General features: G+C 42.0%; 7 protein-coding genes across 8 annotated transcripts; 4 read left to right on the top strand and 3 right to left on the bottom strand.

Annotated features, from left to right (window-relative positions):
• The first annotated feature begins 2,152 nt into the window (after positions 1–2,152).
• LOC127756424 (uncharacterized) lies at positions 2,153–5,603 on the top strand. Its single transcript, XM_052281756.1, has 6 exons — positions 2,153–2,523; positions 3,442–3,672; positions 4,279–4,522; positions 4,650–4,780; positions 5,012–5,147; positions 5,346–5,603. The coding sequence occupies exons 1-6, from the start codon at positions 2,153–2,155 to the stop codon at positions 5,601–5,603; spliced, it is 1,371 nt and encodes a 456-aa protein (XP_052137716.1).
• A 1,554-nt stretch (positions 5,604–7,157) lies between these two features.
• Positions 7,158–9,604, top strand: LOC127756508 (uncharacterized). Its single transcript, XM_052281852.1, has 3 exons — positions 7,158–8,073; positions 8,314–8,433; positions 8,708–9,604. The coding sequence occupies exons 1-3, from the start codon at positions 7,308–7,310 to the stop codon at positions 8,812–8,814; spliced, it is 993 nt and encodes a 330-aa protein (XP_052137812.1). The 5' UTR covers positions 7,158–7,307; the 3' UTR covers positions 8,815–9,604.
• Positions 9,605–9,610: 6 nt separating this feature from the next.
• On the bottom strand, positions 9,611–12,243 carry LOC127756509 (deoxyhypusine hydroxylase-B). Its single transcript, XM_052281853.1, has 7 exons — positions 12,036–12,243; positions 11,329–11,462; positions 11,009–11,239; positions 10,788–10,922; positions 10,219–10,345; positions 10,004–10,122; positions 9,611–9,901 (listed from the first exon to the last, which is right to left on the bottom strand). Exons 1-7 carry the CDS (start codon positions 12,154–12,156, stop codon positions 9,860–9,862), a joined length of 909 nt encoding a protein of 302 aa, XP_052137813.1. The 5' UTR covers positions 12,157–12,243; the 3' UTR covers positions 9,611–9,859.
• A 5,597-nt stretch (positions 12,244–17,840) lies between these two features.
• LOC127757832 (auxin-responsive protein SAUR71-like) lies at positions 17,841–18,497 on the top strand. Its single transcript, XM_052283417.1, has one exon. The coding sequence runs from the start codon at positions 17,886–17,888 to the stop codon at positions 18,276–18,278; it is 393 nt and encodes a 130-aa protein (XP_052139377.1). The 5' UTR covers positions 17,841–17,885; the 3' UTR covers positions 18,279–18,497.
• A 1,643-nt stretch (positions 18,498–20,140) lies between these two features.
• On the bottom strand, positions 20,141–28,646 carry LOC127757787 (anaphase-promoting complex subunit 5). Of its 2 annotated transcripts, XM_052283362.1 has the most exons (20): positions 28,404–28,646; positions 27,903–28,062; positions 27,678–27,793; positions 27,336–27,579; positions 26,492–26,591; positions 26,307–26,385; positions 26,118–26,203; positions 25,370–25,502; positions 25,225–25,257; positions 24,195–24,449; positions 23,729–23,806; positions 23,350–23,624; positions 22,928–22,987; positions 22,776–22,843; positions 22,574–22,679; positions 22,342–22,483; positions 21,755–21,853; positions 21,404–21,668; positions 21,078–21,145; positions 20,141–20,990 (listed from the first exon to the last, which is right to left on the bottom strand). In XM_052283362.1, exons 1-20 carry the CDS (start codon positions 28,629–28,631, stop codon positions 20,835–20,837), a joined length of 2,751 nt encoding a protein of 916 aa, XP_052139322.1. In that variant the 5' UTR covers positions 28,632–28,646; the 3' UTR covers positions 20,141–20,834. The 2 variants fall into 2 exon arrangements, with proteins under 2 accessions (XP_052139322.1, XP_052139323.1); XM_052283363.1 differs by lacking the exons at positions 20,141–20,990; positions 21,078–21,145 and adding an exon at positions 22,173–22,246 and having other exon boundaries at positions 21,501–21,668.
• A 1,455-nt stretch (positions 28,647–30,101) lies between these two features.
• On the bottom strand, positions 30,102–33,201 carry LOC127758008 (phytoene synthase 2, chloroplastic). The gene is made up of 6 exons (XM_052283606.1): positions 32,744–33,201; positions 31,709–31,759; positions 31,421–31,593; positions 31,056–31,291; positions 30,584–30,776; positions 30,102–30,496 (listed from the first exon to the last, which is right to left on the bottom strand). Exons 1-6 carry the CDS (start codon positions 33,132–33,134, stop codon positions 30,347–30,349), a joined length of 1,194 nt encoding a protein of 397 aa, XP_052139566.1. The 5' UTR covers positions 33,135–33,201; the 3' UTR covers positions 30,102–30,346.
• A 9,633-nt stretch (positions 33,202–42,834) lies between these two features.
• On the top strand, positions 42,835–43,504 carry LOC127756232 (late embryogenesis abundant protein D-34-like). The gene has a single exon (XM_052281628.1). It carries the CDS (start codon positions 42,842–42,844, stop codon positions 43,502–43,504), a length of 663 nt encoding a protein of 220 aa, XP_052137588.1. The 5' UTR covers positions 42,835–42,841.
• Positions 43,505–60,948: the final 17,444 nt, after the last annotated feature.

Here is a 60,948-nt window from a genome sequence, read left to right as displayed (position 1 = left end):
CAATTCTGTGACAAGAGTGAATCCATCCAACATCTATTTTTAGATTGTCCGATGGCTCATTTCATTTGGAGTGTTGTTGAATGCGCTCTCAATGTGAAGCCTGGCAGGAATGTGGGGGAAATGTTTAGCTCCTGGATTTTGAAATTTGGCAAAGGGAATGGGAAGTTGATTATGGTGGGGGTTACAGCAGTCTTGTGGACTATTTGGAAAGCAAGAAACAGAGCCTGCTTTGATGGAATTATGCCTGTTGATCCTATGGAAATAATTTACAACATTTGCTCAAATTTAAACTCTTGGAGTATTTTGCAGAGCAAGGAGGGAGACAGAGGAAGAATGCAGTGGGGGGCGCAGCTACTAAGGCAGGTAGCAAATGAGATCTTTCATTCAAAATTTGGATGGAGGGGCGGCAGACAAAGAATAGGATGGAAAACAGAGACAGGCTAAACTAATGGCAAGGAGTTTTGAAGACGACGATGGAAACCTGTGTTTTGATGCTTGAAATGCCAATGTTCTAGTCCTGTAATAACTGTTTGTTTTCCTTTTTCTCTCGTCTTTTCTGTAAGAACTTGATGTCTGGAACTCTTGTAATCATCTGCGTTTTCTTTAATGAAAACGGGGGAGTTTCCCTCCCTTTGTCAAAAAAAAAAAAGAAACTAATCAAGCTAGGGATCATCGCCGAGAAATTCATCGATCGATCGATCAATGGCAGTTGCTGCTGGTGCCTGGTAGTAGTAGATTGGCGAGGTCGATCGTACAAGGCAGCAATTCATGGTCTCTTTCCGGCGTAGGGTGTTTTACACGGCCGTACCTCTCTGTCTGTCACTTTCTTTCCAATCTGAATTCTGAATTCCCAGTTCTGCTTTGCTGCACAAAACTCAAGTATCAACTCCCCAATTCAGAAATGCTACTCCCTCTGTCCCAAAATATAAGCATTATTAGAATAGTGACAAGTCAAACTTTTTAAATTTTAACTGTTAAAAGTAAAAAATTAAAAAAAGATTAATAATGTAAATTTGATGTTACTATATTTATCATTAAACGAACTATCATAATATGCCAGTCTTTTTATTTAAAACATTTTACTTTTGTAGATACCGTTGGTTAAAGTAGTATATCGAAGACCGTGTGAGGGTCTAAAAATACTTATATTTTAAGACGGAGGGAGTATACATCAAACAACACATTGTGACTAAAGTTCATTCATCAGCTTCCTGCCTGACCATAAGCAGCAACCTGCAAAACATTACACTTTGCCGATGGGCCAGTTCCAGAGTGCACAAAGCTCACGATGATTTTATATCATAAAATTCATTACTTATCCAGTAAAAAAAAAGGTATCAATTTCTGATTTTATGAATCCATGGAATGGAAGGAAAGATCTAGTTTTTTTTTCTTATTGCTAACTCAAGGGAACGGAAAATTTTGCATTGAGTTGCACACAAAGAGGTAATGGGCTGATGCACTAGTCTTTCAGCATAGTACTAGCATTCCAGTAATATTCTAGTATGAGTTTTTTAAGCAGATAGAAGAATGTACCAGTGACACTGTGTACTACACTGATGCTCTTCTGAAATACTTCATCACCTCTTTTTTTTTTCAGCTCAGATATTTTCGTCTCAACGTAATCATCATCCTGTTCAATGCATAATAACAGCATGAGTCAGACTGACAGATTCAGAGGTCCAATGTGTGAAAATGAAATCTAGCAAAGCAAGTAAAAGGGGATGTTTATTGATAAACCCTGTTTCTCTGTTGACTGTTGTCGTGCATGCTTTCTTGCTCGTTGACAAGCATCTCCCTGAAAATGAACAACCACGCTATACTAAAATAGGAAGATAAATGCACACAAAACACAATGAATTGCTGCAGACAATGCTGGATCAACTGAGGGAAAAAAATAAAAAGAAAAAAGAAAAGCCCATGAAATTAACCTGAAATGGTGGCCCATATACTAATTCGTTGCTTTGTGGAGAATACGCGGCCCAGTTGAGGCCCAACTCGAGCCGTACACAAATTCGGCCTGGAATGGAATCCAATAATGATTCAGTTTGCACCGCCCGAACGAAACGCGATAAAAAATCAAAATCGGCGTCAGAAATTAACCAAAAGCTACAAGAGAATCGACGAAATTCACTGATCCATCGATCGATCAATGGCAGTAGCTGCAGCGGTTGCTTCTGCTAGATTATTGGCGAGGCTGTTGCCGGAGGTAGAAGACAGCAGCACGAACGCCGGCGGCGTCATGGCGGTCTCTTTCCGGCGGAAGGTGCTCTACACGGCGGTGTCGCTGCTCGTCTTCCTCGTCGCCGGCGAGCTGCCGCTCTACGGGGTCCAAAACTACTACGGCGGCGGCGAGCACGACCCGCGATACTGGATGAACGCCATGTCGGCGTCATTGCGGCCTACGGTCATGGCGCTCGGGTTGGTCCCTCTTCTCTACTCGGAGATGGTCGTCCACCTCTGCATGGCGCTCAAGATCATCGGCGTCCACGACGACAGGCTCCCCGACCATCGCCGCCGCCTGTAATATCTCAGTCTCCGTTTTTCATATTATAAGTAATTTTGATTTTTTTTCTAAGTGAGTATATATAAAGAAACATATATAATAATATTTTCAACCTAAAATAAATGTATTATCAAAATATATTCAATGCTATATTTAAGTAAGCAAACTAATTTGGTGTTGGTGTTGTATATGCATGTTACTAAACTCTTTTATAAGTACTTAATCAAACTTAAAAAAGTTTATAACTAGAAAAAAAGTCAAAGTCAAAGTAATTTATAATATAAAAATAAAATGAAGGGAGTACTTATTAATAATAACTCCGTTGTTAAATAATAGACGTTTGATTAATGCGTACTATTCGAGCTTTGATGTTCTGCTTTTAAGCAAAAAAAAAATTATATATCACCTCTTGAGTTAATGTATTATGTACTGTTTTAAGAGCACCCGCAATGGTAAAGTAAAGTGCTCTCTATAAAATATGTACATCTCAGCAATAGACTAGATTAATAGTAAACCACCTCAATAGTATGTCTACATGTGTATCTATAGCTCTCTAATGCATTGTCGTTTTTCTCTGTAGACTATCTCCAGGTTAGTAGATAGCTTTACTCTCTCTCTTCATTTAATCTCTTTCAAGTAAGAAAATATGCTGACATGGATATCTTGTAGAGAGCTTATAGATAACCATTATGGGTGCCCTAAATGTCTTTTTTATGCTAAGATGACATTAAGGGTATATTCTAGAAACTGTAGCTACTTTTATCAAAACTATTAATTTGACAACTTTAGCTTCTTTACTCGTATATATTCGATCGATGATCACTAATTCATATATATTACCAAAAAATAATACTACAAATTCATCCACATGCATGCATGGTCTAACTTAAGAGTAAGTCTGAATAATAATAATAATCTTGGATCGATCGATTCAGGGAGAGGGCACGGAGGTTGTTTGCGATGCAGATAGCCATCGTGTCGCCTGTTGCCATTGTGCTATATGCCTCCGCCATTGCAGAAGGCACGCCATTTATTACTACAGCTGCACTCGTGTTCGTGTTTCAACTAATCGCCGGTGGTCTCATTGCCATTTATCTGGACGACCTCCTTCGAAAGGGTTATGGATTCTTGTCCGGTCTCTCCTTGTTCTCGGCCGCCAATTGCTGGTAAGAATTTCTCATTAGGATATATATATATATTTATTTCATTATATCAGCCTAAGCCTAAGTAAAGTGTTTTAGTTTTATCCCGAATCAAACCTCAAATTTATCTAAGTTTATAAAAAATATAATAACATTAGTTTTTAACATCAATCATACTCCCTCCTTCTCTAAATGTTTGATGCCATTAACTTTCTTTAAACATGTTTGACCGTTTATCTTATTCAAAAGATTCTGTGAAATGTGTAAAACTGTATGTATACATAAAAGTATATTTAAAATAAATCAAATGATAGGAAAAGAATTAATAATTACTTAAATTTTTTGAATAAGATGAACGGTCAAATATTTTAAAAAAAGTCAATGGCGTCAAACATTTTAGGATGGAGGGAGTATATTATAAAAATATATTTAATGATGAATTTAACAAAAATAATTTCGTGTAATGTATATTATATTTTTTTTATAAATTTAGTCAAACTTTTAACTTATAAAGAACTAACATATCTTGCGTTTTAAAACTGAGGGAGTAATAATTACTAGCTCGAATGATTGATTACTAGTACACTATATATAGCTAATAATATGTATTATTGGATTAAATGTTTGCAGTGCATGTATTTTCTGGAAGGCCTTGAACCATGCATACCCCTGGATGATGATGCTTGCTACTTTGGCCTTCTTTTTGTTAGTGTTGATAATACTGGGAGACCATCACATCACCTTGCCGCCGGTGAGGTCACCGGCTGATCCAACGCTGCGAATCACACACACCATCAGCGTCTCCTACCTGGCCTACGCTCCCATCATCTTGCAACCTGCACTCCTCTCCTTTCCCTTCTCTTCAATCTCACAGGTAGCTACATACATTTTCTTTTTTAAGATAATGGATACAGATCGATTAATTTGTTGATCGTGTTGTGCTGTTAACCGTTGTTTAATTAATTAATTGGTTTGTTTACTTTGTTCATATATGTATGCAGATGCTTAGCATCAAGTATGGCAAGACGAATAAAGTGGTGAACATGCTTGGCATTTGGAAGGAAATGAGGCAGTATCCTGGGCACTACTGGCCTGTCAGTGGGATCGCCTCTTACATAACAACGCCACTAACGTATGTATCCCTCATTTTTATTCTTTCTTCTAGCTTTAATTACTTGTTCATCCATTTCCATTGAAACTACTAGTATACACTACCTCCTCTCCTAAATATTTATTGATAAAAAAACACGGAGGCAGTAACTAAGCTAGGCAGGACTCAATTTATAATTTTATTTGAGCTACATATATGTATAACTAACCTGTCTTATGACCTGTTTTCTTTTTGCTGCATGATGAATTGAAGCCTGGATGACATTGTGATAGACCCGGTCCATTCTTTTCTTTATGTTGCGTTCGTGGTTTTGGGATATGCTCTTCTCTCGGTATTTTGGTTCAGAGTTTGCTCACGTTCAAAAAGGTACCTCGTCAGGCTTCTAAAGGTAAGTAACGGTCTACTCCTTCCGTCTAAAAAAAATAAATCTAAAACTCTGAACTAATTCATAGTATTAGGATGTGTCATATTTAGTATTAGATTGGTTTTTAATAGGACGAATTGAGTATATTCATATTGTTTGATCAATTAACTAGTTATATATGAATCGTACGTTTATATATAGATATACTGAATTTTATTGCAGAAGACGCAGCGAACAAGAGTGTCGCCTGAGCAGCTGCTGCAGGAGCATGACGAGGACGAGTCGATTAGTCCCAGGCGATGCAGGCACTACATGACCATGGCAGCATATATCGTTGGAATTTGTGTTGGTTTACTGAATCTGTTGGCTGGTTTCATGGGTTTGGGTGGCTCTGGCCCTGCGATCATGCTTGCTGTGACCGTCATCCATAACCTCGTTGAAGGTAGAAACACTGGTCATGTTGCTGCCTTTGGCCTCTGATCTCATCACATCAGGTTAAAAGCCTACGTACATTGTAATATATGTGAAATACACAAGTTTAGTTTTGAGTAATAATGTTTTGGTTATCATATATAAAGGGATCGGAGTACTATGACTTCTTGTTAATATAAATACCGCGGTAACCTCCTTAAATTCAAATAAATTTAAAAAATAATTTAAAATTTTGATAAATTTTGCACGGTTTTATACGATTTTTCACGGTTACCACCGTGGTTACCGCCGGGGCCCGGTAACCCCGGCCCCGGCAGTTTGGGAAACCCTGCCCGCACTTCCTTTTGGTCTGATTGCTGGCGTGATTCCTTACCGCTCAAAGAAAAATTTGCTCCGTTGCACTCATGCGTTGGACACATATCTTCTCAAGGACCGTAAAATTGTTATCCTGATAAGCACTTTCAAGTCTTTTACTTACTTTGCTTTTGGGGTTTAGGGATTCACAAGCATGATGTTGTTTTTGGTTATCTCCCTAAATCCCTCTCTCGAATGGTTGTAAAATGTGTGGAAGATGCTACTCTCTGGGCTGAGCGTCTTCGTAGAGAAGATATGGTAGTTGTTTCAGTGTGGAAAGATCTTCTCTCTTCCTATGTAAGAAACCACTAATCACTTGTAGTCCCAGTTCTTCTATTTCCTTAATGAAATTCAGGTGGGAAAAGTCCCTCCCCCCTCCCCCAGTGATTATTTTAAAAAAAAGAAACCAATAGCGTTGTTAGGTAGATATTTTCTTCAAGGGTAATTCAAATAGCTAAACGGAGTCAATCAGAGTTGTGGCTAGGAAGATATGGATTTTACAAGTTTAAATGAACTTTTGCAAGAAAGAAAAGGGTTTTCCAAATTTAAAAGGAGTGTAAAGGAGTATTTGGTCTGATGGGTGGAGCCCACTTCTAGTGGAAGAGAGAGAGAGAGAGAGAATTTGAATTTTGATCCACAGCTCATGGTGGACTAAGGGCATGTTTGGGAAGGTCCAGGTAGCTGCAGCTTCTCCTAAAATCCAGAAAATAAATTATAAGTCAAAAATCTGGGTTTGCCAACTTTTTAGATTCTAACCAGATTCTTCTCAGAATTTTAAGCTCTCCAAACAGGGTCTAAGCCCATCTTAGACTATGTTTGTTAATTACTCTATCTGTCCCAAAATATAAGTAAGTTTAGGTAGATGGGGCACATCATAATACTATGAATCTTGATAGGCTCCTTATCTAGATTCGTATTACTAGGATGTGTCTCGTTCAACCAAAAATTCTAATATTATATGATGGAGGAGTATGTATTAATTAAGTATATGGTTAATTAAATTCATTAGTACATAATTAATTAAGTATATTAGTTAAAAGTTGAAAATGGATTAATATGTATATTTATAACAACTTTTTTTATGAAAAATACTTGCAAAAAGTAAACCGAAAAGAACAGGAAGTCGGGGTGAGTGAGTCCATGGCCCATGGACCGGTGCCGGTGTATGGGGGTCCAGTGGTGATGATACATAGACATAGTACGGAGTAGTCTCTTCTCCTCGATCTCAGTCGCCACTTCCATGGCGTGGGCCGCGTGCCACAGGGGTGGGTTGCGCATCGCCGGAGGCGGCGGGGTTCCGGTGAAGCTCCGGGCCCGGGCCTCGCCGGAGTGGCTATTCCCCGACGACCGGAGTTGCGCGTCGGTGGTCAATGGTCGCCGACTCGGACCGAACACACCATGTCTCTCCGACCGCCGCCTGCGGTGGAGAAGAAGACCGCCAAGAAGAAGAAGAAGAAGCGTTACGCTCCCAACCGCCTATATAAGCAGCGCCCCAGCCGCCGAGTTCCCCCCTTTCTTCCTCCACCCCGACCACCACCTCAAAGCTCTCCACTCGATCCCCACCTCCCCCTCCCCCTCCCACCACCATCCTTCATCACCGCCTCCGTTCCGTTCCCCATGGCGGAGGACGAGTTCGAGCTCGATGAGGAGGTGTTTCTCGACATACCCGTCGACGTCGTCCACTCCGTGGTGGCGCTGGCTGCAGCCGGCGGCGGTGCGCTGCAGCCGGCGCAGGAGAGCGGCGGCGGCGGCGGCGGCGACGCTCTGCATCCAGAGCGGGAGAGAGCTCTGCACCCGGCGGAGGACAGAGGCGGGGTTGCGCTCGCGGTTGAGGTCGTGCCCCCGCGTGAGCCCGACGACGAGCAGGGGACGGGCGCCGGCCACGGCGGCGAGGAGGAGGAGACCGACATCGTCGTCGGCGACTATATGGAGCGCGGCGGCGGCGACGACGACGATGTGTTCTCATCTACATGCCTCACGACCGTGCTCTTCACGCTGCTCAGCATCATCGTTTGGGCCGTCTTCCTCTACGGCGCCGCCAAGCTTTGCGTCAACTACTTAGTTCCCTGGTTCCGGCAGCAGCCACCACCATCACTTCCATCGCCGGCCTCGCACACCTACGACGCCGACGCCGATATGCGGTGCCCATGCCCATGTCCCTCAGGTTCCTAATTCTTGGCCCTCTCCTTCTTGATTTTTCTTGCGACAACTCGAGTGCCCTCTCCTTCTTGATTTTCTTGCGACATATCAAATGCTCTGGTTCTTGGTTTTCTTGCGACATATCGAGTGCCCTCTGTTCTTGATTTTCTTGCGAAATACTATAAAATGCTTATGTTCTTGCGAAACAACTACTGCGCTGCTTCTCGTAGAAACAATTGAATGCCTGATTCCTCGCTACCTGCAGATTTACAGGCCTGGAGGAACTTGGTAGGTGAGGACGGCGACGCCTACGCTTCTGAGCTCTCGTGGCTCCCGCCGTTGGGGAACGCCTCAGCTGCCGTCCTCCCCGTCGACACTCTCCGAGGTGAGTTCTTGCATTGAGAGAGGGGCATCAATTCTATTTCATCATCTTCTGCTGTATTGTTCTTGATCTTCGATTACATCATTTTCTGCTGTATTGTTCTTGATAGATGTCATACTTGTGTTCTTGGAACTTCTTGCGTGTAATTTAACACTGTTCTTGATTTTTCATATGATCAATGGAGTAATAATGGTTAAGTCATTTGCAAGTATACAATCAGTAGGGTACTAGGCCGGATTAATCTTCTGAGTGCTGGCACTAACACTACTCCTTGCAGTTGCCGCTGGTGCTGGGGGGCCGTATCATTCTGTCGTGGCGCTGTTCGTTGCGGCAGTGATCTTTGCTGTGCTCGGGTACCTCATCAAGCATCTGATGACGCATTAGGTTCCACCAATTGCTATTGGAGTACTGATCTTACTTGGCCTCTCATAGCATTTAGGTGATTTTTACCCAGTGATTTCACATCGCATGCATTGAGTTCTCCCTGGTTTGACTGCTGTATTACCAGTTGGCAGAAGTGAGTACCAACTGGTTGCTGACATTATGCTTGCGCATTCGTGTGCCATCAGATTTTTGCATGGTTTTGCACCTCAAGTTGAGGTTGTATACTGGTTCTATGAGAGTGCTTTGACGGTGTAAATACTTCATGCTTGATGACCAGTGTTTTACCTGGTCACAGTTTTGATTTTGATATATACACATATCTCTTCTCCTGAATTGTGATCATAACACACTCTTTGTTAGGGCTTGTGTCACCTTGTTCCCAAAATTAACCTTACCAAAATTTATTAATGCTAAATTTTGACATGTTTTGGTGTTACTAAATTTTGGTTGCATTGGATGTGTTTAGTTTGTTTTTTAAAAAAAGAAATGTTGGTAATGTTTTTATTAGGAAAAACTTTCAAAACTACCAAACTTGGAAGAATAGTATCAGTAAGATCAGTTATCTTATTAAAATTTAGTAGAGTTGCAAATGGTAATAAAGTGCACAGACCCTTTAGTTCTTCATTAATTCCTGTGTTAACAGTCAAAAGATAAGCTAGATTATTTATATTGCATATGCTGCATTGCTACGGTGGTATGACATCATGTGCAGTGGCACTGTAGTGTTCAACTGCAGACAATTAATCAGCATCGTGGTATTATGTGCATTATCCCACTTATATCTTGTACTACTCATTTTAATAACGAAATATATGTGCAAGATTAAAAAAAAACAATGCGTTAATAGGATCATTAAGCACCTAGTCTAGTTGGTACTCAAAGAAAACACATTCTCTTTTCTTCCTAGAATGAGAGCCCAGAGATTGATCAGTAAATCCTTTTGACGAACATATCAGTTCAAGGTAGACTGGTATAAGGTTTGGATTACAGGATTAGACACATTCCAGCCTGCCTCTCACTCTCAGTTCACACTTTCACAACTCACTTAGGACTCCTGCTGCACCTGAGGAGTCTGCAGGAACAAAAACTGCATGGAATGGAACAACACAGCACAATGTGTTAGACAATGCCACAAAGCTAGTTACAAATGCTTTTCTGTTTGATCTAGGCCTGGCGTGTATGTATGTACCTCAAAGGCCTTCCCTGATCTCTCATATTCAAGCATGCTGAGTGCTACTTCGCAGCTCTGGGAGACTATTGGCTCAGGGTCCTTTGCAAACTCCTCCAGAAGTGCAATGCTTTCCTGATCTGCAGGACAGCATTGGACATATTCTCACAAAGCTTTGACAATATATCCATGGTTGATGAGAGACTGATGAAATCAAATCTTATCGTATTAGTTACCTGCAATTGAACCAAGGGCCTCAGCAGCTTCATGCCTGACCATTGGATGCTCATCAACATTCTTCAGGACAGTGGAAAGTGCATCTGAAGCAGCTTTGTTTTGTAGCTGGCCTAACACATAAGCAACCTGCAAAACATTACAGAAGAAAAAATGATTACAGTGGAGAACACAATGACAACATAAATAACAGTAACAATATGAAAAAGGTTGATGATTATCTCAATAAAAAGAATAGATTGATCTTTAGAGATGGTGCTATCATGAATAGATCAAGAAATGTGCACTCTAGAATATTCAGCTGTCTCATGAAATACATCATGCCACCAAACCTATCCTGATATGTTGCCTTTTTCTCTACCTTATTTGGATGAAGCGCCACCCCTAGTTTCTTACAGAAAACAATTTATTGGGTATCCTAATTAGTACAAAACTGAGTAGGTGTAACTGGATAATTTTGCTTTGCTAATGTCCTTTCTGTATCATAACAAGAGATGTAAGGATCTGCATAACTTATGCTTGTGGACAAAGATGCAACAGCGATTATCGAAGTTCAAGGCTTCAAGCAAACCTCGTGGCGTAGAAGAGCACTTTTGACGCCTAGAGCAGCAACAATAGCAGAAACAGCAGCATCTCCACTGTCATTCCTTAGTGCAAAGAGAGCTGCATAACGTTCATACATGATTTCTTGCTCGTTGAGAAGAAGCTCCCTGAAAATTAATAACCATGCTATTAGTAGCATGATAATACACACAAAGCACAATGAAGACATGTAGGACTGTGTTGAACGACATGCCTTAGTTGTTCTACTGGAAGTCCTTGCTTTGCAGGCAGTGCTGGATCAACTGAGAGAAAAGGTGAAACAGTTGCACTTTCAACTCCACTAGTATTCTTTTGCTCTTCTATCCGTCTAATAGCCAGCTCACATGTTTCTTGAACTTCCACGGCAGGATCAACAGCTAAACTCTCCTCCAGCAGGGAAATGCTCTTTTCCAGGCCAATAGCTCCAAGCGCTTCCGCAGCCTAATGAATGAATAAACATACAAAGCTTCTCAAAATTGAAAGTAAATCACTATAAGCAGAAGATGGCATTAGTCCGTCGTAGCAATTACCTCGTGTCGGACAATTGGATGAAGTGAAAGATCTTTGAGAACTGCCTCTAATGCAGGGATAGCCTCAGCATCTTGCATTTGTCCTAGTGCAAATGCAGCCTCATGGGCAAGCAAGTTTGAAGAGTCCCTTGCAGCTGAGCATTGCAGCAAACACATCAGGTATTCTTAAGCCCGTTCATTAACAAAACATTGACAGGCAATTGGATCTAACAGCTCTATATGACAGTAGAAACATAAACAATCATTCTCAGTTCAATGTTAAACACTGTTTTCAGACTTCAAGGATGATTCATAAATCATAAGAGAGCATAAATTAGCACAGAATTAACTAGTACAAGAAAGGAAATATAAAGTAACTTTGTCAGATCAACGCCTGAGCAAGAATGCGAGATGGATTACTGAATTGGGAATTTGGTACCAAACTACAAGGCATGACAGTAATACTTGCCACCATATACCGAAGAAATGCTACCAGTCTACCAGCACACAGACAACTAATTGCATCTTCACAACCTCGAATCGCATCAAACTAGCTCGATCAACGAAAGCAAATTAGAAGAAAGATGGCAGCTAACTATGCTACGTCGTCGATCGCTGAGTACTGACACCAAGTCGGCAAGCTACTGAGACCTTGAATCATATCATGGTGGAAACCAAAGCTGCTGCATAAGGAGACAAGTAAGCGGGTGAGCCGACGAGGGGGAGACCTTGGAGGAGGGCGCGGCGAGGGGCGTCGCCGCGGAGGTTGCGGAGGGAGAAGAGCGCCCGGAAGCGCTCGGCGATGGGCTGCGCCGCGTCGAGCAGGCGGTCGCAGAGGAACCCCTCCATCTCCGGGGTCGCGCCGAACGCCGCAGATGCCTCCTCCTCCTCCGTCGCCGCCGGTGAGCCAATCGAGTCCGCCGGCGAGCGAGGTGGTCACTGCGGCGGCGGCGGCGAGGGAACCCGCGTCCCAAAGGGGAAAAGAACGCTTCGCCTTCGGCCGAGGAAAAAAAGAGAAGCCCATGAAACCCACTAGAAATGGAGGCCCATGAATGATGCATATGCGTTGCTATGTGGGCCTTGGCCATATCAAAAATGGGCTACAGTGCTACGGAATTCTTTAATTTTTTTTTGTTTTTACTTATTAAAATATTTTAAACAAATAACTTTTGGTTTCAAAGTTTTAAAACTCTACACCCCTAACGCTTTTTGGGAGTGCGTTTTTAAAAAATAACGTGGCACACGGTTATTGGCTCATGCTAACCGCCGCATGAAGAGTGGTCGACCATTTTATTAGCAACCCCCTTGTCGCTCTCTCGGAAGGCTACAAGGGATTCGCCTGTAAAATAATCGGGGCTAGCCATTTATAGACAACCCCCTTAACGTCATCCTAGAGGGTTATAAGGGGACCGTCTGCAAAATATTGTAGGTCGCTATTTTAGAGGGTGGGGGTTGCCCGTGAAGTGCCACTTTTCTTCCTCATGACCATTCCAATATATCAATGGACATGTGTCACGTTATAAAAAAAATTCTTTGGAGGGCGCTTTTTTTTTGGAAAAAAAACTCCTAAAGAACGGTAAGGGGTTGATTTGTAATACTTTAAAACCAAAAAACTATTTTTATATATTTTAATAAATAAAATTAAAAGTTAAAAAAAATCCCCGTACTACGTGCGGGCGTACGGGTCAGTTCGTTGAGGTGTCCATATCCATTTGCTTCGCTAGGTTCCAACAAAGAAGTGCTGTGTGTATCCATGGCGCCTCTCTCTTTATCACAATCATTTTTGTGTGTGTTTTTGGACGTGAGTGTGTGGTCACATTTTGTCAACATTATTTTCTTAAGAACTAGTAAGAACTCTTATTTACATATTAATATTCATCTTTTTAAGTACTCCATCCGTTTCACATTTTACATTTGTCCTAAATCACACATGTCTTATCTTTGACCATCAATTTTTAGAAATCCGTGTAGTTCAACAAGTAAATTATATATCATGAAATATTTCTCATGACACTAAACTATTTGAGTTTTAAGAAATTATTGATGATACAAATTAGAACGTTTGATTCAGTATATAGATCTAGAATGATTTGAAACAGAAGGAATAGTTAAATTGGACATGCGTAAAAATCACATGGATAAATACGTTTCTCTGAAATTAATTTCTGCTACACTAAAATTTTATGAGGATTATAAGATAGTGGTATGTAAAAAAATAATTAATAGGAGTTTTTTTCTTTAAGGAGGATTTTTCTTCCTTTTACAGTCTTTTCCTTTCCAATTTTCTTCTTGTCCCCTGGCAATGGTTTTCTGGTCGTTTACGTTGTGTAATCAAAAGGGATAATTGCATCTATACCCCCACTTTCAAACTTAACTACTGTTTTACCCTCATTTTTTTAGGGTTTGCAGTTTTACCCCACTTTTTAAATCTGAACCAGCCGTATGTCCTCACTTCTAACATCCGTTAGGTGGGTCCTGCATTTTGGGTTAAAGAAATACAAAAGAAAATAAAAAAAAAGATTTCATGAAATATGAATTTACCTTTGTACCCCTCAGTGAATGGATAGAGAATTGGAGACTGAATCCCTCTCCTCCCAACCCGAAACCTATCGGCGGCGCGTGGCAGGGCAGCAGCGGCGAGGGCGTGCGCGCGGCGCGGCAGCGGCTGCAAGGACGGGGGCTCGCGCGGCGCTCCGACGGGGCAGTAGCCAGGCGGCGGCAACGGCCGCTCCCAGGCGCGCGGAGTAGCCGGCGGCCGTCGCGGCGGCGGCGAGGGCGGCCGGTTTCGCACCACCTTCGCGCGCTCATGCCGGGCAACGCTGCGCCGGCAGCGGCGCCGGACGGCCGCCTCCCAGCGGCGGAGGACGAGCAGCTAGCGCTCGACGACGTCGCTGGCATCTCCGAACTGGCCAAGTGCTTCTTTTCCGCTCATAAAGTTCCAGTTCAGGATGATGCTACTAGTGGTTTTGCACTTCAGGAGTTTACTGCATAATTGTGGAGTTAGACGTGGCGATTGGGGTGGATGGAAGGCGGCTGGTTGAAGATTTATGATGTCCGGAATTAATTTCAGCGTGTGATATTTTAGCTTTGATTTGGTTTTGTTTTCGCTTCAGATTGAATTAATTTGGCTGAGGCTAGTTTGTGTCAAAATTCTATTAAAATATTGTCGAAATTTTATTCAAATTTTGGTCAAATTTCGTAATTGTCTAGTATTTGTGATTTTTTTGGTTAAAATACAAAAACATCACAAGAGATGCTCATATTTGAATTATTTACAAGCTAAAGTCACAAAATAGGGGGCAAAATCATACACAGTTGAAAAAAATGGGGACAAAAATGCTATAACCACTAAGGGTATAAATGTCATTTTCTCTACAACTAACACCGTTAGAACCTGCTGTTTGAAACAGGGGTACACGGCTGCTTCAAATTTAAAAAGTAAGGGTAAAACTGCAAACCCTAAAAAATGGGGGTAAAATAGCAATTGGCTTCGAAAGCGGGGGCATAGATACAATTGCCCCTAATCAAAACTCTGCTTTCTTCTCTAATATATTGACGTGCAATTTTTTTCGCATTCGTGAATAAAATAAAAAGAATAATTGGTGGGGGATGATGTTGCATCTTAATGACGACGGTCTCCTGTCAAAAACGATTTGTCTTTGTGACAGTGGAGCAGTAGCTCTAGCTAACTAGGTAGTGTCAACTATCACAAAGCTTAACCTAGCTGGCTAATGAATGACAATATAAAAAGTGGATCGATCGATCGAGCTAGGCCTAGTCAGCCTCCAATTAACTGACAGTGATACATGCATGCCTCCGACTAACTATTAATTTAAGTGCCCTATATATACACATGTAAGCGGTTTGTGCTGTGTGCTGCATCGCAATAAGCTTGGTATATACGCACAACTAGCTCTATATTGCCAGTGGCACTGTATATATATTATACTAAGATAGATATGTTCCTCTAGCTACTACTCCTAGCTAAAAATTAAGATCTTTACGTGGTTTCTTCACAAGAAAGTAATTCTAACGAAAAATAACCCAGCTAAAAAAAAATTGGGGGGAGACAAACATTGTTCTTTCTGCTATGTACAAGAGACAATCCAATATCTTTTCTTTGAGTGTCATGTCGCTCAGTTTGTTTGGAGATGTGGGTTTTTTGCTTTTAATATCCCCCACCCCGTAACGCCAAAAACATTTTCGTTAATTGGCTTAGAGGGGTATCTAGGTCCATTAAGAAGATGATTCTAATTGGAGCTAGTGCTGTATGTTGGTCAATTTGGCGTTGTCGCAATGATAAAGTTTTTAATGGTAAACAACTATCTAACCCTATGCAGGTTATCTTCATGTCTTCCTACTGGCTCCACTTTTGGTCTACAATGCTACCATAGGAGGAGCAGGATACTATGCGCAATTGTGCTACACTCTTGGAATCGGTAGCCAAGGGTCTCTTATTCTATTATGGGTGGCGTAGTTCCATAAGAATTGCTAGCTAAAATATTTTACGTGGTTTAACGCTAGTCAATAATAAAGGGGAGTTGGGGATTTGTCCCATCACCTTATTTCTCATTTTGATTTACTTTTATCTTACCTTTTTATTACTTTTAAATATATGGCTGTGTGTCTTATGACAGAAGCCGGAGATGTAATCTATTTCTATTATCTAAAAAAAAAAGCTACTACTCCTAGCTAGATAAAGCTAGCTAGCATACATATATAGCTAGCTTGTTCAATGCACAATGCTAAATGTACGTACGTACGCGTGTGCAAACATACCTAACTAAAGTATATTTGATTATGTGTGAAGAGTTGAAGTAATTATAGTTGTACATATAATATGTATAGAGAATCAATGGCGGATCCAGAAAATTGATTCATTGGTGTCATAACGTGTCTATCGGTGTCTTAGTACACTAATTATGCTTAGATATATATAAGCAGTTTCGCTATAGGTTTTGCCGAAAGTCGTCGGTGTTGCCTGACATCGGCCCTTCTACTGTAGATCAGCCCCTTAGAGAGTTGAACGCTCAGTTGGTTAGATTTTTTATGGTGGAACTAATTTATCCGAGTTTAATTTTTTGATTAATATTCTTGAAATTTAATTTTAGAAGTACTCTCTTCAAAAATATCAGCTTGCTAACAGATATTGCCAGAGTTACTTCATACATATCAAAATATTGCTATCTTCATAGTAGTTAGTATGTTTTAGAAGGGAGGAAATAGCTTACCTAAAAGTTGGAATACACACAAGAGAAATCCTATATACTTATATAGTCCATCCCACTAATTATAGTTAATGTTATTTCTCTCTTCTCTCATGAAGCCACATCATCCTAATTATTTTTAGCCTTTGGATGATAGATATATGGTACAAATAGTCTCTTCTTTCTTCTCTCACAAAACCATACAATCTCAATTGTTTTTTAGTTCAAAATTCATAAGTATCAATTACAAAATATATTCACCTTGCATTATATTTGCAATCATGTGTTAATTATATAAAACATAGGGAAGTCATTTTATTTTTGTTTACAAAATATAATATAGCTTATTTGTACATACTATACAACTTAATTTCCCGCAATAACGTGGCGGAGTATTCATCTAGTTATCTAAATGTGTAGGGCATTTATATTGATTTTTGTAGTGCTAAAGGTGGAGATTGATTGCGTCAGCACGCACGCACGGATACCCGGCCTTAATTGTGTACGGCTCATATATTGTTGCTGTTTGCTTTGACCTTTAAAGCCTAATTAATTAAACTTAAACCAATTGTATGATCTGATACCATATGTTAATAGAGTGACCTACTAAAGCATCTGTACTGCCTTTTTATTTCCGGACATGCATGCAAGTCTATACAATTGTTACTCCCTTTTTGAAAAAAATAATTAATACTAGATGATTAGTATATGTAGTGATGACAAGTTGACAACCAACACTTTTGTACCGTCTAGGGTTCATGTATGTATGTACCCTTGATTTACAGTAGTGTCCATGTTCAATTAATTACTGCATGAGCATTCTATTTGGTTTATTTTCGTGTGTGTTGTGTTTTTGACGAAAAAAAACATCAATTACTAGAAGTACAAGGTCTATTTTCCCTTAAAAAGATCAAGTGGACAAGATGAAAGTAAACACATGGTTAAAGCATGCAAATAAAAGCATAAACATATACAGTTGAAGCAAGCAATATATGCACATCGTTGTGTACTGCACTGAGATTCCACCAGACAAGAAAAACAAAACAAAAATATCCCTCCAGAAAGAAAATTTCTCTTGCACACTAATCAGAAAGCAACAAGACATAATTTTTTATATAAAAAAATAAAAATAAAAGCAAAAAAGAGGGAAACGAAAAGGAGGCCGTACCTAAAGCCGTACTCCCACTTGTACCTCTCGGTACTCATCACACTGACAGGGTGGGCCCACGCTCCCGGGGCCCGACACGTCAGCCACGTGACGGACACGCTCCCTTTCCCGCTATAAATACTCCCGCCTCGCCTCGCCTCCCCCCGTGAGCTCACGCACACTGCGACTGCGAGTGAAGTGAGAGATCTGGACCGTCCGATCCGATGAGGCAGATGATCCGACGGCTCTCCCGAGTCGGCGACTGCTCGTCTCCCTCCTCGCCGCCGCCATTCTCGCCGGCGCCACGCCGCGGAGGCGGCGGAGGCGGGAGCAGCGGGAAGAGGTCTTCGTCGGCGGCGGCGGCGCACGAGGGGGTACCCGAGGGGCACGTGCCGGTGTACGTGGTCGGGGAGGGGGATGGCGGCGAGGCGGCGGCGGCGGAGCGGTTCGTCGTGCGCGCCGAGCTGCTCGGGCGGCCGGCGCTGGCCGAGCTCCTCCGCCGCGCTGCGCAGGAGTACGGCTACGACCACCACGGCCCGCTCCGCATCCCCTGCCGCGCCGACGTCTTCCGCGCCGCGCTCGCCGCCGCCGGCGACGAGGACGACGACAGCGAGTAGCCGCGCGCGGCCGGCCGTCGGTTGGGCTTGTGGGCCGGGCCGGGCCGGGCTGGGCTGGACCCATTTGTAAATAGCTCGGAGAACTTTGTGGTTCTTTGCCTTTTAATTTGAGTTTTTTTTCCTTTTTATTTTCCCTGTCTAAGGGAATTTTGATGAGAGAGTGATTGAGTGAGTGAAGACGATGTAAAATTGATAAGTAAATAAGTACGAGTGATGTTTAATTAGCTTGAGCTGCTTATTATGGTTACTGTACTATAGTAATAATCATAAACAGTTGTTCACTTATTTGACTGTACTTTGAAGATTATGTCTTTGGCAAAATTGCAAAATGTTTAGTGTACTGCACTAATTAATTAAGGAGTAATTATCATGAATAGTTGGGACTGTACTTTGCAGCTTTTTGTATGACAAAATTGCAAAATGCCAAACGCAAAGGAGTATTATATTAGTTGGGACTTTACAAGTGCAATATTTGGTCTAATGTGAAAATGTTGGTTTAGGCCTAGTCTTAAGTGAAACTTTGGTGAATATAAATGGCTTAATGTGAAAATTACTCAATTTTATATTTTACAACTCTTTGGTTGTAGCTTCGGTTGAACCAAAGGGTGGATTTTATCCATTATCTTTAAAAGAATATATTTTACAACTCTCACCCATTAGTTGTTTTTCTTACAACTACACTAATGTTGATGTGGTTTTCCCAGCAGCCTAGCTAGCAGTCATCAAGCCATCAATGTAGGGTAGGGTTTCTGTTGTACATGTAGGGTTTGGGAATTTAAGATAAAGTGTAATGACTAAAAAAAACCGCTGGACAATTAACCAGGAAATGAACTTGATCATGATCAAGTGTAACAACTTAAAAAGGTCTGGGCAAATAATTAAGAAGAAAATATAAGGGCAAGTACTATGGGCATCCAAGCACAAGTCTCAAGATGTCACATAGGACTAAATAGTGAAGTGGAGGAGAAAAGAAGGATGAGAGAGAAATAGTCACCTCTCATACAAGGGGCAGCCCCTACACAAACTTCAATAAATATGTGAGAGTATTAGAGATATTGGGGATTGTGTGGTAGAGATGACATATTATACATATCACCTCTTGATTTAATTATGTATGTTATATATAAAATTGGATGTGATAGCCACCTCTACTATAAAACTTGCTCTAAGGGTGCCGAGAATTGAACACGGACTTTGATGTTGAAATCATACACCTTGTCACTACACTAGCCAGTGCATCTTCAAAGTGTAATGAGAAACATGATTAATTTGTGCTAACACGGTAATTTGTGCAAAAGTGTAGGATAGCCCATGCGTATGTTGCCTCCCTTTCACGTAAAAGAGGCGAAAGCAACAGGTTTGTCACATCTTAGGACATGTTTTTGGAAGTGCATGTGTGTACTTAATTGCTACTGTCACTGCTGATTTTGGCGTGTCATACTCATAACAACCTGCAGCTAGCATATTAGCCAGTCAGACGTCTGCCTCATGATAATGGCAGCTAGCCTCCTGATGACATTTGGATCACGAGCCCTTTTACTCCAAACCAATAAAATGGTTAAGAAATGAAAACTAGGAGAATACGATTGACTTTTGATCAATTTACTTCAGCTATGATTGTTTAATCTACAACTAATAAGCTGTCAAAAAAATAAAGTAAGAAACTAAGTATAATTTGGATCTCTAGCCCATTTACTACAAAAGCAATAAAATGGTTAAGAAATGAAAACTATGAGAATACGATTAACTTTTGATCAATTTACTTCCGCTATGATCGTTTAATCTACGGTTGATAAACCGTTGAAAAATAAGCTAAGTTAGTAAGTAAAATAATTTTGTTCAAAACTTTTATATCGGTGTTCTTCACAGTTTACAAGTAAATAAAAAAAAAAACTCAAAATCAATTCTAAAATTTAAGTTTTGGTAGCGAACAGGCTTCGAGAGTTTACTCCAACATCTGTTTTTTTTTTTAAGATAATAGAATAAATCATGGCATTTACTTCAATGAAACTACAACCACTACTTCAACATCTGTTCTTTCTTATAACATCAGTTCGGTATTGAGACAGAAAGGAAAGTAGCGATCGAGAATATATATATGTATGGATCGAAAATATTTACATGAGCGTAACGCATAATATAAGCATGTGCCACTAACAAAAGGTACGAAACGTACAAGAACATCATCAACACGCATATATATGTCCAGTAGTTGTCAGCAGGACAGTAGCCATGGCCATCATATCTTGTCAAATTATCAAACCAAACCATGGCATGTATGTACAGTAGTAGCTTGGCAAAAAGAAAAAGGATGAAAATGAAAGTGCGATTGGATTGCAGCAGCTAGCAAATTAACATCAGATGCTGATCGTTTCCGACTTTCCATGTAGCCATTTGGTTGGGCTCGTAATGCAACCAATGCATGCACAGGGGGCATATGTAGACTGATCAATCATCCATGGATGCACCACCGATCTGCTGACGCCGCTTTCTTCTTCTCAGCAAGGCATTCTGCTGGACAAACGGGAGCTGAGCTTGCCATTTCAGTTGATAGTATCAGCAAGCAAGTGAATCCTCTTCGTTATATGGGTTTTCAAGGGCGAGTGTGTGCTCCTTGAAAGAAGCTGCAGCTTCCTCCCTCTCATCCAGTTTTCCTAGATTGTTGTAGACCATTGCCTTTAGGTAGTATGCTTCTGCCGCCATTTCGTGGTACTACACAGTAGAAAATTCACTCGATCAGCTCTAAATTAAAATGCATTTTTTTCAAGGGATCAACAGAAATAGTGTCCAGCAGCTCACCTCCAAAACCTCCAGATCTTCCGCAGCTTGGTTCAGAGGATCTAGAACAGCAGAAGGGTCTTCGGAAACTGCCATGATGAAAGGACAAAGGGGAACCGGTTTTTCTAAAGTAAGAAAAAACTAACAAGCCTCACAGATTCAAGACGTGTAACATCACAAATGTATTCAGGCTGACATGTAAATTGACCATTCAGTAAAAGCTTACAAAAAGCAACAGCAACATTTTGTTACGTGCTATTTGGCATATCTAAAGGTTGATCATGTTATGAAAACTAAAATGATGCGGGACAGAACTGCAGTGATGCGAAAGCATGATTAGGATATACCTGAGAATTTTGGATCGGACAGATAGCATTTTGCAAGAACTATGTGAGCTCGAGCGCGCAGCTCAAGTCCACCATGACCAAGGATCATTGGAAGGCTTTGGCAAACAAGACTCAAGGCCCTCTTTGCATGGGTTGATCCAAGAGCCAGCCATAATTCAGTAAGAGTTAGTGTAGCCGAGGCTTCAAGCAGATCTAAGTTAAATGATTTGCAGAATGATTGACTAGCTAATGCGTAAGGAAGCCCAAGGACTGCATTGTCAGAATTCTGGCAAAAAATAAGAAAAGTATTAGTTTGCTTGTGGGCGTTGCAACATAATTAGATGCTAGTTCCCAAAAAATGTGTTTTCTTACTTTCTGTATCTCTGCAAGTAATAAAAGAACACTTGCATTCTCCACCTGCATGTTGTACTTGTAGCAAGTAGAGAAAAGAGAATTTGCCACATTTGCTGCCTACACAAGGATACACAAGTATTAGAGCAATATTTATTTTTGTGAGTTTTTGGGCATGATCTGAATAAATTCAGGAGGCAGAATGGTTGAAGTAATGGACAAAGAGGGGCTGGACTTGAACAGGGAAAAGGGGGTAAATGCGCTTGAATATAGGTTGACACATTTGCAAAGGCTTTTTTTCCCCTCGAAAACGTAAGAGGACTGTGCTTCATTTCATTAAGAAGAAGAAAGAAATATGTACAACCAAGGGATCCAAAAGGACCCCTCCAAAAAAAAGGTCACAAAAAGTGGCGCGCAAAAAAACAAAACAAAAGCACACCTAGCAGCGATTAGGCATCTAGGGCAACTGGGCAAGCGACCTACATAGAAGCTCGTGGAGCGCCTTAGCTCCAGCTGCACACCAAAGATTGACAGGCTTCTTAATCAAAGGACAAAGAAATGATGCACAAAATGTCGCTTAGGTAATAATGAGAAATGAATCCAAGAACCTGACTAAATTGTTTTGCGGCAAGAAGCGTGCGAGCATGCCGTAACCTAGCTTCTGTCTTCAGCTCAATGTCGACTCCACTAACAGAAGATGACAACACAGCAAACTCATCACAGATCTGTTGCGCAACTTTCAGGTGTCCTCTACATAGATCAATAATAACACATCAGATTATGGATGTAGACTGCAGCCACTAAAAGAATATTAAAAAAAGTGCAGAAACAGCTTTTTACCGATGCAGAGCACGCTCGTGCAATAATTGCATTTTAAGAAGCTGGATATGTGAATTTGCTGACAACGGGAACTTCTCTTCAGCAAGCTTGAGAGCAGAGAATGCCGCTTCAGATCAATAAGAGAATGTAAGGCTATAAAGTAGCCAAGTGGGAGCTTACAAAATTGGAGGCTATAACACATCTTGGTCATGTGGCAACTTACCTGAATACCCTTTGAAAGTTGCTAAATGCTGAATTAGCTTGACATATGCTAGCGACAGCTCTGATGAACTGCAAGAAGAAATACAATACCATCATATATCCTATCCAGATTGACAACAGCTACAGCATACATAAACATATTGTATGTGATACCTTGCAGCATCAGCAAAGCAGGTTGCATAGACCAACGAATTCATTCGAACCATCGGAGCACTGTGAAGGCAGTGAACAAAAGATGGATGGAAATACATTAGCATTCTAGGAAGGGTACAGATGAATCTGAAGTTTACCACAAAACAAAATCAAATATAAGTCAAGTTGCCAACAAAGCATAAAAGGTAGGGATGTTTTTATACTGGTATCAATAACCCCAACAATGTGCAACCTAAGTATCTTGTGCCATTTCTATCTTGCAAGAGATTTGCTACTTGCTTATCAAACACCTCTTTTCTCACAGGATTACGATATTGTGTCAGGCTGGGAAAGAAAAGGTATAAAAACCCCACATGGTCACATTCGTTGCTGTGATTCTTGTCATAAGCATTATAAGCCATTAACAGAGAACAGATCAGTACCTCCCGTAGTGTTCCCAAGCAGTGGCCCTCAGCAAATAAGCTGAGCCAGCTAATTGCAATACTGATGCAGGTATAGGACTTGGTTGTGCATGAAAATGGAAATTGTCGAAGTCATTCGTAAGTAGTTTTCCAGATTTTTTCGAGCTGCTACACCAAGAATTAGAAGCAGCAGACAGATTCCTAAGCCATGAAGTACTAAAACTACCATTATCATTTGATGCTGATAAGCCATCTGTGCCAAAGTCAGTCAACACACGTGAACTTAATCTCAAATTCTGCAATAAAACCGAAAGACAAAAGGTTATATTAGAAGTAAATGTATAGACATTATGTTGAGACCGAGTGTAATATTATCGGGGACATTGTAGGTTAAGCATACCTTGCAGACATCTGCAGGACATGTTCTAAGCTTTGTGGAAGCATTAGGGCCAAAGGACACCAGAGGCCTTTGGACATGCTGGTAAGGCAAGGTTTACAGTCAGGACAAAAGTAGAGATAAATAAGGATGCACGAAACTAAGTATATCATGAACTAAAAGTCATCTAGCAATAACATTTTCAAGATCAAAACACTAATGCCACAAGACAATTATCGAGAACTGGAGTCCCCAGTTTGCTATCCATTTGAGTCTGTAAATGAACACCTGTTTTTGTAAGCTTTCTTACCAAGCTGGATTGAATTATCTTTGATCTAAAAAAAATGCCATAGGACAGAGAGACTTTGCCACATTTGAAAGCTGACATTATTAGGATGAGATGCACATGCAGGAAGATGAATAAGAAACTTAAGCATTGCTAGGCATTAAAGAGGTCTTAAAATCAAATGAAACAAAATGGAGATCTTACCTTCAGAACAAATTTTGCAAGAGAAAGGTGATCAAAGGACAGCAAGCTTGTAAGTTTCAAGGTATCAGCTCGCTTAAGTGATCTCTTTAAAAGAACAAGCAGCTGTTGCTGAATGGACAGCGGTGTGCCTAATCCGATGTTATTTCCAAGTGAATAAGGAGAACCAATTGTTCCAACTGTGCTTGACATGCCTATCTTTGATAACAGATTGGAAATAGCTCCTAATATATAGGCCAGGCATGAATCATCATTGTTCTGGAAAAAAATGAAGCATGTGTTAAAACAGCCAATTGAAGAGAAGCATTCAGCTCATACTAATATTTAAATAACACCCTAAAACATAGTAGTATAATACACCAGAAATTTGTTTAATATGTACAAGAACATGTACCAAAAATAGTAGCTGACTTATACACAATCTCTTACTCCTATCCAGTAATATGACTTTGGCGATTTGATTCTGATAAGCCGTGGAATTGGCACATCAGTTTAATCGCCTAAGTAACTACCAGTTTGGATATACCCGTTCAGACCCTCAGCCACCTTGGCAGTAACGAGAACTAGGGAAGAGAACACATTAAGTGGAATATATTTTCATTGCTGAGAACTTCATATGAAGAGATTGTATACTGCATGATAATTGATAAAACACGGTGATTAACTGGTTACATTTTTCCAGGTTACGGTAAACTTGGGGGCAAGGTAAGTGTCAAATTCCCAAACAGAATTCAACTTTATCTCGTTTTGTTGTGCTACCAGGTGACAGTTTTGTTTTGTGTGTATGCACATAGCGCTGAGTGCGCAAGCATGTGTGCAAAATTTGCAGAGAATTGTACAACCACTTAAAACTAAACATTGACCATGAAAGAAATTCAATTTGTTCATTCAACTCAGGATGAAAGATAAGAAGAATTAAGGGTACAGCACCCTGCTGAATAGACACTGACTGAAGCCTTGCTATAATAATCAATCAACTCGTTTTTATTGTAAAACAAAATCAAGTTTGAGAAAAAACCAAGTTGTGACTGACCATTTGGGAAACACGCACTGCTTCTGTGAATGCCTGGAAGAAAGAAATCCAAGAGGACAATAAGCAATATTTAATACTGAAACAGATGGTCCTAGTAATATAAATAGGCGGAATAAATTAAAGAAAACCAACTACCTTACATTACCTCTAAGGCTTTCTTCGGATGTCCAAAATAACAGTGCAAGTTACCTAAGCAGAGCAAAGCACTCTCATACTTCCCAACTATAATATCTTGGAATGGAGACGCGGTACGACTGAAAAGTCCTTGCATCCCTGCACTACATCATCCACATAAATTAACTATGTTAGAACATATTTTACAATTGCTTCTGAGTTTTCAACATAGCATATGCAACATGTCACTATCACATATGCTTATAGCTTACTCTTGCTTGCCGACAAAAGATTCTTAAAAAATCATGGTGGGCTAGTGGCAGCATTGAGTAAATATAATACATGTAGCAACAAGTCTAGACAGATATATCATGATTCCAAAACTTGCTGTATTATCCCATTCCAATTTTGATCCGTCTTGATTATAAAGAAATAAAGACTGCAGCATTGCTGAATGCAGAAAGTAGAAACTGCTTTATAGACATCTGAAAACATGCTAGAGTCTAGAGACTAACATGACTTAATTCATAGAATACACCTGCTGTATTAATTCATGGAATACCCCTACTATAATTGCCATGCATGTGCAGAGGCAATAACTAAAACACATGTGCCATCAATCATCGTAAATGGATAGAACAGGTGGTCAAAACATCAAGCACTCTCCAGCAATGAGTTGATGACTAAATGTTAAATAGTACCAGAGAATCATGGAAAAATATGACCAAAACATCAACAACCCCCACCCTCTTTCATATGATTGGCAGTTTGGTACAGACCTGTAATCAAAATAGCGGTGAAGATTATCTAATGCAGCAACGTAGTCATCATGGGTAAGAGCATTCAAATACTGCAAAAATTGGACCTGACAGGTAGAATATAGATCAAAATAAACCATTGTGACAAGGAACTCTTCACAATTCTGCATATTCATAGAAGATTAAGGTATTGCTCTGCTCATAACTTACACGATGGAGCTCTGGAGCTAATTTCTGAAGTTGACTCATAGTAGCATTAAATGAATTCAAAGGCACCGAACTAGGATCCCTGCAGCAAAAGAGGAGCTATTAAAGGCACTGCTTCATGTGCTTCTCAAGAAGTAGGACAAGTTTGTGGTAGCATTAGTTGATTAAATGTGGTAAATGACTCTTACTTCTCAAGAATATCAGCTTGTTGGTTAAGATATGCCTCTAATTGCCATCTTGACCTCAGACAAGTTGGACCCAGGTTATCATCTGCCTTGAACATATTAGCTAGCAAAAGAAATAAAGACATAAATATTTTTGAACAAATGGATCTTTTTCAGCAGCCTGATAAAACAAAAATAGATCATAGAAATAAAATTGCATGTAGCATTGAGAAATAAATGATATTGAAAATCATTGAAAAATATATTTAGCAATACAAATAACGTGACCATGGTATAAAAGTGTGTAATTTCCACAATCCAAAAGTCACCCTGCAATTGAACTGTTGGGAAGTGAAAAATATTGAAGGAGGAAAAGTGATTATCTGAAACTCTTTCATAACTCAAAAGTTTTATGCATTATAGAATTATTATATCCCTTTCCATGTAACTAACCAGCACATATACCAAAAGAAAAACTTTTATCCAGATAACTGTGCGCAGATCATTTTGTAATATCGTAAATCAAATGGCAGAAATAACATAAGTGGAAAATGCTTCACTTTTCAGAATTGAATTGCATTGGGGGAAAGAAACGCAGAGTTGAATTGGTATTACTATTGCCAAATAATTATATGACAAAAAAGGAAGCATAAGAAACTGACCAAACTCCAAATTATGTAAGCTTTATCTTTCTTGTGCTCATTAGTCATCACATCTCATTCTTCTGTTGGTGGAGGGTGATTCTAAAAACCTTGGTGTCGCTTTTTTTTCCTTGTTTGGTGTGTTAAAATAATTCCTCATGCACACTAAATTGATGAAATAGCAGCCTAGCAGGTTATGTATTTGGGATTTTGGGGTTCAGATTTACCTTCCTCAAAATCATGGAGTGAGGCTGGAGCATGTACTAGAGATGACGAGCTGTCTACCATATGGCTCCTAGGGGCATAACCTTGATTGTATTTGTCAAATACACCATCTCTAACATGCATATTTGTATCCATGAAGTTGCTCATTTCCATTTCACTGTTGAAGTCCTCATCTTCTGCCAAATCGTATGAGGTGTCAGCGGAGTTACAATACTCCACAAGATTTGCCAAAAGATGGCAGACACCCTACAACAAGATTCAGCAAGAACACTTAGTACCCTAAATAATAAAAATAAGGCAACAGTAAAAAAATGTTTGCAAATGGATTGCTCTGATTGTAGCACCTCAAAGGTCATTGTATTGAAGGAAAGTATACAGCAACGAAGAAAAACTCCAAGCTGACTATTTGGATCCAGAAATTCGTCTTCCACATTTGCACCTTCTGGCGCAGACAGAACGCCTGGCAGAAACCATTGCAAAAATAAACTATATCCGTTTATAATTCGAAGTCTTTCTCTAAGAATGAAGTATTGAGGACTCAAAACCTCCACCCATATAGTAAAGCTTACCTCGTAGCTTATCAAAGAAGTTGAACAGATCATCCGGTGAAGTAAGCGCTGAAAGGGTACTTGTAAGCTGCTCACAGAGCCAGCCATTAACCAAAGCATCAACTGCCTTCAGCTGCCTTAGAAGCTCTTCCAGTGGAGGTTCCCGAAAATCCTCGCACGACTACAAAGCACAAGTAAGTGGAGATCCATACGAGTGAACTGAAAGCTATACCCAGCTTGAGAATGGGGAGATATTAAAAGGTAGTGACAGTAAAATGCGCAATTGGTCACACTTGTGTCCTCCATGAACTTGGAACAGATCAAGTGAATGGCCTACGCAGTCGATCAATCTCAACCAGCCTATCACACCAAACCGCAAATGGATGATGATTTTAAAGCTATAATGGTTATTTGGTCACATCAGCAGCAGCTAAATTCAGAGAGCAAGCAAAGTGTAGCATCTCAGTTCAGGAGTGACATTTCGGGCGTGCGGTGGGGGAAGGGAGGAGAGGCGATGCTTACGCGGGTGAGGGCGAAGAGGAAGAGGCCGAGGCGGTTGTGGTGGGCGACGGACTCGAAGGGGAAGGGCAGCGCGGGGGCCGAGACCCCGGCCTGCGGCGGCGGCGCGAACACCTGCACGAGGTGGCACAGCGCCAGCTTGTGCGGCGTCAGCTCCAGCAGCGCCCCGCCGCCCACCGTCCCCGCCTCCTTCCCCGCCGCGCCCCCGCCCACCCCCGCGAACACGTTCATCTCCGCCGCCTCGCCGTCGCCGCCGCCGCCGGAGACGAGGGTTTTGAATTCGCTTGGCTCGCGACGGAGCAAAATGTCTATGGCTTTTTGCGGGGATTGAACAAATGGGCCCAAAAAAATTAGTGGGCCTGCTCGCTAAATTCAGGCCCATTATGGGCCAGAAATAACTTATTGGCTTTGCATGGGAATTCAGGCCCGTGTAAATGGGCCGTACATGTGGGCCAGCGTTCATTTCTTTCTTTTATTAATATCATTCATTTCCTGCTGCATTTTAATTTCGATCTGCTTTCTAATATGGGGCGCAAGATCTTTATTTTCTCAATTAATTCAGAAAATGGAACGACTCCTATGAAATGTCTGCATCCAAAATCGATCCTAGTTTGATGTGAAAGGCCTCTTTTGGAAAATGGGCCAGGAACTTTTTTTCCACATTGTGAGAAGTAATAATAAAAAAAGGTTGAAGGTGAAAAAAACACTCGTCCGATATGTTCTTGTTATTTCACATGACAAAAGGTGCTAAGTGGAGGACTTCACCCTGTATTTTCTTTTCTAAAAGTAAATAAATTTTGACCAACAGAAGTATTTTATGTGCTCAAGTAACATATGGTTCATGTGAATTGGAAAGGGGAAAAAAAGAGAAGGCAAATTGCAAATTGTATATTCTTGAGTAGTAGTACTACAATTTACTTTACACACTATATAGCACTAAACACATGGTTCATGTGAATCTAAAAAAAAAAAAAGAAGGCAAATTGCAATTCTTGTCATCTTTCGTTCTGCAAACCAATGCCAATTCACACCTGCGCTTTGATTTCCGGGTAATCTCATCAGAATCGCGAGATGTGGCCTGGAAGAAAGCAATGGCCATCCTGACACCTCCCAGCCACAAGAACCCTAGCCAAGAGCTAGCAGCAGTGTCATCTGCATGCCATTGTCCAGTAGTATCTGCTGTTCTCAATATTCACCAGAAGTAAGAATGTACTACTAAGATTTATTGATGCAGAGTAGCCAGTCATATCTCCTGCTGCTAGGAGACAATTTGCCACAATTGAGTCCAAAGGTCTAGTGGTTACTGGACCACACCCAAATTGTGGTTCTCATTCAACAAGGTTCAGAGGATGACAGAGTCACCAAATGGTAAGCACATTGTTCAGATCATCATGTTGTTAAACATCATAATCAGCAAGGAGTTTCAGACTAAGACTGGTTATTTATCATCTGACATAACAACAACATGTGAAAACTCTTGGGGTTCTGCTTTCCTAGTAAAACATCATAATAAGGAAAGAGATTTAGATTAAGACTGGTTGTTTATGAAAAATGCTTTCAGCTGACATAGCAGCAACATGTGAAAACTCTGGGGGCTCTTTTTTCCTAGTTTTGACCTCTGAACAGTAGAATCAATGTTCAGATCAGCAATTCAGTATGGTTGAACAGTGGCATGTTTGTAACAAAGGCAAAGCTTGAATTCTTGAAGACAAATGAAGAGTAATATGCTTCTTGAACTGTGGGGCTTACCCCCTCTGTATTTGTTTCTAACAAGAGTTGAGTATTGAGGGACCTGAAATCAGTCCCTTGAACTAAAGAAAAACTGTGGCAGGCTTATGGCATACAGGTAGCTGCTTGAATATATACAACAGCCAAGAAATCGTGCGAAATCAAAGGAAAAGAAAATGAAAGAAAAAAAATAATAAGGCATCTGATCTAGTGATTGTTCATGATGCAACTGCCGCTCTTGCATAAGCGACCGGTAAAGACAGCAGCTTCTTTGCCTTGTTTACATACGCGCGCTTGGTGAAGTTGTTGTAGTCGTTTGCTTCGATAGCATCAAGGATCTGCCGGTATAACCACAAAGATGCCAGAACCTACGAGAAAATAATCGATTAAGGTAAATTTCAGTGGTTTATTTTATTTGTGGAACATAAAACCGCAGAATTTGTAGCCTCTCATACCGGCCATCTACTCGCAGAGTCTAGATGCGCAACGCCCTTCTCCGCCTCATCAAAGAATAACCTGGCACGCAGAATTTGTCCCTTCATGAACTTCCTCCATTTATCAGTCACTTTCCCTCTGAATATGTCTTCTTCTGTCAGACCTGCCTCTGCCAATTCATCCAATGGAAGGTAGATTCTTCCCCTCCTTGAGCTGAAATTCCATCCACAACAAACATATTACATCACAATCAACCAAAAAACTTAATCTCAATAGCGACAAATCGGTACATATGCCTTAAATTAAACTTATGTGCGCTTCAAATTTTTAATGTGAAAGGCATCTGTTTAGGCACAATTTTGGACTAGACTTTAAAGTGCAAATGGTTTGTGCAATACATATTGGGTGTCAAACTACATATTTATCATGTGAAAGTCTGCAATTATTAACTCAGAAAAAGAACATGCTGGTAGTGAGCACATTGGTACTTACTCTTCGCCTACGTCTCTGAGAATATTCGTCAGCTGGTTGGCGATCCCAAGAGCTAGCGCAGCGTTGTACACGCTCTCGGTTGAGGCCTTCGAGTCGGGGGCAATCCCCATCACCGGTACTGTCATGAGACCAACCGTGCCAGCAACGTAGTAGCAGTAGAGGTAGAGCTCATCAAAGCTCCTATACCTTGATTTCCACAGGTCAAGCCTCATTCCTTCAATCATGTCTTTGAATGGCTGTAAATAAAAGAGATCCCGACGGTGCAGAAACATCAGACAAATGCGTGTCACCAATTTACTGTGTACTAATAACTTTTAAAAGCACTTCATATCCTGCTTTTAGAGTAGCTTTTTTGTTGGCTGTACCTGGATATCTACTGGAAACTTTGACACTGTGTCCGAGAGGGCTGCATCATACATATCATATGGCCTGCCTTCGAAGAGATCTTCTAATCTCTTCTCCCATCGATCAAGTGCCTTTGGTGTAATGTAAGACGAGTTAGGGCCATCTACCAGTTCATCAGTTCTTCTGCACCATACTGCCAAAGACAAAAACAAAGGTAAGAATTAAAAATTCCACAAACAATTGAAGTTATCTGAATTTTCACAAGTGAGAGTAACTGGTAGATCAATGAATAGTTAACTAATCCATACCATAGATTGCCCAGACAGCTTTGCGCCTTTCAGGAGTCATAAGCTGAGTACCTGAAATGTAAACGATGGAAACAAAAACCATGAGAAATTACACAAGGTGAAATTCCACTTTACGTAGAAAATCTAAGTATCAACCATACATCAGAGTTTGAGCTAGTCCCCAAAAGGACCTCATAGCAATAGAAAATGAGTCCCTTACCAGGTCAGGGATGATCCAAGTGGAAACACGGTGATACAGAAAGCAAGATTAAAAAAAAACAAGAAGGTTACTGGATTCATCAATCAAGCCCATGCGTCCTCACATCACCCACAAACCCACTACCAACCAGCATATCCCTGACCCTAATTAAGAAGAGAAATCTATAAATTGCCAGTGGTGCACTAGAGAGATCACCATATCTGCGCATCTGCTTGTTGGATCATTTCCTTGGGATGGCATCTATCATCCACGTGCATTATCTTACCTACTCTGAAGTCGGCAAACATTTGTATATACATGTACAGTTGTTCAGAGCACTGAGAGCCACTCACTCACTCAGGCTGGTGTTGTTTGGCTACTGCTAATATATTTTTGCCATCAGAAGGAGTATTCCATAAATTATACGCAGGAATATTTATCTTCTTAACACGTAATAGGAATCTAGGAATGTTCATAGATTTTTTTTAATCACCTTTTAACACCACCCTCTTACAATTCCTAGTAAAAGCCAACTAATTGCAGCATTAACTAATCTTTTTAGACCAACAAGTACAAGAAAGTGAAAGTGAGATGTGGCTCCTAGAACCACAAAAAGGGTCGCAAAATTTTATCAAGCCAGCCATTCCACCCAAGAACCCAAAAAGAAATAGAGAAAGGGTAGGTCTACAATTATCATATACAGTACTATGAACAAATCAAGAAAAGGAAGAGACGCTAGCTAAGCTAGGGAGTAGTAGTGGCAAACGAATAGTAGCTAGCTTTCACCTGTGAAATGATAAAGTAATAACGGTGATAAAAACAAAATTGAATGATTAGTCAATGTTGGGTTGGCTGACCTAGGTAGAAGGTCTTGGCGTACTCGGCGCAGACCTCGCCGCAGCGGTGGTAGGCGTCGCCGAGGAGGCCCCAGTCGACGGCGTCCTCCTCCGCCCACCGCGGCGCCCCCGCGCCGCGGCGGTGGGTGGCCTCCTCCACCAGCGCCGCCTGCCGCAGCACGACCTCGTAGACGGCCTCCTCCGCCGCCGTCCTCCTCGACGCCACGGCCACCGGCGCCGTGGCCACCGCCAGGCTCGCGGCCTGCAGCGGCCTCACCGACGAGGCGACGACGACCGGCCTCCTCCCCCTCCGCTGGTGACGCTGGTGGAAGATGGCGTGGATCCTGATGCAGCTGCCGTGGGGGTGGGGCGCCGCCGTCCAGAGCGCCGCCGCCGACGAGGAGGACGCCATCGGGGGCGCGCGGCGATGTGGGGTTGGGGCTCGCTGCGCGGGTCGAATGGTTGGGGTTGTGTGTTCGTGTGGGAGGAGGGGTGCGTTTAAATGGTTGGACACCGAGTGAGTGTGAGTGAGTTTGGGGGGGGGTGGGTGACGTGGACGTGCCACATGCCTCTCAATCACCTTTAGATCTACTGGTGCCGCAGCCTGGTACAGTACTAACTTGTTTTCTTATAGCAAGTTCAATACTAGGGCAGTCCCAACCCATAGTGTCCACATGCAGTGTCTATGGTGCCATGTCAATAAGACATCACAACAGAAACTACACTCTACAACCCATGGTTTTTTAAGGTGGACTATTAATAAATACATTATCTCTCTTCTCTACCAATCATGTTTATTCTTCATCTACTATGAAGACACTATTATCTCCCAATACAAAACTTGATAGTGTCTAGTGCATAGGTTTTCGTGTTGAAGCTGTGTCTTGCATGAGACCCAGTCTCTTCCTCTATTCACTCTCTCTCTTAATTAATATAGTGTCACATAAGCTAAAAGTCCTACATGGCAATGTAGTTAATGCCATAGACACCATCCTAGGTGGAGGGTTGGGACTGCCCATATAGCCCACTACTAGCGTCAAATCATCTATAACCAATATAATAGCCAATTTATACAATAGTTGCTTACTATACTATTAATAAATAGTTTCACCTGTCATACACATATTACGTCTTGGAGTCCGTGCTGCAGCTGGCTACAAATCTGTAGCCTGCTGCTCTTCTCTCTCTTTCTTTAACTCTTTAAAATATGTTTATAGCTGGCTTATAGCATGCTATTGTACCTGATCTTAAATTGGCGCTTCTAACATCTCATTTACCACTAGCTACTAGTGAAGTACTCCCTCCCTTCGATCTATATTATATATTATAAGTCGTTTGATTTATTTTCTTAGTTAAACTTGTTTAAATTTAAATAAGTTTATAAAAGAATATACTAATATTTTTCAATACAAAACAAACATATTATCAAAATATATTTAATATTAAATTTAATGAAACTAATTTGGTGTTGTAAATGTTGCTAATTTTTTTCTATAAATTTGATCAAACTTAAAAAAATCGATTAAGAAAGAGGTTAAGTGACTTATAATATGAAACGGTAGGGGTACTTTCCCTTTTTTTTGCAAGATACATTTTGTCACGCCTAAAGTTGCCACATTTTTTCTCATGCTTGCTACGGTGTGACTAAAAATTTTGATCTATTGTGACTTAGATAAGCATGATAGCTTTTATTGGCAAAATAGTCCCTTCTAAGGTAGATGTTACATGCCTCTCAATCACCTTCATCTTCGATCTACTAGTGGCGCAAGCTGGTACTAGATGGGGTTCTGCATATGATTTATCACGATATAAATATTATATTTCACGTCAGTGTAACATAATTTCAAGAGTACGTAGTACATACGTAGGTAATTCTTATGTTCAATTTTGATGCTCGGTATTCTTAAGAGTATACACAGTTATATACATGACAGCTAGTGTATAAAATAATAACGAGCCTAAGAAGAACAAACAAGAGTGTTCAATTTTACTGTCTGTTAGTGTGACATAGTATCACTTTAGAAGAATTTGAATTAGAAATAATAACGGGCTCATTTTTTCGCTTATGCTCCAAAATTTAAATTTTTAATCTTAAATTTAAAGCTGATTTTAAGGTTTTTCATCGAAGTTTATTTTTTAACCTTTGATTTTTGATCGCTAAGAGCACGTATATAAAAGTTTTATTTATAAATTACTTTTCGTTTGCAAGTATGTTGTTACGTATTCGGAAACGATGGCTCCAGTAAAGTCGTTGTCTACCAGTACCAAATACTACGCCTAAAAATGTGGTGCTCTGTCTTGTCAACCAAATTTTCAACATTAATTTTTTTTCTTCCTCTGAAGGAAGTGGTATTTTTTTTTGGACCATAAAATTTCTCAAGAAACCATAGGATGGCTCATGAAAAAAAGAAAACAAAATGGCATATGGCAAAGTATTACCTTGTGTGCTACTACATCCATCCACAAATGGTATGAGCTGATACATAGGCTATCAGTAGGATATCTCCGATTCATTAACCATGTGAATAATTACTACCATCCATCCACACAATGTGAATAATTAGATTGAATTCCAATTAACCCTCCAAACAATGGTATAGCTTATATATTTGTTCAGGTTTGCCATGTGGTTGACTTAATCAATCACCAAAGATTTGCAGTAACATGCTCACAAGTGCCGTATGTATGTGTATTGACCAACTAATGAGCACATATATGGTATAGTGTCTCTGGATAATCATCATCGTTAACAGTTATATAACGACGAACTTAATTAGCAACTAATCTGAATTAAGTAGAGATCGAGGTCGATCTCCCCCACGCAGCTTGCATGTGCTGTATGCATACATGTCACTGTGTGAAGGAGACAGGGCGCCGTCGCCGTCAGAAAGCTGCAGATTTATTACTACTAATCCTAATCAAGCAAGCACGTACAGCTGATCCATCTTAATATGTCTAATCACCTCGATAATTGCGTCTTGATCACTCGGACTCTTATGCTCTTTTGGTTTCATATGGTTAAGATAATTAATTAGTTGATGATGCAATACTCTGCTACTTAAATTAGTAATTACAGTAGAATTAGGCCATGTTTCTTTCAATTTGAGATTATTATAATCTAGATTATTAAGTCAGATTAATATAAGCTAGATTGTTATAATCTATAGTAGAATAAGCGGTTAGTTGTTTCTTTCCTAGATTATTAGAGCATAGATTATTAGGTTTATAAGTCTAAAAAGGGAGTGGGGTGGCATGGTGGGTAATTTTTCATCCAATAATCTGAAAAAAGCTCACCTAATGAGCTTATTAGATTATAATAAGCTGGGCTCCAGATTATAATAAGCTACTTCAATAAGTTGTCTGTTTCTTTCAGCTTACTCCCAATAATCTGGATTATAATAATCCCAAGCTGAAAGAAACAGAGCCTTGGTACGTACTGTAGAAGAAGAACAAATCAACAAGTAATTGAGGCCAAAAGGACAACTCGCAGCTGGTACGAGAATCCGGAGCGCTAGATCCCCTTCTTGACAGCGACAAATTAATCACTACTTATTACCCTCAATTATTTATGGCTAATACACATTTTACACAATTAAATTACACTTGCATTAAATTAATGAAAACAAATGACCAAAATAATACGAAAAACTCTTTGAGGGCGACTTTTATAATTCTACTTTTACCAGTGGTTTTAATGTGTTAAATAATCCATGTGAAAAAAGGAGAAAAATGTCACCAAAATCAGCTTAACAGATAAAAAAAAAGATGGACCTTAAACAAAGTAGCCCCAATAATATGTTCTCCCGCTCTACGTTTCTCATTACTTGGACAAAATAAGAAGGCGCACAGTAATGATCATTACTACTCTTTTAGTAAGTTTTTATGTTTAATTAAGGACAAGATTTGATCAAACTTTTAAATGTTATTTGGTCCATTAGTTTATTTCAAAGTTAGTTTGTAAAATCTAAATGAGTTGTGATATTATAGTACTATTTCTTGAGGTAAATCTACGTGTACAAATTTTTTAAAAAATTAAGCACTTGAAATATTTGTGATGGTTTGGAAGTGTAAAAGTATAACCGAATCGTTCTTGACTTCTTGTGGTGGACGTCACCGAAGCGAAGGGAGTATAACAAGGAGAAGTTGTACTGTAATTGTTAGTCTTCGATCGACGGCGTTTATTATCAAGGTTAACAACAGTTTAATTACCACCTAGTTGTCAACGTAAAAACGCATCAAAGGCTTTGTCTTTTTACCACTCGGCCGACCTAGCTAGCTAGTAGATTAAACTAGGCACATACTTGGAGACAATAATTAAGGATAAGGATGATCGATTAACACATCCATCATGCCATGTTCTCTTTCAGTCCATCCATTCCTAATTTATCATCACATTACTATATAACCGAGTATATGTACCTAAAACAAGAAATATATTACATTAAATTTTGTAAAAAAACTTGATGTATACACCATCCCGTTACTTCTTAATTAGTCAATAATATATCAAAACATTAATTGCACGTTATTTGTAAATGGTTGTGTGCATGAATACATGCAACAATTTTTATTTATTTTTATGCATTAATATGATAATTATTCGAGAATAGCCTACAAAAAATATATGATGATTAGTTAGTTAGAAATGGAGGGAGTAATTTTCTGCTTAATTTGCTTGGGTTTGGCCGCTGATTGGCCTCGTGTGTCCACGTCAGTCAAAGCTAGCATATTCCCTCCGTACTCGTAAAGAAAGTCGTTTAGGACAATGTTTAAGTCAAACCTTGAAAATATAAATCATGAATAACTCTCAAATTGTTGAGTTTGAAAATATAAAAATTATATGAATAGATTTATCTTGAAAAATACTTTCATAAAAGCATACATATATCACTTTTCAATAAATATTTTTATAGAAACAAGAAGTCAAAGTTGTGTTTTAGATACCGTGTCGCTGTCAAAAACGACTTTCTTTACGAATAACGAGGGAATACAACATCATCCTTCTTGTAGTTGCTTTTCGTCCACATAGGAGGCCATGGGCCATGCCACTCGCCACGTAGGCATCTTTTTAGTGGCCAATTTATTACCGTATGGTCTTTTCTGTCATGCGCGTCTTCTACACGGATGAGTCTCCTCTGACATGTTAGAGGGACCCACCCACACGTCAGTGACCCACGTCTCTCTGACTTTACGTTAGAGGAGCCTTCTACACACGAACGAACTTTTCTGTACAAACTTTTTGAACAAAATTTTGTTAATTTGTATGGCCTTTCACACAGCCATACATTATTTTTTAAAAAATTACACGCTGCCTATAAGAAAAAGAAGCCAATAGGATGTCTTTTTCGCACAGAATGCACTCGTGTATGTAGCACAGCGGTTCACTCGCCAAACAAAAGGCACAGTATTCAATTGAGACTTGGTCCTTTTGCAGTATTTTTATTTTTGGTTTTTATTTTGTCCTTTTTCTAGGATGGGTATACAGGATAGCTACGCGTGTCATTTTCTCTCTTTTGGATTATATCGTAGTGTGCTGCCCTAAATCGACGGCCACGAAATTTTGATTTTTTTTTAAATTATACATTACAACACAGACACTCACAACGTACGCGCACTCACATCTATGAATGCATGTACGCAAACCCTACCCCTATAAGCATTTTCAAAGACTGGGCCGGCAAATCTTCCTTGAGAGATTGACGAAGTCACTACAGGCGTCTCGCTGTCGACGGAAACGTCGCCTACCACTGAAAGCACGACGCCATTAAATCCTGGAAAATTCGCTTCCATTGGAAGTCGAACACAGGACCTCAGGTGCTTAGGAGGCTCTTGTAACCACTAGATTATAGGCCTAAATTTTGATTTGGCCGATCGGCCGGTTTCTCCACAAACTAGGTAGCTGTTCATCGAATTGAATACTACTCCATTCCTTGTGTTTGGAGTATACATTTGCATAAACACCTTTTATATACTACCCCGTCCTAAAATTATTGTCGTTTTAAGGTTGTTTAGCAAAACTTAAGGTTTATGAAAAAGAAAAGACTATAATACATTATATTCTATTAAATAGTACATAAATGAGAGTGAGAAGGCAGTTAGAGGTAGAATAGAAAATGATTGATGTGACAAAAAGCGCTCCAAAGAAACAAGTATTTTTAGATAAATTTAAATTCTAAAGTGACAACTATTATGGGACGAAAGAGAGTATTACAAAGTAAGACACTAATTATATGCACAGAGAGACAAAGTGCCATTGGCATTGAAGCAACCTTTCTACCTTACAAACTACAGCTCCATCGTTTGTTTATTAATTTATCAATTAAAGTTTAACTTTATTTTTTATCATAGTTTATTTTTTAATATTTATTTTTATCACTTAAAAATATAGATAGAAAATCCCTATAAATAATTAGGTTTCTTAGTTATTTTTTCACGGCTTATCATTGTAGATGAATCGATGAGAATGAAGAGACGAAACAAAGGATCTACTAGAAGAGATTGAAAATGCCAGTCGTGACATGCGTACTGACATGACACCAGTGCTGGCTCACAGTACATATATACGTAGTGTGTATGTATATCTATAGAGATAATTTGCATTTAGGGCCACCTTTTATCACCAAAGTTTCGCTTTGGCTACCTTTAAAACCATCGTTTCACTTTGGACTAGATTAATTTGTCTTTGTTTCACTTTGAACCACCCCAAAACTTTTTCGAGCACATAGATGACTTTAACCGCATCGGCACCTATAAACCCATAATTTTCCCGACTTACATGTAGACTATTCTTCGCAAGATTAGAGGGTAGATACAACTAAAAAAGTAACTTAGGGTGGTCTAAACCATAACAAAGGTAATATTGTCTAGTCTAAAGTGAAAATATTAGTTAGAGGGTGGCACAAAGTCAAATTTTAGTAATAAAATGTGGACCAAAGTATAATTAACTCACTACTGGCTGGTGATCAGTAGTTATCCATTAATAGCATTTCATCCAGTTAATGAAGAGTGATTAGGTGGCACATAATCAGAGCTAGTTGAGTCGTGTACTACGTCGATGGGACAAAAGCTTTGGACGGTGCGTTCGAGGATCTGGAAGCCCATTTGATCTGCAGATTCTTCGTTCATCGCCAGCTACGATTCCGTACTAAAATACTATCCCAAATACAGCCTAGGTTTTCCACGTCCAACTTTGATCGTTTATCTTATTTAAAAATTTTTTGAAAAAAATTAAAAACATACGTCACGAGTAAAGTACTATTCATATTTTATCATCTCATAACAATAAAAATGCTAATTATAAAAAAAATTTAAATAAGACGGACGATCAAAGTTAGGCGCGGAAACTCGTGACTACACTTATTATGGGACGGAGGTAGTAAAAGATTTTTAATTAGATAAGATATACTGTATCTTAGGTGGTGTTTGAATCTAAGGACTTAATGTATTTAGACACTAATTTATAGTATTAAATATAGGCTACTTACAAAACTAATTACATAAATGAAAGCTAATTCGCGAGATAATTTTTTTAAGCCTAATTAATATAATTAGAGAATGTTTAGTGTAACATCATATAGGCTAATCATGTATTAATTAGGTTCAATAGATCCGTCTCGCAAATTAGTCCAAGATTATTGATGGGTTTTATTAATAGTCTACGTTTAATATTTATAATTAGTGTTCAAACATCCGATATGATAGGGACTTAAAAGTTTTAGTCCCATCTAAACAAGGTCTTAATACTATAAAGCTACACAGGTTGTTTGTTCAAATTCATAGTGCTGAAATCTGTCCCATTTAATCAAAACTCAGGATGAATGGAGTACTCGATTGCAATGTACTCCATCATGTATAAATATTGGACGCAATTAACTTTTTAACTTTGATCATTTATTTTATTTAAAATTTCATGTAAATATATAAAAAGTACATGTCATATTTAAAATAGTTTTAGAAAAACCAAGTAACAAAAATATTGATTATATATATCAAAATAGAATAAGTCATATCGATGTTAATTTGCATTAACTAATTATACGTATGAAAAGATATGCATGATGATGAGAATGCCATAGTACAGTACATGTATGTGGGTGACGTAGAGACCTATGAAGAATTAGTTAGTACACTCCAAATCTCCAAATGTACGTACTGATTAGCACTTAGCAGCAGCTAGCACTAAGCTAGTTGCATAGGTTGGTGCTTAATTAAAATGATTAGAGTAACTTGTATAAAATTATGTAAATGCACGTACGTAAGCACGGCATCCAAGCCTTCGAGATGCCATGCTTGAAGCCTCCAACAAACATATAATTTGTGTTTAGTTAGGCATGCATAACTCTCTGTCTGGTAAAAAGGTGTAGAGAGAGCTTAATAATTAATCAGCACTTAATTGGAATCATCTGGAGTTCAATCAAGCATTTCCTTTTCTAGCTAGCTTGTCTCCTATGGGTACACGTAGACCGAGTCTAGCACAATCTTGCATGTCATTTTTTAGTATTAATCATCATCTTGTATATATTGTTAGTATATTTTACTGCACCTTGCTAATGCTCAACAATATCCAATTAATGTACGAGGTACTGCACATCTGTGACTAGCTAGCGTGCTGCTTCCTCCATTCACAAATTTAAGGGTAGCCAAAATAAATCTTACTAAAATTTTAGCAAATTAGTAATATTGCTAAAATTTTAGCAGAATTTCTTATGTATTTGTTAAAGTTTGGCAACAAACTAAACGTGACACATTTTTGACAACTGCGTTAAAAAATGATATAGTTGAAAATGGTATCAAACTGAATAGTCCCTAAGTATTTAAAGAGTTTAGTATAGATAAAAGTTAAGGTCCAATTACTTTGATATCACTGGAAGTTCATGGTTACGATATACTTACCAGTGAGTAATAAATAAATATAGGAAATTAATATAAGAGTGCACTGGATTGGGAAAATAGTACTCTAGAAATACTAATATTTGTGGATAGTTTTTAAAAGTTATAGATGCTTACTAGGAGATGTACCATCCTCATCAAAGGTTTGTTTTTTTTTATGGAGGAAGTATATTTTGTTTGACAAGGGGTGAAAAACTACTCCTTAGTCCAAGAAAAGAAAAACTGCAGTCTTCAATGATCAGCATTTGGAGTACTCCAGCAATTAAATGGGCCTTGGGTCCAAGTAAAGTAGCCCATATGGCACGGGAGGCCCACCGTGTTGTACAGAGAGATGCTGCTAAATAGAGTATTCTTTTAGATGGTACGCAATTCAATCGGTGGGTTGCTGCCTTGCAGAATGTATCGGAAAATCCTCTAAAAAGGTGAAGGAAAAAAAGATTCGCTTGAAAATTTTCCTACCAAATTCTACAACCAAAAGCTTGAGTAGAAAATAATTCAATGAAATTTTAATCCTTTAAAGAAAAAAAACTATAGGACAATATAATGTGTCGTTGGAACAGGATAGATAATAGAGATGAGATGCAACGCGAGGCATTAGCTACTCCCTCTGTCCTAAAATATAAAAACTTAGAACCGGATATCTGTCCAAACTCGTAGTACTAGAAAATGTTCCATCCGATTCTAAGCTCTTATACTATATTTTGGGATGGAGGGAGTATTAGAGATGTGACTTTTCTAACTCATCCCTCTTGTTTTCTATACACATATTCTCAAACTATTAAACGGTATGTTTTTTATAAAAATTTTCTATACAAAAGTTATTTTAAAAACAATATTAATCTATTTTTTTAAAAAATAACTAATATTTTATTAATTATACGTTAATACATATATTGTTTTACGTGTGGAAGAGGAGGGTTCCCAAGTTCCCAACCCCTTTTCCCAAACACAGCGTAAACAGAATCCCGTATCCCATTGAAAGGAGCCCAGTTAGGTTTCTCCAGGAGGAGTATAACTTGGACAAGTGTTGACATGCATGCTTTAGGAGTATCGTGTCAGGTTCAGCCAACTCTTGCCGCTCTACCGTCTTCTCGTCTCACGCGACGTGTCGTAACCATTTTAATTACTACTTAATGACATTATTTATGCTTCGCGTGTATATATATTTCAGTTTCAGCTAGCTCGATCACACGCCAACACACCAAGCTAGTCGACGACTCGTACGCCGCCATGAGCGACGCCCAAGCGCAGCCCATCCGCCCCGGCGACGTCTACCCGCCCTCCGCCGCCGACCACCACCAGGCTCGCCGCGAACGCGACAAGGCTGTCGCCGCCGACCAAGGTGGCGGCGGCGGCGACCTCCGTGTCACCGAGGCCGACCTCCCCGCCGCCGGCAAGCGCGTCGTCACCGCCACCGCCGGCGGGCAGGTGATGGCGCAGTTCACCGTGCCTGTGCCGAGCGCGGAGGAGGAAACCACCGACGCGGTCACCATCGGCGAGGCGCTACTGGCGGCGGGATCCGACGACAACGAGCCCGTCGGCCTCGCCGACGCCGCGGCGGTGCAGGCCGCCGAGATGCGCGCCACGGGGCTGGCCGGCGTCGTCCCCGGCGGCGTCGCGGCCGCGGCGCAGCAGGCCGCCGAGGCGAACATGAGGCGCCGCCCCGACGGTGACGACGGGGAGAACAAGGCCACCACGACGACGCTGATGAAGGACGTGGTGGGCGGCGCCGCGGAGGCGCTCCCGGCGGACAAGGTGGCCACCAGGGAGGACGCCGACAGAGTGGCGGCCGCCGCGGCGCGGAACGCGGCCAGGCGCGGCGGCGGCGGCGGGAAGGGCGTGGCGGAGGCGGTGGCGGCGGCGGCGGAGATGAACGAGGGGAGGATGGTTTAATGCATGCGTAGTACGCATACTTTTCAAGTTTTCATCAGCTGTATTATTGTACGCTTTGTGTTGGTGTATCGCTCTTGTTATTTCTCTATTTCTCTATGTAGTACTGTCGAGTATGAACCAGCAAAAAATATGGTATGATGATTAATATAGTTGATCTAGAAATGCACTGTACGTGTGGGAAAAATCTTGCCCCGTTTTCATATTATACGCCTTTTTCTTGGTCAAATTTATAAAAACATATGGAAACATTTTTTAATACAAAACAAATACTTCATAATATATGGGAATATATTCACTGTTACATAAAAAATATCAAACTTTTTTCCAAAAATGAGGTAGTAATTATTAGGATGGAAATATCAGAGAGCAATTACAGAAATCGATTGGGCAAAGACATCAACTGGCTAGAACAACAGGGGCCTAATATAAAAGCAATCTACGGCACATTTTTTTCAGCTAGCAACCCTAAATTAAAGTCGCATGAAGGTGTCAACGACAGGACGACGATGAAGTGTTCTTGGAGGTTCACACATGTAGTAGTCCCCAATAGGCCTTCAATTTTGGCGCAATCAGCACCCTGATGATTTCCAGATGGTGGGTGCACAATCCTGCTCAAATCAGGCTCATACAAATAGCATCGCCCTGCATATGAGCAAAACAAAGTTAATTAAAGCATCTGTCATAACTTAATTAACAAATTGATACAGTTGACTAAACGAAAATTAAGGGAGAAGAAGTTCAATTAATTAATTGTAAACACACCTAGATATGTATGGTATGTGTTATAATCAGGTAGTGGGCAGCAGAATTCATCATCAGATTGCTTTGGTTGAAGAATTTAACCCCCAGATTTCAGCAAAGAAAAGCATGCGTGCAGGCGTCGATGTGGTTGAATCGCATGGGGAAGCCAAGAAATTGATGTGGTAGCACGCAGGAGATACATTTTCTTTCTTCACCCAACAGATGACGTCTAGCTCGTATATTGGTTCCTGCACTTAAAATGGTCAGTTGCAATTTAATTAAGGCGGGCAATATGATTAGGCCATCCTAACCCTCCATGTCATCTAGTGTCCATAGCATTTAATACATTGCTACATAAAAAAATGTGATATGGCAAGAGAGTTAATGAGGAGAGATGTAAAAAAAATGAAGAAACCATTTCTCATGTAAGAAACCATCTCTACACAATAACCAAGAATAAAAACAAGATAATAGGTGAATAAAAAGAGAGAACATAGATGATCGGATGAGAATTTAATTTGAAAACACCATCCATTGGATAGATAGTTTCTATGCATAGTGTCTATATGACATGGTAAGTATGGAAACTAGTAGATGGTTTCTGGATTGGGGATGGCCTTAAAGAGTTGAGAGAAAAAAAGTCATAATTGAACTCTCTCTACAGTAATTTAGAATGCACATTACCCAGCAATGTTGATCTGCGTATTTCTGCAACAGTTTTTTCAGCTTTTCTTGCAGAATCCTCCCCTGGCAAAAGAGTCGGGTTTCTCTCCCTGCTGCTGCCGCTGCTGCTGATACATCGTCGGCTGCTGATGAATTTGAAGCTGGCACAATAGACAACAATGTGTAGATAGCCTCAAGATTTCCATCAAGCATCACGTAACCATTTTTTTTAATAATAGATTTTTATTAATCCGGCCTCTATATCCACGAAGAATATACACAACCTAACACAACCATTTTCTGTGGTGAATAAGGATGTCAATCTCTCCACTTTCTCGGGCGCCAACGAAGAGAGAAAAACTGCCAGATCTGCGTGCCTAGGGTTCTTCGCGGCTTCCCCAGCACGATCAAATAATGCCTCGATCATTCCAGTTCTTGATCCAGTATTTGTTGTTGTACTCTTCTTCAATATTGCCGTCAGATCACAGAGTGCGTGCAGCATATATAGGTGCTCCACGGCCATGCGCTCCGAACAACCCATGCTAGCACGCACGGACAGCGGCAATCAAGCCATAGATCGAACGAGCCCCCATTTCGAAGAGCATATCGTCGATGTCAACAACTACGTGTGATGATTCTAGAGACGTGACCCACGTGATAGTACTTAATCCATTGAGCAAGTAGGGGAAATATTCCTATCATCTATGTTTCAAATAAAATTTTCTCTTAAATTACTCATCCGATTTACAATCCGATTACGTCGTTGTGTTTGTAATAATTAAATCTTTACAACAAGATCTCACATGATTATATTTTGATGAAAAATCACAAATTACTTTTATGATATGTCTAAATTACTTTTAGATTTCACTAAGTTACTTCTTAGACATATAAAAATAAATTCAGTAAAGTCTAAAAGTAATTTACATATATTATTATATAGAGTAACTTATAACAAAAAGAAAGTAACTTATAAAAAAGAAAAATAAAGTAACTTTAATTAATGCCTTTTTTCATTGAACAAATTATCATATATATATATAAGTTACTTTTAGATTTGATTAAAATACTTCCTATACATTCATAATGCTATGAGGTGATTACTTTTATTATTATTTTAGTTAATTCCATAATTTGTGCTGATTAATTTAATTTCTAAATAGAGTCATGTTTTTATCTCTACAATGGATTTACTTCAAGATGACATGCCAAACTTACCTTCGTTTTGTTCTAAGTTACTTCCATAATATATGTAAATTACTTTTAGGTTTTACTGAATTTACTTTTATATATCTAAGAAGTAACTTAGTGAAATCTAAAAGTAATTTAGACATATCATAAAAGTAATTTATGATTTTTCATCAAAATATAATCATGTGAGATCTTGTTATAAAGATTTAATTGTTACGAACACAACGGTGCAATCAGATCGTAGATCGGACGAGTAGTTTAAGAGAAAATTGTATTTGAGGTATAGGTGGATGGTGCCTCTTATAGATGGAGTGGTAGCTGGTAGCTACCCCTAACTGTGTAGTTACGTCCTATAATTATGCACGGGGGATTTGAATTCGTACTATGCACGCAGCGCCCGAGCCGGATCGGGCCTTAGGTCTATTTGGGCCAACGTTGGAAGGCCCATTTTATTAAAGGAAAAAGTATACCGTAGGTCCCTCAACTTGTCATCGAGTTACAAAATCATTCTTGAACCGTAAAACCGGATACAACGCATCCCCCAACTTACAAAACCACTGCAAACTAGGTCCCTCGGCGGTTTTGGCACTGGTTTTGTCCGATGTGGCAGCTGACTCAGCGTGGAACCCACGTGGCCCCACACGTCAGCCTCTTCTTCCCCTCCCTCTCCACCTCTCTTCCTCTTTCGTCTCCTCTCCACCGGCGGCGACGGAGGATCCGCCGGGTGCAGGCGGCGTCCGGCGGGCTGCGCAGGCGGCGATGGGAGGAGCTGCGCGCGGGCGTGCGGGCGGCGGGAAGCAGCAGGGCGCAGGCGATGGGGGAGGCCGTGCCACGACGATAAGCTCGTGCTGAGGCCGGCGGGCCGCACCATAGCGATGAGCCTGCGCCAAGGTCACGCTGCTTGCACCGCGTCGCCAGAGGAAGAACGAGGAAATAGTGGAAGAACAGAAAAAAGCTAGGAAATGACAAGCAGTAGCGTCGTGCTGTGCCAATCAGCCAATGCACACCAGCGTCTGCACTGTCGCACGACCTCTCCCCGACGGCCACTTGCCCCACCGCGCCTCGCAATCGCTCCCTGCCGCCGACCACGTCGGTGCTCGGCCTGTCGAACCGCGCCACGCCTGCCCCGCGGCGCCACCATCGGCTGCCAGTCCGCGGCAGTCTATCCATCGGCCATCGCAAACGGCGCCATCACGGGAAAGATGAAAGAATGAAAAGAAAACGAAGGAGAAGAGAAAAGAAAGCAGCGAGCAGCAAGTGTCATGTTGTGCCGCTGCACGCTAGCACTGGCAGCGCCGTAGGGCAGCATCCGTGGCGTCGCGCCGCTCCTCCCCCCGCCGCCCGCGCCCAGCTGCTCCCCGCCGCCCGCCGCCCACGCGCAGTGAAATGGACCAAGCGAAGAAGCAATAGTACTCGTTGTCGCTGCTCCTCGCCATCATGGCGCCATGGGAACCCACTTCGCCCGTGCCTCTGCTGGTCTCGATCGCCGGTTGGGAGGTGTCGTCGTTGTCGGCGGGAGACCATGGTGAGGGAGCGGATGGAGAGGAGGTTATTGGGAAGGAACCCGCTGCGGTGCAGGCGGACGACGAGCTCAGAGAGGCCACGGTTGGTGGATTCGGCAGGCAGAGGAGTCGAGGAGACCCACGGGGCTGGGAGGCGAAGGCGAGGCGGCGGATGCAGGCGTCTCCCTTCTCCAGCGTCGTCGCCTCGTCGCCCGCCGCTGCCGCCTCGTCACCGCCACCGCCGGACTCCCGCCTCCCTCACCGCCGGCTGTGCTGCCCAACTGAGGAGAAAAGTGAGAGAAAAGAAGAGGAGAGAGGAAGAGAGGTGGAGAGGGGAGGGGAAGAAGAGACTGACATGTGGGACCTACGTGGGTCCCACGCTGACTCAGCTGCCACGCCGAGGGACCTAGTTTGCACTGATTTTATAAGTTGAGGGATGCGTTATATCTGTTTTTGCGGTTCAAGGACGATTTTTTAACTCGATGACAAGTTGAGGGACCTTCGGTGTACTTTTTCCTTTATTAAACTTGCACGTATAAAAATCACCCAATTTATGACACGCGCACTTTACATTATGATAATACTCCCTCCATCCCTAAATATTCGACGCCGTTGACTTTTTTAAACATGTTTGACCATTCGTCTTATTAAAAAAAATAAGTAATTATTATTTCTTTTCCTATCATTTGATTTATTGTTAAATGAAGTATACTTTTTTTATACATATAGTTTACATATTTCACAAAAAAGTTGTTGAATAAGACGAACGATCAAACATGTTTAAAAAAGTCAACGGCGTATTAATGCAAAAAACGCACACTGGCCTGGAAGATCTGCTTAACTTCAGTGCAGGTCTAAAATCTTGCTTTTAGGTTCGTGAGCGTGCCAGTTGATTTGATCATGCAATCAACAAGAAAAAAAGACAAGAAAACCGCAGTTAAATCCATAAATGATAGCCGATTGGGTAGTTGCCGATGACATATCATTTATCTCTAAGCCGATGTCATATTTGAATCGGTCGGCAGATATAAATAAGTAAGAAAGAACTAAATCTACTCGATCGGTTGTAGATATTAACAATATATAATCCTTATGTCGATATATACTTAGATCAAGTGATTAGGATAGATCGGTCGCCATGCCGAGACAGTATAAATTATTTAGATCGAAATATATATTAACAATGAGATTATAGATGTTCATAGCATAGCTGATCAGATAGATCTAGCATGTATCGGCTAATACTCCGATACTACTCTATATTAAGATATTTTAAGCAAGTAAAATATATCAAACGGAAGCCTAATATACCTAAATGCAACAAGATCTTAACATAAAGGACGGATTTAATATATCAATAAAGCATATAAGATATAAAGTAGTTAAATCAGGTAAGATCAGCTGAAACCCCGATACTACTCTAATCGGCAACCAAAGACAGGCTAGAGATCAAAGTTCTAATCACGACTTATAAGATCAAACTCAACTGATGCAGCTATAAATATGAAAAGAAGAATAATATCTAGACAATCAAGCCGTTGGATATTTCATAGAGTGGTGGATACCCTATATAATCTAAGTCAACGTTGGTATTTAACCTAATTAGCTGCCTTCTAACGATAGATGTTAGCCGATTGAAGGTTAAATAACAATATTGTCAAAGATTATATAGAATATATGATAACTTGGCGAATTACATAGATAAGATTAGAGTATCATAAAGATGGAAGCACTAATCCCAAGAACGCAAGCCGCCATAACAAGTTTTACCTCTAGTTGAAGATCGAAACCGATGCAGCTCAACCCGAAAGCAAGAACTCTTCGAAACAAAACGAAAGTAAAGGATGGCGATGCACCGAGATTGTATTGAACTTGTGTTGTTGTATTACATGGGGCTCGAGATCTATTTATACCCGTGATTACAAAATATGTCCATATCGGACATGACTCTTATCTCTAACAAACTCTAAGATACCATAAGTCTTTGCGGTGGACTTTTGCCCAAACTTATCTCTAAGGAAATTACATGAAATACCCTAATTATTAGATACAACTGCCTTTTCAGTGTTGAATAGTCCCACATTGGTTGTGGAAGGGTAAAGGACCTAAGATATAAGTAGGGGAGCCCCTCACCTCAATGGCTAGCTTTTGGGGTGGGAAAGTCCGTTTACGATCCTACAATTGGTATCAGAGCCTGGCTAGGTTAACATCTCTAGCCCGATGGACACAGTGTGTGAAGGTCTGATGGACCGTGGGTGCCTGCAGGGCCCGTATACCTGATGGACCGTGGGCCTATTCTGTGGGGTCTATATACGGTGAAGGGCGGTGAAGGGCTGAGGGACACCAATGTGTGAAGGGTGAGATTGTTGAATAGTCCCACATTAGTTGTGGAAGGGCAAAGGACCTAAGATATAAGTGGGGGAGCCCCTCACCTCAATGGCTAGCTTTTGGGGTGGGAAAGGCCCTTTACGATCCTACATTCAGGACTCAATCCATGCGTGGCAATCCTCATGAAGCACATTAACTCAACCCGACAACGTGTACCGAGTCACATTGTCGGAATCGGCTTAATCGGCCAACCTTGTCCGACTCGAACTCTGCCGATCCTGATCGTAGCCGATTCGGACTTTTAGCCGATTCCCACTTTGTTTACGGAACGATCTCTATCTTGGATTCCGCCTCGATTTATCTCCATCTCCGATACTTGAATTACCAAATTTGGTCGTTAACACATGCCCCCCAAGTCCGGAATATTCGGTAATGTTTCAGATTTGCCATATCCGTGTCTCCAAGAATATCACTTATTGCCGTTTTTCCGACCGTTACCGCATCGCTTTAAAGACTAACCGTCGTCCCCGAGAAATTTCACACCGTTAGCTCCATTTTCACCGCTTAAGCCAACTTCGTCTTCTCTCTCTCCGGCGATCCCCTCGGCGCACAAGGCGATTTCCTCTCCGGCCAAACTTCCGCTCGCAGAGATGTCGTCCTCCACCAGTCCGTCCGCCGCGCCATCGGCCGAATACACAGAGATAAATACCCATTGGCTATATCCTCTCTTTTTGCGCAATAGATCGGTTCCTCTTCGTCTCATCTTTTTTTCTCCTTCTCTGCTCTTGTTTGCATCTGTAGCACTTGTCCAACCTGGTTGCGATTCCCAGTCTGTCACATCAGCATCATTACTTTCTTGGTCCGATCGGCAATTCTGACCCTACTGAGTTTATCATCGCCGAAACCAATAGGATTCCTTTTAGATTGGCCAGCCCAAACTTAAGTCACTATGCTCTCGGGGGGTGACAGATCCCTTGCCCATATACGCAGCAACATAGCCAGACCAGCCACCTATGCTCTTGGCCCTAAAATCAAACTGGTTCTTGGTATTCAAACTCATGGGGTTAGCCGATGAAGTCACATCTAAACCAGTGATCATGGTGATGTCAAGCAGAGTGGGGGTCATCGGCCCTTGGTTGAACAGGAAAGCATTAAGGGCATTGGACCAAAAATAAGTTGCAGAGGCCATCAGGGGTTCGTCCTTAGCCGAATTTGCTAGAGTGAGAGCAAGGGCCTGGCCTATTCCTAGTTCATCCAATGAACTTGCTTGCTGGCAATCCCTTTAGGCAAAATCCTCCTCGGCTATCTGTATCAGATGTTGAGCAATGCATCGGCTAAGATAGCTACAGGCTCAGTAGTAGGTGCAGGTGGACCATGGTGGTTGCTGCAAACATGGCTCAACCTTGTTGTCATGAAGGTTGTGAATTGGCCACCTTTGATAGATGCAGAATTCCCAAGGCTGGAGCCCACCACCAATGATGATGGGGAAGAGGTCATCCATCGCCGATGCATGTTGTATGGGGAAGCTGCATCGACACCAGCCGATTCTAGAGCAAAGCTATCGGCTGAACTGCTCAAAGATTGGTTCTGCAGTTTTTATGAGGGCTTCCAAAAAGATGCTTGTGTCTGGTTTCCATATGAGGATTCCACCAGACTTCAGATTTGAGGACATCAACTCTGAAAAATTTGACAAATCCAGAGAAGTCTTCTCGGCTGCTATCAGTCCATACATTCTTCCTGTTGGCATCCATCAAGGGAGAAACATACAAGTGTCTTATGAATTCTACTATCCAATGAGCTCAGCCAGACAGTTTGGGATGGGACAGCTGCCGATCGGCTTGTTCTTTGCTGATAAAATCCAATGCAGAGGAGAAATCTCATCAACACTGATGATGGATCGGCTTCTCAACATCCCAGGACCCCCTTTGGGCAGCATCGAAAATATAGAACTAGCAAGGTTCAGGAGCAGGAACTTTGACAGATGGTGGGGTGAATGGAAGCAACACATATTCCATCAATCGACTTCCAAGTACATGACAGATCTGTTCCCAGACGTTATCCCCCATGTAAATCTTTACCTTGTTAATCCTGTTGTAATAAATGTTAGCTGATTTGTATCTTTAACTAATCTCTTCTTATATTTTGCAGACAACATGGATTTGGAGAGGTGGTCCCCCAGAGATTTTTCTAGAAATGACTTATCATAGGCCACGAAGCAGCGGTTGTTTCGGCGAAACATCGAATATCTGAGGGTCCACAACTGGTTTTCAACGAGGTGGTTAGTATAGAAATGGCACATAGGACGTTAGGGTGGATAGGCTGGCGGGCGCGACACCGTGGAAAGTAGATATAGAATTCTGTGCGAAATTAAAACCTTGATAACTTTTCCTTCAGGTCATGGAATCGAGCTAGGTTTTTTTTGACAGCTGCAGAATCACGGGCCTCACCATAGAGACTGGATTTGGAGGGGTGGACCCTCCAGAGATTTTTCTAGAAAGGACTTACCATAGGACATGAAGCAGCGGTTCTTTTGGCGAAACGTCGAATATCTGAGGTCCACAACTGGTTTTCAACGAGGTGGTTAGTATAGGAAAGGCACATAGGACGTTAGGGTGGATAGCTTAGACGATGTCGGTGTCAAGCGCGTCGACTAACCGAGCCGTTAAGGTAGGCTGGCGGGTGCGACACCGTGGAATGCAGATGGAGAATTTTGTGAAATTAAAACCTTGATAACTTTGCCTTCCGATCATGGAATCGAGCTAGCTTTTTTTTGACGGCTGCAGAATCATGGTCCTCGCCCTAGAGAGACTGGATTTGGAGAGGTGGAGCCCCAAAGATTTTTCTAGAAATGACTTACCATAGGCCACGAAGCAGCGGTTGTTTCGGCGAAACGTCGAATATCTAAGGGTCCACAACAGGTTTTCAACGAGGTGGTTAGTATAGGAATGGCAAAAAGGACATTAGGGTGGACAGCTTAGACGATGTCGGTGTCAAGCGCGTCGACTAATCGCGCTGTTAATGTATGCTGGCGAGCGCGACACCGTGGAATGCAGATGGAAAATTCTTTGTGCAATTAAAACCTTGATAACTTGGCCTTCCGGTCACGGAATCCAGCTAGGTGATTTTTGACGACTGTAGAATCACGGGCCTGACCCTAGAGAGACTGGATTTGGAGAGGTAGACCCCCAGCGATTTTTCTAGAAATGACTTACCATAGGCCATGAAGCAGCGGTTGTTTCGGCGAAACGCCGAATATCTGAGGGTCCACAACAGATTTTCATTGAGGTGGTTAGTATAGGAATGGCAAATTGGACGTTAGGGTGGATAGCTTTGATGATGTCGGTGTCATGCGCGTCGACTAACCGCGCCATTAAGGTGGGATGGAGGGCGCGACACCGTGGAATGCAGATGGAGAATTCTCTGCGAAATTAAAACCATGATAAGTTTGCCTTCCGGTCATGGAATCGAGCTAGGTTTTTTTTGACGGCTGCAGAATCACGGTCCTCACCCTAGAGAGACTGGATTTGGAGCGGTGGACCCCCAGCGATTTTTCTAGAAATGACTTACCATAGGCCACGAAGCAGCGGTTGTTTCGGCGAAACGTCGAATATCTGAGGGTCCACAACAGATTTTCATTGAGGTGGTTAGTATAGGAATGGCACATTGGACGTTAGGGTGGATAGATTTGATGATGTCGGTGTCAAGCGCGTTGACTAACCGCGCCGTTAAGGTAGGCTGGCCAGCGCGACACCGTGGAATGGAGATGGAGAATTCTGTGCGAAATTAAAACCTTGATAACTTTGCCTTCCGGTCATGGAATCGAGCTAGGTTTTTTTTGACGGCTGCAGAATCACGGTCTTCACCCTAGAGAGACTGGATTTGGAGAGGTGACCCCCAGCGATTTTTCTAGAAATGACTTACCATAGGCCACGAAGCAGCGGTTGTTTCGGCGAAATGTCGAATATCTGAGGGTCCACAAATGATTTTCATTGAGGTGGTTAGTATAGGAATGGCACATTGGACGTTAGGGTGGATAGATTTGATGATGTCGGTGTCAAGCGCGTTGACTAACCGCGCCGTTAAGGTAGGCTGGCCAGCGCGACACCGTGGAATGTAGATGGAGAATTCTGTGCGAAATTAAAACCTTGATAACTTTGCCTTCCGGTCATGGAATCAAGCTAGGTTTTTTTTGACGGCTGCAGAATCACGGTCCTCAACCTAGAGAGACTGGATTTGGAGAGGTGGACTCCCAGAGATTTTTCTAGAATTGACTTACTATAGGCCACGAAGGAGCGGTTGTTTCGGCGAAATGTTGAATATCTGAGGGTCCACAACAGGATTTCAACGAGGTGGTTAGTATAGGAATGGCACATAGGACGTTAGGGTGGACAGCTTAGACGATGTCGGTGTCAAGCGCGTCGACAATCCGCGCCATTAAGGTAGGCTGGCAGGCGCGACACCGTGGAATGCAGATGGAGAATTCTGTGCGAAATTCAAATCATGATAAATTTGCCTTCCAGTCATGGTATCGAGCTAGGTTTTTTTTGACGGCTGCAGAATCACGGGCCTCAGCCTAGAGAGACTGGATTTGGAGAGGTGGACTCCCAGAGATTTTTCTAGAAATGACTTGCCATAGGACACGAAGCAGCGGTTGTCTCAGCGAAACGTCGAATATCTTAGGGTCCACAACAGATTTTCAATGAGGTGGTTAGTATAGGAATGGCACATAGTTCGTTCGGGTGGATAGCTTAGATGATGTCGGTGTCAAGCGCGTTGACTAACCGCGCCGTTAAGGTAGGCTGGCCAGCGCGACACCGTGGAATGTAGATGGAGAATTCTGTGCGAAATTAAAACCTTGATAACTTTGCATTCCGGTCATGGAATCGAGCTAGGTTTTTTTTGACGGCTGCAGAATCACGGTCCTCACCCTAGAGAGGCTGGATTTGGAGAGGTGGACCCCTAAAGATTTTTCTAGAAATGACTTACCATAGGCCACGAAGCAGCGGTTGTTTCGGCGAAACGTCGAATATCTGAGGGTCCACAACAGGTTTTCTGCGAGATGGTTAGTATAGGAATGGCACATAGTACGTTAGGGTGGATAGCTTAGACGATGTCGGTGTCAAGCGCGTCGAGTAACCGCACCATTAAGGTAGGCTGGCGGGCGCGACACCGTGGAATGCAGGAGAATTCTGTGCAAAATTAAAACCTTAATAACTTTGCCTTCCGGTCATGGAATCGAGCTAGGTTTTTTTTGTCGGCTGCAGAATCACGGGCCTAACCCTAGAGAGACTAGATTTGGAGAGGTGGACCCCCAGAGATTTTTCTAGAAATTACTTACCATAGGCCACGAAGCAGCGATTGTTTCGGCGAAACGTCGAATATCTGAGGGTCCACAACAGGTTTTCAACGAGGAGGTTAGTATAGGAATGGCACATAGTACGTTAGGGTGGATAGCTTAGACGATGTCGGTGTCAAGCGTGTCGACTAACCGCGCCATTAAGGTAGGTTGGCGGGCGCGACACCGTGGAATGAAGAAGGAGAATTCTGTGCGAAATTGAAACCTTGATAACTTTGCCTTCCGGTCATGGAATCGAGCTAGGTTTTTTTTGACGGCTGCAGAATCACGGTCCTCACCCTAGAAAGGCTGGATTTGGAGAGGTGGACCCCTAAAGATTTTTCTAGAAATGACTTACCATAGGGCACGAAGTAGCGGTTGTTTCGGTGAAACGTCGAATATCTTAGGGTCCACAACAGATTTTCAATGAGGTGGTTAGTATAGGAATGGCACATAGTTCGTTCGGGTGGATAGCTTAGACGATGTCGGTGTCAAGCGCGTTGACTAGCCGCACCGTTAAGGTAGGCTGGCCAGCGCGACACCGTGGAATGTAGATGGAGAATTCTGTGCGAAATTAAAACCTTGATAACTTTGCCTTCCGGTCATGGAATCAAGCTAGGTTTTTTTTGACGGCTGCAGAATCACGGTCCTCAACCTAGAGAGACTGGATTTGGAGAGGTGGACTCCCAGAGATTTTTCTAGAATTGACTTACTATAGGCCACGAAGGAGCGGTTGTTTCGGCGAAACGTTGAATATCTGAGGGTCCACAACAGGATTTCAACGAGGTGGTTAGTATAGGAATGGCACATAGGACGTTAGGGTGGACAGCTTAGACGATGTCGGTGTCAAGCGCGTCGACAATCCGCGCCATTAAGGTAGGTTGGCAGGCGCGACACCGTGGAATGCACATGGAGAATTCTGTGCGAAATTCAAATCATGATAAATTTGCCTTCCAGTCATGGTATCGAGCTAGGTTTTTTTTGACGGCTGCAGAATCACGGGCCTCAGCCTAGAGAGACTGGATTTGGAGAGGTGGACTCCCAGAGATTTTTCTAGAAATGACTTACCATAGGACACGAAGCAGCGGTTGTTTCAGCGAAACGTCGAATATCTTAGGGTCCACAACAGATTTTCAATGAGGTGGTTAGTATAGGAATGGCACATAGTTCGTTCGGGTGGATAGCTTAGATGATGTCGGTGTCAAGCGCGTTGACTAACCGCGCCGTTAAGGTAGGCTGGCCAGCGCGACACCGTGGAATGTAGATGGAGAATTCTGTGCGAAATTAAAACCTTGATAACTTTGCCTTCCGGTCATGGAATCGAGCTAGGTTTTTTTTGACGGCTGCAGAATCACGGTCCTCAACCTAGAGAGACTGGATTTGGAGAGGTGGACCCCCAGAGATTTTTCTAGAATTGACTTACTATAGGCCACGAAGGTGCGGTTGTTTCGGCGAAACGTTGAATATCTGAGGGTCCACAACAGGATTTCAACGAGGTGGTTAGTATAGGAATGGCACATAGGACGTTAGGGTGGACAGCTTAGACGATGTCGGTGTCAAGCGCGTCGACAATCCGCGCCATTAAGGTAGGCTGGCAGGCGCGACACCGTGGAATGCAGATGGAGAATTCTGTTCGAAATTAAAACCTTGATAACTTTGCCTTTCGGTCATGGAATCGAGCTAGGTTTTTTTTGACGGCTGCAGAATCACGGTCCTCACCGTAGAGAGACTGGATTTGGAGAGGTGGACCCCCAGAGATTTTTCGAGAAATGACTTACCATAGGCCACGAAGCAGCGGTTGTTTCGGCGAAACGTCGAATATCTAAGGGTCCACAACAGATTTTCAGTGAGGTGGTTAGTATAGGAATGGCACGTAGGACATTAGGGTGGATAGCTTAGACGATGTCGGTATCATGCGCGTCGACTAACCGCGCCATTAAGGTATTATGGAGGGCGCGACACCGTGGAATGCAGATGGAGAATTCTGTGCGAAATTCAAATCATGATAAATTTGCCTTCCGGTCATGGAATCGAGCCAGGTTTTTTTTGACGGCTGCAGAATCACGGGCCTCAGCCTAGAGAGACTGGATTTGGAGAGGTGGAATCCCAGAGATTTTTCTAGAAATGACTTACCATAGGCCACAAAGCAGCGGTTGTTTCAGCGAAACGTCGAATATCTTAGGGTCCACAACAGATTTTCAATGAGGTGGTTAGTATAGGAATGGCACATAGTTCGTTCGGGTGGATAGCTTAGATGATGTCGGTGTCAAGCGCGTTGACTAACCGCGCCGTTAAGGTAGGCTGGCCAGCGCAACACCGTGGAATGTAGATGGAGAATTCTGTGCGAAATTAAAACCTTGATAACTTTCCCTTCCGGTCATGGAATCGAGTTAGGTTTTTTTTTGACGGCTGCAGAATCACGGGCCTCACCCTAGAGAGACTGGATTTGGAGAGGTGCACCCCCAGAGATTTTTCTAGAAATGACATACCATAGGCCACGAGGCAGCGATTATTTCGGAGAAACGTCGAATGTTTGAGGGTCCACAACAGAATTTCAATTTGGTGGTTAGTATAGGAATGGCACATAGGACGTTACGGTGGATAGCTTAGACGATGTCGATGTCAAGCGCGTTGACTAACCGCGCCGTTAAGGTAGGCTGGCCGGCGCGACACCGTGGAATGTAGATGGAGAATTCTGTGCGAATTTAAAACCTTGATAACTTTGCCTTCCGGTCATGGAATCGAGCTAGGTTTTTTTTGATGGCTGCAGAATCACGGGCCTCATCCTAGAGAGACTGGATTTGGAGAGGTGCACGCCCAGAGATTTTTCTAGAAATGACTTACCATAGGCCACGAAGCAACGATTATCTCGGAGAAACGTCGAATGTCTGAGGGTCCACAACAGATTTTCAATGAGGTGGTTTGTGGACCCCCGTTTTTATAACAGGAATCAATCGTGTAAACAGTACCATTTCCCTGGATCAAGTAGTCTGGTACACACGAGTTCATAGCTGAAATACCAAATGCACATACACGAAAGTCTAGTGCGAATTATTACATCATAAGCCCGCAGGCATAGGGATCCTCCGAAGCTTCATCTCCGGCCTCTGATTAAGTGTATATATTGCAAGGGTGAGTATCAACCGTACTCAGCCAGCCACCACAGCAACAATGCGCATGATAGGAGTATTTCAAGGAATGGCTATGGTTCTTTTGCGCAAAGCAAGTTTTGTAATTCTTTTCACAAGCCTAAGACCTAGCATAGACTGACCAAATTTTAGTACCAGTGTTCATATTAAACAATGACGATTCTGTCCACCATCCATTGTGATCCCAAGGATAGCTTCCCGCCATTGAGTCGTCATGGTTTTCTGAGGACGTCCATCTTCCCGCTTCTCAGGAAGTGGCTCCAACAGCATAAAAATCATCATGCAATAACCCATCCCACACAAGTTAAGAATTTAGAGTCTAGCCAAGTGTAATACACGTCCCGGTGCTCAATAACCGCGAGCACGGCTATTCGAATAGATTTGGTTTACTCACACTGCAGTGGATGTACACTTTACCCGCGCTCCGCGACTGCCCAACACATGAGCCTCGTCTCAACACATGAGACGCGTCACGGCCAATAACCTCGCATTGGCAGTACCCGCTCCATGAACTTTACATCCTCATGCACTCTAGGCGCACCCGAGAAGAGAAGACTCACACATGCATTAAGTTATAATTATGTTTAGATTCTCACATGGCAGTCCTACCGATGGCGCCACCACTGTAGACACCCGCCTCGCGGTCCTACCAATAGCTGCGCCACCATAGAGCCCCTGCCTCACACATCAAGAAACCACTATGCATGGATACTGCCTCCGCTCAGCTATCTACTCGGCTAGGTCTATACCCATACGAGAAGTGCAGTTGTACGGGGGTCGTTTCATGCTTAACTTCATAGCTCGGTCCTAAATTGACCGGGGACGGTACTAGCCTTTTCCGAATACCACCCAAATCCTCCGTCCGCCCCGGTCGAAAACAGTTGTTTCACTTTATTTTCCTCTCACAAATCATGTCATCAATATCATGGCAATGTGGCGCTCATGTCTCCACATGCCGCATCTCAATTACCTTCCCAAAGGTAATTGCCCAAGCATATAGCATTTGATAAATATGAGTATGCATGATTCTAGAATAGCATTTCTAAGCAATTGTCATAATTGACTAGGGACTCATACGTAATCATGGTTACAAGGATTTTAAGGGTAAACAGTAATCAAGGCATGGCATAATCGCAAGTAGGATGTTCATCATTGCATGCAACTTTATTTGGAAACAAAATAATTTCGCAATTGGGATCAACATGTTCAAAGAATAGTGATGACTTGCCTTGCTCAAAGTCTTGCGGGTCTTGGCCTTCACTCGGATCCACAACTCCCTCGGGCTCTACAAGTACGTGCGAAGAATTGATTTGAATTCCATTAGAATTCAAATAAAATCCAATAAAGACCAAATTGAAAAGCGAGCACGAGAGGCGATTGTTATATCCACTATATTATTCGCGAAATAGAACTATTCCTCAACCTAAGACATTTTGTGTCTCCTAAGTAATTTTCCTAAGAATTCAACACCTTTATTTTAGTTCTTAATTAAATCTAAATTCCTACCGCAAATTGATTACTCATAGAGGCTACCAAAATATAATTAAATTTCGCAATTTTACGACTATAATTAATCTACGATTAAATTCTAATTATTTTAAATTTTTTAATCTTCTAAATTTTACTCAAATGCCTTTTTATTTTCTTCCTCTTTCTTTCTTTTTTCTTTTTTTTTCTTTTCCCTCTTTTCCTTTTCTTTCTTTTCTCTTTTCTTTTCTTTCTTTTTCTCTCCCTCCCGGCTCCTTTCTCCCTCTCTCTCTCTCGGCTCCTTGCCCACCCGGGCGGCGACGGCGGTGGACGCGAGGGGGGGGGAGTGGCGGCTTACCGACAGCGGCGGCGGCGGTGACGATGGCGACGGCGGCGCAAGTCGCGGCGCGGCGCGGCGTCTTCGTGGCGGCGGCGCGGCGGCTCGAAGGCGGCGGCACGGCGGCACGACGACGGCGGCGCGTGTAGAAGGGGAAGAGGGAGAGGGGAAAAGATGGAGGGGATGTGTGTGGGGTGGAGAAGAGGAGGGGTCGGGCTTTATAGGGCGTGGAGAGGGGCGGGTGGCCTTATGGCGACGCGACGAGCGGCGATGGCGACGGGCGGGCGGCGCGATGCGGGGCTCGGCGCGACGGCGACGGCGATGCGACGACGACGCAGCGCGGCAGCAACGCGGGGCGCGGGGCGGCGACGCGACGGGCGAGCGGCGCGCAGGCGCGGGGCGCGAGGCGGCGACGCGATGGGCGAGCGGCGCGGCAGGGCGCGGGGCGTGAGGCGGCGACGCGACGGGCGAGCGACGCGCGGGCAAGGGGCGCGAGGCGGAGCGAGGGCGGCGCGCGGCGACGGGACGGCGACGCGACAGCGACGGGATGACGGCGCGGCGACGGGACGGGTGACGGCGCACGGCGCGGCAGCGGTGACAAGACGCGACGGCGTCGGTGCGCGGCGCACGGGGCGCAAGGCAGCATGACAGCGACGACGACGGCGCGCGGCGGCATGGGGCGCAAAGCGACGACGCGACGGGCGGCAGCGGAGACACGGCGGAGGGCGGCG

Source organism: Oryza glaberrima, chromosome 12 (assembly GCF_000147395.1).
Source record: "Oryza glaberrima chromosome 12, OglaRS2, whole genome shotgun sequence".
Taxonomy (NCBI): domain Eukaryota; kingdom Viridiplantae; phylum Streptophyta; class Magnoliopsida; order Poales; family Poaceae; genus Oryza; species Oryza glaberrima.
The sequence above is the reverse complement of the archived record's forward strand: the minus strand, read 5'-3'. Positions and strand labels throughout refer to the sequence as shown.

Coding starts and splice junctions, on each gene's coding strand:
- LOC127756508 (XM_052281852.1), top strand. CDS start 7,308: ATGTCTCTCCGACCGCCGCCTGCGGTGGAGAAGAAGACCGCCAAGAAG. Junction 8,074..8,313: donor CCCATGCCCATGTCCCTCAG/GTTCCTAATTCT, acceptor CGCTACCTGCAG/ATTTACAGGCCTGGAGGAAC. Junction 8,434..8,707: donor CCCCGTCGACACTCTCCGAG/GTGAGTTCTTGC, acceptor TACTCCTTGCAG/TTGCCGCTGGTGCTGGGGGG.
- LOC127756232 (XM_052281628.1), top strand. CDS start 42,842: ATGAGCGACGCCCAAGCGCAGCCCATCCGCCCCGGCGACGTCTACCCG.
- LOC127758008 (XM_052283606.1), bottom strand. CDS start 33,134: ATGGCGTCCTCCTCGTCGGCGGCGGCGCTCTGGACGGCGGCGCCCCAC. Junction 31,594..31,708: donor AGCTGTCTGGGCAATCTATG/GTATGGATTAGT, acceptor TGTCTTTGGCAG/TATGGTGCAGAAGAACTGAT. Junction 30,777..31,055: donor CTCAGAGACGTAGGCGAAGA/GTAAGTACCAAT, acceptor ATGGAATTTCAG/CTCAAGGAGGGGAAGAATCT.
- LOC127757832 (XM_052283417.1), top strand. CDS start 17,886: ATGAGGCAGATGATCCGACGGCTCTCCCGAGTCGGCGACTGCTCGTCT.
- LOC127756509 (XM_052281853.1), bottom strand. CDS start 12,156: ATGGAGGGGTTCCTCTGCGACCGCCTGCTCGACGCGGCGCAGCCCATC. Junction 11,463..12,035: donor TCGCCGCGCCCTCCTCCAAG/GTCTCCCCCTCG, acceptor TGCAATGCTCAG/CTGCAAGGGACTCTTCAAAC. Junction 11,240..11,328: donor ATCCAATTGTCCGACACGAG/GTAATTGCTACG, acceptor TTCATTCATTAG/GCTGCGGAAGCGCTTGGAGC.
- LOC127756424 (XM_052281756.1), top strand. CDS start 2,153: ATGGCAGTAGCTGCAGCGGTTGCTTCTGCTAGATTATTGGCGAGGCTG. Junction 4,523..4,649: donor CCTTCTCTTCAATCTCACAG/GTAGCTACATAC, acceptor ATATGTATGCAG/ATGCTTAGCATCAAGTATGG. Junction 4,781..5,011: donor TACATAACAACGCCACTAAC/GTATGTATCCCT, acceptor GATGAATTGAAG/CCTGGATGACATTGTGATAG.
- LOC127757787 (XM_052283362.1), bottom strand. CDS start 28,631: ATGAACGTGTTCGCGGGGGTGGGCGGGGGCGCGGCGGGGAAGGAGGCG. Junction 28,063..28,403: donor TCCTCTTCGCCCTCACCCGC/GTAAGCATCGCC, acceptor TGTGCTTTGTAG/TCGTGCGAGGATTTTCGGGA. Junction 24,450..25,224: donor CAGTGCGTGTTTCCCAAATG/GTCAGTCACAAC, acceptor ATTTTTTTCCAG/AACAATGATGATTCATGCCT.